Below are 72089 nucleotides of genomic sequence, written 5' to 3'. Positions count from 1 at the left end.
TCAGTCAGCAGCCATCAACATCAAGGCAAGACCCTCTACCAGCAAAAACATTATGACTCACTGAAGGCTCAGATGACGGTTAGCACTTATTAGCAATAAAGCATCTTTTAATTATGGTATATGTATATTTTTTAGACATAATGTTATTGCACACTTAATAGACTACAGTATAGTGTAAACATAACTTTTATATGCACTGGGAAACCAAAAGATTTGTGTGACTCACTTTATTTCATTATTTGCTTTATAATGGTTGTGGTTGTCTGAAATTGAATCCTCAATATGTCTGAGTTATGCCTGTATGTTGAAGCCCTAACCCCTGCATATGATGTGGCCAAATTTGAAATAAGGATACCTTTGTTATTAAGGTTAAAAGAGATCATAAGAGGGGACTTCCCTGGTGGTCCAGTGGTTAAGACTCCACGCTTCCACTGCAGGAGCATGTGTTCAATCCCTGGTTGGGGAACTAAGACCCTGCATGCCGCACGGCATGGCCAAAAAAAAAAAAAAGAGGTCATAAGAGTGGAGCCGTGATCTGATGAGATTAGTGTCCTTGTAAAAGGAGACACTGGAGAATTCACACTCTCTCTTCACCATGTGAGGACGCAGCAAGAAGGTGGCCATCTGCAAGCCAGGAAGAGAGTCCTCACCAGGAGCTGAACTGGCCAGGACCTTGATCTTGACTTCTCAGCCTCCAGAACTGTGAAAAGAGAAATTTCTGTTGTTTAAGCCACTGAGTCTACTATATTTTTTATGGTTGCCTGAGCTGACGAAGACACCAACTGTACGCTTTCTTTTTTTAATTAAAATTAATTTTAAATGTATTTATTTATTTATTTGAATTATAATTGTACTACAATATTATATTAGTTTCAGGTGTACAGCATAGTGATTCAATGTTTTTATACATTACAAAATGATCACCTCAATAAGTCTAGTTACCATCTGTCAACATACAAAGTTATAACAATATTATTGACTATATTCCCTATGTGGTACATTACATCTTCATGACATTTATTTTATTACTGTAAGTTTGTACTTCCTAATGTCCCTTACCTATTTCGCCTGTCCTCCCACCCCTGCCCCTCTGGCAACCACCAGATTGTTCTCAGTATCTATGAGTCTGTTTCTGTTTTGTTTCATTTGTTCATTTGTTTTGTTTTTTAGACTCCATAAATAAGTGAGATCACATGGTATTTGTCTTTGTATGTCTGATATATTTCACTTAGCATAATACCCTCTAGGTTCATCCATGTTGTCACAGAAAGCAAGATTTCATTCTTTTTTATGACTGAGTAATATTCCATCATACATGTATACCACATCTTCTTTATCCATTCATCTATCAATGGACACTCAGGTTGTTTACATATCTTGACTATTGTAAATATTGCTGCAATGAACACAGGGATGCATATATCTTTTCAAATTAGTGTCTTTTTCTTTAGGTAAATACCCAGAAATGGAAAAGCTGGATTGTATAGTAGTTCTATTTTTAATTTTTTGATAAACCTCCATATTATTTTCCACAGTGGCTGCACCAATATACTGTTCCACCAACAGTGCACAACGGTTCCCTTTCCTACACATCTTCACCAACATTTCTTGTCTTGTTCTTTCTTGTCTTGTTGATGATAGACATTCTGACAGGTGTGTGGTGATATTTCATTTTGGTTTTGATTTGCATTTCCCTCATGATTAGTGATGTTGAGCATCTTTTCATGTGCCTGTTGGTGCTCTGTGTGTCTTCTTTGGAAAAAATGTTTATTCAGGTCTTCTGCCCTTTTCTTAATCAGAATTTTTTGATATTGAGTTGTGTGAATTCTTTGTATATTCTGGATATCAACCTCTTATCATATATATCATTTGCAAATATCTTCTCCCATTCATTAGGTTGCCTTTTTGTTTTGTTGATGGTTTCCTTCACTGTGTAAAAATTTTTTTAGTTTGATGCAGTCCCCCTTATTTATTTTTGTTTTTGTTGCCCTTGCTTGAGGAGACATATCCAAAAAAATTTTCTAAGGCTTATGTCAAAGAATATATTGCCTATGTTTTCTCGTAGGAGTTTTATGGTTTCAGGTCTTACATTTACGTCTTTAATGCATTTTGAATTTATTTTTGTGCAGGTAGTTTCGTTTGATTCTTTTGCGTGTAGCTATCCAGTTTTCCTGACACCATTTATTGAAGAGACTGTCTTTTTCCCATTGTATATTCTTGCCTCCTTTGTCATAGATTAATTGACCTTATTAAGTGTGGGTTTAGTTCTGGTATCTCTACTCTGTTCCATTGATCTATGTGTCTGTTTTGGTGCCAGTACTATATTGTTTTGATTACTGTAGCTTTGTAGTATTGTTTGAAATCAGGGCATGTGATACCTCCAGCTTTCTTCTTCTTTCTCAAGATTGTTTTGGCTATTCAGGGTTGTTTTGACTTTCCATATAAATTTTAGGATTATTTGTTCTAGTTATGTGAAAAATGCCATTAGTATTTTTATAGGGATTGCATTGGGTTTATTGTAGATTCCCTTGGGTTGTAGTATGGACATTTTAACAATGTTAATTCTTCCAATCCATGAGCATGAAATATCTTTCCATTTATTTGTGCCTTCTTCAATTTCTTTCATCAATGTCTTATGGTTTTCTGGGTACAGGTCTTTCACCTCCCTCATTAAATTTATTCTGAGGTATTTTATTATTTTTGATGCAATTGTAAATGAGATTGTTTTCTTAGTGTTTCCTTCTGATAGTTCATTGCTAGTGCATAGAAACACAACAGACTTCTGTATATTAAATTTGTGTCCTACAATTTTACTGAATTTATTTTTCAGTTCTAATAGTTTTTTGGTAGTGTCCTCAGGATTTTTTATGTATAGTATCATGTCATCTGCAAACAGTGACAGTTTTACATCTTCCTTTCCAATTTAGGTTTTTTTATTTTAATTTTATTTTTTTTAAGTTTATATTTATTTATTTGGCTGCGCAGGATCTTCGTTGCTGCATATGGGATCTTCACTGAGGCATGTGGAATTTTTAGTTGCAGCATGTGAGCTTTTAGTTGCAACATGAAGGATCTAGTTCTCTGACTGGGGATTGAACCCAGGCCTCCTGCATTGGGAGCACAGACTCTTAACCACTGGACCACCAGGGAAGTCCCTAGGTTTTTTTAATTTCCTTTTCTTAACTGGTTGCTGTGGCTAGGACTTCCAATACTTTTTATCATAAATTGATGTTGAGTTTTGTCAAAAGCTTATTCTGTATCTATTGAGATGATTATATGATTTTTATTTTTCAATTTGTTAATGTGGTGTATCATGTTGACTGATTTGCAGATATTGAACTATCCTTGAGTCCAAGTTAAATCCCACTTGATTATGGTGTATAGTCCTTTTAATGTATTGGGGTTTTTTTAATAATGTATTGTTGAATTCAGTTGGCTAATAATTTGTTGAGGTTTGCTCCATCTATGTTCATCAGTGATATTGGTGTCTAATTTTCTTTCTTTTTTTGTGTGGTGTCTTTGTCCGGCTGTGGTATCAGGGTGATACTGGCCTTGTAGGATGAATTTCCAAAGCATTCTTTCCTTCTTAATTTTTTTTCTCTTTGGCAATAGTTTGAGAAGTATAGGTATTGACTCTTCTTTAAATGTTCAGTAGAATTCACCAGTGATGCCATCTATTCTGGACTTCTGTTTGTTGGGAGATTTTTTTTTTTAATTATTGAATTTCACTACTGGCAACTGTTCTGTTCAGATTTTCTATTTATTCCTTATTCAGTCTTGGGAGAGTCTACGTTTCTAGGCATTTATCCATTTATTCTAGGTTGTCCAATTCATTGACATGTAATTATTTGTGGTAATCTCTTATGATCCTTGTATTTCTGTAGTGTCAGTTGTAACTTCCCTTTCATTCTGATTTTATTTATTTGGACCCTCTCTTTTTCTTGACGAGTCTGGCTAAAGTTTGATCAATTTTTTTAATCTTTTCAATCTGCTCTTGATTTCATTGATCTTTTCTATTGTCTTTTAGTCTCTATTTCATTTATTTGCACTTTGATCTTTATTATTTCTTTCCTTTTACTAATTTTGGGTTTTGTTTGTTCTTCTTTTTCTAGCTCCTTTAGGTGTAACATTAGATTGCTTATTTGAGATTTTTCTTGTTTCCTGAGGTAGGCTCTTTATCCTCTCTTTATCTTTAATTTTGGCCATTTTAATTATAATGTGACATGGTGTGGACCTCTTTGGGTTCATTTTGTTTGAGACTCTCTGTTTTTCCTGGACCATAAGGTCTGTTTCCTTCCCTGGGTTAAGAAAGTTTTCAGCTATTATTTCTTCAAATATGTTCTCTGCCACTTTCTCTTTTCTCTTTCCATGACCCCTATAGTGCAAATATTAGTATGCTTGATGTTGTCTCAGAGATCTCTTAAACTATCCGCATTAAAAAAACCCTCTCTTTCCTTATGTTCAGCTTGGGTGATTTCTGATCCATTCCTCTGTATCATATAATCTACTGTTGATTCCTCTTAGTGTATTTTTTATTTCAGTTATTGTATTCTTCAGCTCTATTTGGTTCTTCTTTATATTTTCTACCTCTTTGCTGAAATACTTACTGTGTTCATTCATTCTTCTCCCAAGTTCATTGAGCATATTTATGATGATTACCTTGAACTCTTTATTAGGTGGATTGCTTATCTCCACTTCATTTTTTTTTTTTTTCTGGTGTTATGTCTTGTTCCTTCATTTGGAACATATTCCTCTATCTCCTCATTTTGTGCAGTTCTGTGTTTATTTTTTTGTATTATGTAGGTCAGTTATATTTCTCAGTCTTGGAGAAGTAGTCTTACATAGGAGATATCCTATGGGACCCAGAAGAACACTCCCCCCTGGTCACCATAGCTATATGCTCTAAGGTACCCCTTATGTAGGCTGCATGTGTCTTTCTGTTGTGGCAGGGCCAGCTACTGTGGGTGCACTCGTCGGCGGGGCTGGCCCACAGCCTGGTTGGCTGCAAGGCTGTGCCTTGTGTGGTGGCTGTGGGACCAATGGGAGGTGGGGTTGGCTTCCCACACAGTTGGCTGTGCAGCCCAGGGGGTCATGGGGCCACTGCCAACACACTGAGGGTGAGGCCAGGTTCCTGAGCTGCTGTTTGCACAGCCCAGAGGAGACGTGAGCCTGTTGGTGGGTGGGGCCAAGTCCCCAGTGCTAATAGGCTAGAAAGAGGATTCCAAACTGGCACTTGCCAGCACTAGTGTTATCATGGTAGAATGAGCTTCACAAAATGGCTGTAATCAATGTCTCCATCTCTAGGAGGAGTACCAGTTGCCTCCTGCCCTTCTGGGAGGCTCTTATAGATCAGCAAGTGAGACTGACCCAGACTCCTTTCAAACTACTGCCTCTGCTCTGGGACTCAGAGCACGTGAGATTTTGCATGCACCGTTTAAGAGCAGAGTCTCTGTTTCCTATAGCCCTGTGGCTCTCTTGAACATAAGCCCCGCTGGTTTTCAAAGCCAGACATTCTGGGGGCTCATCTTCCTGCTGCAGGACCAGTGGGCTGGGGAGCCTGATGTGGGGCTTGGACCCCTTGCTCCTTGGGGAGGACCACTATGACTGTGATATTCCTCCTTTTTGTGGGTCACCAACCCAGGGGCATGGGTCCTGACTATACCATGTCTCTGTTCCTCCTACCCATTACATTGTAGATCCTTCTACATGTCTAGTTGTGGAAAATCTTCTCCAGATCATTCTTGTAGATAGCTGCTCTGTAAGTAATTGTAATTTTGGTGCGTCTATGGGAGGAGGTGAGCTCAGGAGTTCCTACTCTGCCATCTCAGCCACCTCTTTCTAAATGCTTATTTTAGAAAAGAAGAAAGACCTAAAAGTGAATGATTTAAGGTCCGATTCTAAGAAACTAGAATAAGAAGAGTATCTTATCATGATATCCAAGATCATTTACCAATATCATACAAAATTTTTGATTTCATAATTGAGAACATTTCTGCAATAAAAACTCCAGGCCCAGATGGTTTTACATATGTATTCTATCAACCATTAGAAAAGAATCCTACACAAACTCTATCAGATAATAGAGAAGAAGAGAGAACTTACTAATTAATTTTTTGTGGTTACCATTATACTGATAGTAAAACCAAATAATGATGTCATAAGAAGAGAAAACTATAGACAAATAAACCTCATGAATATAGATGCAAAAATACTTTTAAAAACATTCATAAATCAGGGCTTCCCTGGTGGCGCAGTGGTTGAGAGTCTGCCTGCCAATGCGGGGAACACGGGTTCGAGCCCTGGTCTGGGAAGATCCCACGTGCCGCGGAGCGACTAAGCCCGTGAGCCACAACTACTGAGCCTGCGCGTCTGGAGCCTGTGCTCCACAACAAGAGAGGCCGCGGTAGTGAGAGGCCTGCGCACCGCGATGAAGAGTGGCCCCCACTTGCCGCAACTAGAGGAAGTCCTCGCACAGAAACGAAGACCCAACACAGCCATAAGTAAATAAATAAATAAATAAATAAAAATACAGATTCCTAGAGTCTATTCCCTGAAGGTCCAACGTATCAGGTCTGGAGTAGGATATAGAAATTTCCTTGAGACAAAACGAAACAAACCACCTGAGAGAGGATAGGGAATTGTATACTTTATTAAAAAAAAAAAAAATTCGTAAATCAAATGTACAGTATACAAGAAGGATAACACATCATGATAAAGTGTGGTTTTTCCTGAGAATGAATGATTGGTTTAATATTTGAAATTCCAAAATCTGTAATTCACCATATTTGTAGAATAAAAGAGAAAAACCATATAATCTTTTCAATAGATGCAGAACAAGCATTTGAAAAACTTCAACATGCATTCATCATAAAAACCCTTACCAAACTAAGAATAAAAGGGTATTTCCTCAGTCAGGTTAAGGGCATTAGTGAAAACCTACATCTAACAACATAATCATACTCAATGATGAAATCTCAATGCTTTCTGCCTAATATTAATAACTAGGAAAGTATGTCCACTCTTACTACTTCTATTTACCATTACATTGGAAGCCCTAGCCTCTGCAATCAGACAAGAAATAAAATTATAAAGGCTTGAAAGGAAGAAGTAAATTTGTTGAAAACATGATTACATACTTAAAAATTCCTAAGGAACGTACATATAGGCTAGGAAAACTAATAGCTTAACTTAGCAAGATTTTACAATACAACATGAATATACGAAAATCTCTTGCATTTTTATTTTTTTTTTATTTTATTTTTAAATTTATTTTATTTATTTATTTTTGGCTGCATTTGGTCTTCGTTGCTGTGCATAGGCTTTCTCTAGTTGCGGCAAGTGGGGGCTACTCTTTGTTGCGGTGCATGGGCTTCTCATTGCAGTGGCTTCTCTTGTTGCATGCAGAGCACAGGCTCTAGGTGTGCGGGCTTCAGTAGTTGTGGCACGTGGGCTCAGTAGTTGTGGCGCATGGGCTTAGTTGTTCCACGGCATGTGGGATCTTCCTGGACCAGGGCTCGAACCCGTGTCCCCGGCATTGGCAGGTGGATTCTTAACCACTGCACCACCAGGGAAGCCCCTCTTGCATTTTTATATTGTAGCAATGAACACTTCAAAAATGAATTAAGAAGTGACACCATGTAAGCTATAACCAAAAAAATAAAATACTAAGGAATACATTTAATGAAAGATGTGCAAGATCTTTACAGTGAAAACTATGAAAACTTGCAAAAGTAAATTAAGGACGACAAGTAAATGGAGAGTAAATATATTACGTTCATGGACTGGGAGACCAATGTTGTCCAGGTTGATGCTATCTGAGACCCAGTTTAATACACAGAGCCTCATCTTATTTTGGAGATATTTTTCAAGTCCACATCTTTTCATGCATCACCTACACTCAATCTCTTCATCCATCATTCATTCATCCCATATGTGTATATATATATATATATATATATATATATATATATATGTATATGTGTGTGTGTGTATATATATATATATATATACAGGCACATGCATATGAACACATGTATGTGCCTGTATATGTGTATGTATATGTGTGTGTTATACTACGTTATATATTAACCACCTTTATTACCTTTCATTGCTAATTTGGCTAGAATTTTGCTCTTCCCCCTCATTACCACCTCACTCCTGCTTCCCTCCCTGTTCCCATAGCTGCTTATCTCTGCGGAATGATTAATTTAATTTTGCACACTCATGCATGCACACACAAAACATCCAGGCAGTAGCACCCCCTTCATATTTGCTTCATTATCTGGTCTACCAATTACTCTTTAATAGTCAACATATTGATTCATTCCATTTATTGTTATTTGTCTATATCTACAAATGTTACTTAACCTAACAACATTCTATTTTCCTCATTTTACAGATGAGGTTCCTAGGTTCAAAAAGTCAGTGGACTTTGTCCAAATCCACCATTCACTAGCAGGTGCTCTACCCCAGGCTCCCATAGACTGCATGCTGGATTTTCTTTCTTCCTTTCTTTCTTTCTTTCTCTCTCTTTCTCTCTTTCTTTCTTTCTTTCTTTCCTTCTTTCTATTTCTCTCATCACTGTTATTATCTTTTTTAAAAAATTCATTGAAGTATAGTTGATTTACAATGTTGTGTTAATTTCTGCTGTACAGCAAAGTGATTCAGTTATACATATATATATTCTTTTTCATATTCTTTTCCATTGTGGTTTATCACAGGCTATTGATTATAGTTCCCTGTGCTATACAGTAGGACTTTGTTGTTTATCCATCCTGTATATAATACTTTGCATCTGCTAATCCCAAACTCCCAATACTTCCCTCCCCCACTTCCCCTTCCCCTTGGCAACCACAAATCTGTTCTTTATGTCTGTAAGCCTGTTTCTGTTGAGTAGATATGTTCATTTCTGTCGTAGTTTAGATTCCACATATAAGTGATATCATATGGTATTTGTCTTTCTCTTTCTGACTTACTTTGCTTAGTATGATAAATCCCTAGGTCCATCCATGTTGCTGCAAATGGCATTATTTCACCCTTTTTATGGCTGAGTAATATTCCATTATATAAATATACCACATCTTCTTTACCCATTCATCTGTTGATGGACATTTAGGTTGTTTCCATGTCTTGGCTATTGTAAATAGTGCTGCTATGAACAGAGGGGTGTATGTATCTTTTTGTATTACAGTTTTGTCTGGGCAGATGCCCAGGAGTGGGATTGCAGGACCATATGGTAACTCTATTTTTAGTTTTTTGAGGAATCTCCATTCTGTTTTCCATAGTGGCTGCACCAGTTTACATTCCCACCAACAGTGTAAGAGAGTTTCCTTTTCTCCACACCCTCTCCACATGCCGGATGTCTATTCCTTCACCTGACCAAGGCCTGTCTTCCTCATCTATTCTAAAGCCATATTTATTTTCTTCATTAAAATCTATCTTTCCTACCTAATGTCTATCAAACATCACTGTGATAAGAAACCCAATTAAAGTTAATAGTTTACTGAGTATTTTCACATGAGGATGTAATACAAACCCCAGGAAGTGAGATGGAAGGCAGATTGCTGACCTCATTACAGGTGTAGGTGTTTGGGGACTGCAGGGTGGACAGAAAAGATCCTGTCACCTGGGGATAAGCAATCCTGCAGTATCCAAAGATCACACATTTAGGCCCCTGGGAATAATAGGTGTTGCAAAGTCCCAGGCCCAGGACGTCCCCCTCCCTTTCTTCTCCTCCAGGAAGCTCAGCTCCATAGCCAGACAGCTCTGTTATCCAACACCCAGCCCAGGAGCAGCCAGCCACCCAGTTTATGCTGTCAGTGATCTCATTAGAATGAACGAGCTGAGTCAACATTCACACAAAGACCTTCTGGCCTGAAATCTGAGAACAGGTTTAGGAAGAACAAAGCAAAAGGGAGAAATGTAACCAAGAACTATCTCTTTATTGCTTTTGAGTTGTTTAAGGGGGTTTTAAGGGATTAAGGCTAAAGAAATGTTGACTGTAGGGAGAGGAGCAGGATATCAGTTGAACAGAATAGAGGACTTTGTGCTGACTAAGGGGGGAAGCACATTAAAAGAAAATCTCATCAGCCTGCCTGCTTGCAGGGGGATGGGGCTGGACGTCAAAAGTGAATGAGAATACAGGTTTCCAGCCTGGGGGTAAAAGCCAAGGTGTAGAGGGATCTTTGGGGTCCCCATTGGTTATGAGTAGACAACCAAGGACTACCAGAGGTCCTCTGATCCCTCCTGCCAATCCCTTCCCAAATTCTCAACTGAAACCCTGGGAGGTATCCCGTCATAAGCACTGGACACAGAGAGCAGCCAAACCCCGGGAGTTATGAAAGCAATGTGCCAGTGGGGTTAGAAAATTGAAGGGTCACAAAAAGCCTCAGGGAGGCATGTAAGATGGGCTTAGACTATGATAGGTCCCATCCCATTCTTTTCTTCTTCTTTTCCTTTGTTTCTATTACTGTATCAGCCAGCGTCTGTCTTTATCTTCTTCCTGTGTCTCGTTCAGGTCTGTTTCTCTGTTATTCTCTGGAGCTGTTCCCCCAATACAGATACTCTGGATACTGCCCCCATCTTCCTCCAGTGGATGAATGACCACCACGGGATCTCCACTGAGGAGAACTTTCCTCACCGCCCCCTTCTCTATCCCCACCTGCTACACGCCCACAGTCAGATGCATAAAGAACAGATAAGGGCTCTGAGCAAAGAAATGATTTATGCTCTTCTTTCAAGTAAGCAGCCTTAAAAGCCCAATAATACTTTCTATTTTTATCCCTCACCAGATGTTACCTTCCCATTTTTCCAGCAAGCCTGCCAGGTAGAGCTTACCTTCTTTGGGAAAATCCATCATAGCTGTAGACTTGGGGGGTGGGGGGTGGTAAGAGGTGGGAATGGGGTTTGCCCTTGTCCCTTCCTTCCATCCTGACCTTCCTTAGGTCTGTCTTGCCTTCCAAGTATCCACATAAATTTCCTCCTTTAAAGACCTCTTCAGAATTTTCCTTATTGCTGGAAGTTTAATCTCTCTCTGACTGGGAATAACTTGCCATGATAAATTCTGCCTTCCCTCTGTATCACTCATTCAGAGACCTGGGCTGAGGTCCTGGCTCTGCCTCTACGAAGCTGGGTGAGTTGTAGATGATGGTTGCTTACCTCTCTTGGCTTCTTCTCCTTGACCTTCAAATGAAAAGATGTGATAGGCATTGTTAAGTCTATGATTCTAGGTGGAGTTTCATGTGGTGTCTTTGAAGGCAGGGACAATTAAAAAAATTTTTTTAAATTTTATATTAGAGTATAGTTGATTTAAAATGTTGTGTTAGTTTCAGGTGTACAGCAAAGTGATTCAGTTATACATATACATATATCTATTGTTTTTAGATTCTTTTCCCGTATAGGTTATTACAGCGTATTGAGTAGAGTTCCCTGTGCTATACAGTAGGTCCTTGTTATCTATTTTATATATAGTAGTGTGCATATGTTAATCCCAACCTCCTAATTTATCCCTCCCCCTCACCTATCCCCTTTGGTAACCATAAGTTTGTTTTCTACGTCTCACAGATCCTTTGGGAAGTGTTACTGACTGTCTCAGATCAGGTTGACCCCAACTGGTCCTTCCCTTGCCCAGTGCCAATTGTGCCAGTTGGACGAGACCAGGTTTGGCAAAACAGAGCAGAAACTTTGTTCATTGATCAAGGAATGGAGAAAGGAGAGCTCATGCTCTAAAGCCACCTTTTCCCAGAAGGGAGGAAAGTGGGGGACCTTTATTGGGTAAGAGGCAGAGGTAAGAAACTGGGGAAGAGGGTGGAGATTTCCAGGAGTAGCTGGGGCATGTGCAGTTTCTCAGGCTCCCTTGTACATGACACTAATGGTGCCTAGCAAGGTACAAGTATCCCAAAGGCAGGGACGTTTAAATCGCTCCCAGGAAGCCTTGTAAAGCATCTGATCTCATCCAAGATGTGCATTCAAATCATTCATGAAGTTTTACAACTTAATTTCATGTAACAATCTCTTCACACCAGGAAATGCTGATGCCATGGTTTTGAAGCAGAGCTTGGAGATTTTTCTTTTTCTTTTTTTTTTTCTAACTTCCCTATCACTTCCCAATTGATTGACAGACCAGCTGACATAAATCTCCTCACTGGTATCTCCAATACAAAGTAAAATGTATGTATCTAGTTATTATCTCAATATTAAGTTCACCTGAAGAACTACAATTACCAAAGAGGATAATTCTTGACAGAAAAAAGAAGCCCACAGGCTTTCTTCTGCACCCTGATCTTTTGCTGGAAACTTAAGTAAGATTTCAAATTGCAACAGTCGGAACCAAAACAACCTATACTCCAACTCAGAGAGTTTAGTTTATCCCTCTGACACAGCTTTAATGGCAGAAGTCAGGGGAGCTGGAGCATGACACAGGACATAGACCAGCAGTTTCTGTTTCCTCTGTGTCATAATTCCCTGGGAATTGGTAGAAGGAGACTTGTCAGGTATTGACAGTCTGTCATGAGGTGCAATGGGGTGAATGGACATGGCTTGGAGGGGGCTGATCTCTAGGAGTTAGAAAGTTTAAAGACAACTCCAGGTCGGGGTGGGAATGGGTAGCACATATTCAGTTCATTGTAGCTGAGACTAACAGTAGCCTGTGGGAAAAGGAAACTGCTGTTTACGTTCTTACAGATTGGAATGGAGAAAAAAGTACTTGCCAGATAAGTAGCTACATACCAGCTATCAGGAGCTATGTTGACTTTTTTTTTTGTAGTAAAGTTCCTATATCTGGAATCCAGATATACAATTAGAATCACTATGTGATAAAATTTTTTGTTAATCCAGGCATTCTGCAACATCCACCTGCCTTCTGCATGGGCAAACAGGAAAGTAAAATGGGGTTTTACCAACCCTGCATCTTTCAAGTCCACAATTCCCTCAGGGATAAGGCATTGTTTTTATGTTTACTGTCCTGGTAGGAAAAGGAAGTTCCAGTGGCTTCCATTTTATCCCTCCAATCATCATGCTCCTTACTCCATGGGCCAGACAGCCAAGAATGGTATTCTTCCAGTTACTAAGTATGTGTATCAATTAACATTCATGAAACGGGAAAATAACTATACAACTGATTCATGGATCTATTGGGCCCACTGGGATTTGAAATTCACCTAAGACTCCATATATCACCAGGCCACCAGTAGCCCCCATTTCATTGGTGACATAATAACATTTTGAGTATTCAGGAATTAACATAAATTCAGATCCAGTACTTAGTATTCTTTGAAAGTTCTAGATAATTCCTTTCCTCAGGGTTATAATCACTCTAATAAATGGCAGCAAGTCCCTTTGTGGGGCGTCTTAGTAGGTGCTTCATCATAATCAAACACAAGTGATAATTTGATTAATCATGATGCCACTGTATACTCAAATGCTAGTATCTCATTTCTCCCATTGGAAAGAAGCCCAAGGATATGACCAAACCAGTCCCAAAATAGCATCTCTGTGAGACTACTTTTGATACTAATTTCTGTATTAGTCAGGGACAATCCCGATGACAGAAACTGCACCATTATTTAGAGGAAATGCCGTATTAAAAAATATTACCTAAGTATACATTTGTTAACTAGGTAACTGAAAGCGTAAATCCTAACCCTTAAGACATCAAGAAGGTGCGAATTACAGGAAGCTTCTATCATTCCCAGGGCTGGGGGAACACAGGAAAGAGTTGGAAATATTAATGCTTAGAAACTTAGAAGAGGGGCACCAAAGAGCTGAAGCTCAAAGCTCTACGAAGGAGGCATGGCTCAACTGGGGCTGATGTCTTTGAACTTGGGAGGGTCCCTGTGAACCCAGGAACTAAACTTTTAGGAGGGGGCACCAGACAGCTGATGCTGGTGTTTCTGAATTGGGCACTTTATACTGTTGGTTCCGCAAGTATTGGAAAACTACAAACTGGATTCAACTGCTGCTATGATATAATAATTCCAACCTCTTCCGTTTGTTATTACAGACCTGGAGTTTTCCCAGTTATATAGATTCAGTAATATTTTAGCAGATTGTTCATCTATTTCATTCCTAGGGATACTGTGATGATTAATTTTATCTGTCAACCTGCCTGCACCACAATATGCCCAGATATTAGATCGTACACTCTGCTGAGTCTGTAAGGCTGTTTCTGATGGGGTTGACATTAGCATTGGTAGACTGAGTGAAGCACATTGCCCTCCCCCATGTGGATGGTCCTAATCCAATCCATTCGCGGCCTGAATAGAACAAAAAGACTGAGTAAGAGAGAATTTGCTCTCTCTGCTTGACTGTCTTTGAGCTTGGACAGCTATCTTCCATCTTCAGACTCAGACTTGGACTAGAATTTATATGACCATCAGCTTTCCTGGTTCTCAGACCTTTGGACCCAGCCACCGGCTCTACCATCGGCTCTCCTGAGTTTCCATCTTGCCAACTGCAGATCTTGGGACTTTTCGGCCTCCATGAGTCAATTCCTTATAATAAATAAATAAATAAATGTTTACTTATCTATGTATCTATCCATCCATCTATCTATCATGTTCTGTTTCTCTGGAGGAACCAGACTAATACACACACAGTGATCAATTAGCCACTACCAGAGAATGTCAGGGGTCAAAGTACTAGGATCATCACCCCACCCCTGATTCCCATTATTATAAATGTGCCAATCTTATCTCTGATAGTTAAAGGCTGCCACTTGGCATCTGTTACAGCCACACATCCCATCACCTTATTGAAATTTCAGTGGTGGCAAGTTCCATTGTCATACCTACCACAGAGTTTGAAAGAATACTGGTATTCGTCTCATGAATCTATTTCTCAATTTCATTGTGAAGGTAGTGTCCTATGGGCCTTCTAAGAGAATAAAGTGGGAGACGGGGGTGGGGATATGTAGATCATGATAAAATCACTCTGACATTCTCATCCTCTCAATATTCCTTCCTCTGCCTTATGCCGTGGAAGTTCTGGCATCTCAAACTCATTGGAAAAGCTCTTGTTGAATCCAAAATTCAATGACTTAACTAAGTAAACTGTCAGAGCCACTTCCAGCTACAACAAGCTAACGCATTAAATACAAAATCTCTGGTAAGTACCCTCATATCAATTTTGGCCTGATCTAAATTTGGAATCCATTCCCACTCTGTGTTTCTGCTGATTTTAATTCACAAACTCTTGCAAGTTTTTGGAGTTATAAACTCATGAGTCAAACTCTGTACTTGTTGCCCAGGAGCAGGGAGAGATCTGACCCTAATCATGGGTGGAGGAAACAAAAGATAATTGGGAGAGATCTTGAGATTGTTGTAAGATCTTCAAACAAGAAGAAGCACTTCTTTTAGCCATAAGAGGGCAGATTGTTTCAACTGCCAGGGAAGGTTCAGAATGATTCAGAAGTTCAAGATTCTCAGCTTCATCTGACCCTACCCAGATATCCCCCTTCCAAATCTCAGGGTTCTACTCCTTCCTAACCAACACCCTCACATTCACACAAGAGATTTTGTAAGGCTGTGACTTACACTTGCAAAATGATCCTGCAAACCACATAATTCAAATTTGCACCAGTTTTCAGGGAAGTCAATCCTGTGACTATAAGAAACTGTCTAGTTCTCTGACTATAACTTGAACTGAGAGTTTATAGACCTAAACCTATTATTTTCTTTCTATAAGTATTCCAGTTTACTCAGAAGACACAGAACTTGTGGCCATGATTACTACCATAAATGTGTGTGTGATATTGTGATATATGTGACAAATGTCAGTGGGCACTTCATAATAACACTCTTCAGGTGACAGTTGGATTATTTGCATTACTACTACATGTCATGAATTACTATCATCTCATTTCCCATTGGCAAGGACCATGGCACTGCATTCAAGTTCAAGGATAGAACAAAAACAATATACCTTTAAAATATGTTTCCTGGAACCACTCCTGGTATCTATTTATGTGTCATGGGACTTCCCTGGCGGTCCAGTGGTTAAGACTCCAAGCTTCCACTGCAGGGGGCACAGGTTTGATTCTTGATCAGGGAACTAAGATCCCACATGCTGCACAGTGCTGCCAAAATTAAATAAATAAATATTTATGTTTCAATCAAGGTCCAGTGAGAAATCAGAAACCATACCAGTTATCTCAGCAGGGAGAATTTAATATAAAGAATTGCTGCAACTTCCCTGGTGGTCCAGTGGGTAAGACTCCATGCTCCCAATTCAGGGGACCTGGGTTCAATCCCTGGTCGGGGAACTAGATCCTGCATACACGCCGCAACTAAGAGCCCACATGCTGCAACTAAGAAGTCCGCAGGCCACAACTAAGATCCCACATGTTGCAACTAAGACCCGGTGCAGCCAAAATAAATAAATAAATATTAAAAAAAAAAAAAAAAAAGAATTGCTAACCAACTATTGGAGAACCAAAAAGGCAAAAAGAACATACTGAGAAATCATGAAAGTAGTAGCTCCAAGAAGCAGTTGCCACCTAAGACTGGAATAACAAAAGGAAGAAGTTGAGATGATTAAAACTTGCAATTTGAGAAAGGGGCACTGCTGGCCTGGTGCTGGTGCCTCAAGATCTTGGATGAGAGACCCCAAGGGGCTGGGATTCAGGTTTTGAGGAGGACACATCATCTGGCAGTTGCTGGTGTCTCTGAATGGGCACAATGATTCTGAGAATGTGGGAGAAAAAGGCAAACTGAAACCAACCTTTGCTACTAGAACCAACTGTGGCCACCAGTGAGAAAATGCTGCTGTGATGATGCGGACAGAAATAGGGGGCAGAGAGGAAAGATCCCTTCCCCCTCCTCCAGCCTTCCAAACTCCCTCTGACACCCCTGTGAGCAAAACCTCATAGACAGCCAGCTGGCAATGCAGAAATGTGGTTTGCAGAGTCTCTTGCTCAGCTCACAGAGTGGAATTTAAAAGGGTGCATTGGAAATTGAGCAAAGGTAGCTTAACAAACTGGCACGCAAGAGATGCAACCTGGGAGGAATGTGAAGGGCATTTCTGAAATGAAGGAAAGCTCCAAGGCAGCAGAGCAGTCTCTCTTAGCCCATTCTTCCAATTTTGAACCATAAAAACTTGAAAATGTGGTTTGCAAAGGCCAAATACCCCGTTCATGGCAGGGAAGGGGGAACGATGAGTGGGCAAAGGCAAAGGTTTACTCAGCTGATGGAGGGAGAGAAAAAGAGTAGGAATACTAACATATAAGTACTTTTCATTTTCATCATGCATGTAAAGCACTTCTCACAATGCTTGGAGTGTAGCAAGTGCCCAATAAATACAAATTATCATTTGTAAGTAGTAGTAGTTATGGGAGAGCCCCTGGCTCATGACCCGCTCCCAATAAATGATGATTGTTTTTATCATTCATATCTGTATCCCTGAATAAGCACAAAACTTCAGACAAAAGAGCCCATCAAGAGGATTTATTAATCACTGGATGTGCCCACCTGAAGAACCCCAAACCCATCTACTTTTATCCTTATTTTAGCCCTTAACTAACATTGTGATAGACAGAATAGTGATTCCCAAAGATATCCATATATTTTTAAAATTTATTTATTTATTTTTATTTATTTATTTTTGGCTGCGTTGGGTCTTCGTTGCTGCGTGCGGGCTTTCTCTAGTTGCGGTGAGCAGGGGCTACCCTTCGTTGCGGTGCATGGGCTTCTCATTGCGGTGGCTTCTCTTTGTTGTGGAACACAGACTGTAGGTGCGCAGGCTTCAGTAGTTGTGGCACGTGGGCTCAGTAGTTGTGGCTCACGGGCTCTAGAGTGCAGGCTCAGTAGTTGTGGCACATGGGCTTAGTTGCTCCGCGGCATGTGGGATCTTCCCGGACCAGGGCTCGAACCCGTGTCCTCTGCACTGGCAGGTGGATTCTTAACCACTGAGCCACCAAGGAAGTCCAAGATATCCATATCTTAATCTATGGATCCTGTGAGTATGTTACTTTACATGGCAAAAGGAACGTTGCACATGTGATACGTTAAGGGTATTGAGATGGGGAGATATCCTGGATTATCCAGGTGGGCTGCTATGGTCTGAATGTTTGTGTCCCCCACAAATTCACATGTTGAAATCTACCCCCCAACATGATAGTATTGGGAGGTAAGGCTTTTGGCTCCGTCCTCCTGAATGGAATGAGTCCCCTTATAAAAGAGAGCCCAAAGAGCCCCTTAAAGCCTTCTACCACGTGAGAACACTCCCGGGGGGAGGGTCCTCACCAGAACCTGACCATGATGGCACCCTGTCCTCGAACTTCCATCCTCCAGAACTATGAGAAATAGATTTCTGTTCTTTATAAGTCACCCAGTCTGTGGTATTTTGTTATAGCAGCCTGAATGGAATCAGACATGGGCCCAAGCTAATCGCACGGGTCCTTCAAAGCAGAGAACCTTTCCTGGCTGTGGTCAGAGGGAGATATGATAACAAAAGAACCAGAGAGATGGCAGCATGAGAGGGACTCATTCTGCCATTCCTGGCTTTGAAGATGAGGAAGGGGGCCATGAGCCAGGGCATGGCGGCCTCTAGATGCTGGAAAAGTCAAGGAAATGAATTCTCCCAAAGAGCCTTTAGAAAGGAGCTCAGCTCTGCCAACACCTTTATCTTACCCAACAAGACCCATCTCTGACTTCTGCCCTCCAGAACTCTAAAATAATAAATTTGTATTTTAGAAGCTACTAAGCTTATTGTAATTTCAGCAATAAGAAATGCATATATTTCCTTTACTCTCTCCCTGGGCTGTCAGTCCCTACTCCTCGCGGTGGGCACTGAGTGCTCTGGTGTCCCTGTGCCCCGGGAATAGATTGCGGAACAAAGCAAGTGGTCATTTCTTTCCCATGTCCCCAGCAGTGGGAAAGAAGAAACAGATACAAGTGGCTCATCATCAGGCGCTATCCCTACCCTCACACGGAGGGTGCGCATGATTTTCTCAACAATAGTGTCTCCTTGCTTCCTGGTAACCTCTCTGTATTTATTCCCCTTGTTCAGCACCACAATTAGGAAAATTCTACCTTTAATTTATTTAAGTCGGACTTCATGCTGTGGCCGACAAGGCCCATAAAGTCTGTCCTACCTCATCAACTTTCCTTTACCACTTTCCTCACCTCATTGCAATACTCTGATCTTAGCAACTCCTTCTCTGTGTATTTTTCTTTCTTTCTTTCTTTCTTTCTTTCTTTCTTTCTTTCTTTCTTTCTTTCTTTCTTTCAATTGAAGTATAGTTGATTTACAATGTTGTGTCCATGTATTTCTTGAATGGGCCTGGCTACTTCCCACCTCAGGGCCTTTGCACCTGCATTTCCTTCTGCCTGGAACACTTACCTGCCACTCTTTGTATGGTGGCTACTTCTCTTTCTTTACATTCCAGCTCAAATGCCACCTCTACCGATCCCCCTCCCCTAAGCATTCTCTCTGTCAGTTCAGCTGTCAATTTCCTCCATAACACTTACCACATTAGAAGCTAATTTGTTTGTGTCTGTGTTTACTCATTTCCTTTCTGTTCCCCAGAGAATATAAGTTCCATGCAATCGGTGGCTTATTTGCCACTCTATTCTCAATGCCTGGAATAGTGCCTGGCAAATCACTGACATTCAATAAATATTTGTGAAAGAGAAGGAGGAAGGAAAGGAAAAAATCCTGGTTACATTTCCATTTCCTGATCTAGTTCATGAGTCCCTGAAAAGATTCAGCGTTTATCCCAGGCCTGTGGTAGCCTAGGTCAGAACAGAGGGCCTGCTTTGGCTTCTGGAACCTGCCTGTTGGAGCTGTTTCTGGTCCTTGACCCAGGCTTGGCCCAGTATTTGAGCTCTACCAGTAGATCAGGCAAATCCTGGATTAAAAAGCACCCAGCTCCTGTTCTACTTGGCTCTTTAGAAAATGACCCTGACTTGCGAGTCTAGACCAGGGAGCAGTGTCACTGGTGAACAGAGTCTTGTTTTCACATTCAGGCAGTGTAATGAGTGGGCCGCAGATTTTGAGTCAGAGAATTTCAGTATGAATCATGGTCATGACACTTGTCTTGTGAATTAGTCTGCTCGGGCTATCACAGACTGAGTGGCTTAAACAATAGAAACATTTCCTCACAGTCCTGGAGACCAGAAGCCCAAGATCAAGGTGCCATCAGGGTTGGTTTCTGGTGAAGCCTCTCTTCCTGGTTTGTAGATGGTCACCTCCTGCTGTACCCTCCCATGGTCTCTTCTCTGTGTGCACACTGCGTGGGGTGGGCGTGGAGAGTCCTCTCCTGTCTCTTTCTTGTCTTAAAAGGACACCAGTCCTATCAGAGCCCCACCCTTATGACTTCATTTAACATAATTATCTCCCCAAAGCCCTTTCTCCAAGTACTGTCACATTGAGGGTTAGGGCTTCAAAATATTAATTTGGAGAGGACACAATTCAGTCTGTAACATCTTGTGACTAACGTACTCTGAGCCTTGCTTTTTTTGCCTGTAAATTAGGGATCGTGATACATGCCTGTCATGGTTCTTGAAAACACGAAATGAAGTGGAGGAACAAGTGTGTGTCCCAATTATCTGTACTACAAGCCACTCTAAAACTTAATGGCTTAAAATAACATGTTTGCTCATAAGTCTCCAACTTGGGCAATTTCCGGATGGCACCCACTGGCCCTCCGTCAGCCCTCAGCTCTTTATGAGAGCAGTGGAACCTCATAGCTGCCCCCTGACCAAGTACCCAACTGGACCCAGAAGACACAGGGAAAGGTTTCTGGTTCTGGAACCAAAGTGATCACTTTGCTCACTTGTCTCTGCATCCTTGGAGCTCTTGTGGTTTGTCACATGGCTGTTTGTTCCGAAGTCTTCTGCAGATGAGAAAGGTCTAGCATCACTTTCTAGCTGAAATCTCTCATCCACCATATCTTCCCCCGGTCTCACAGTGAAGCGTGCACACCCCAGCTGGACACTGGGCTGGCCTGGGAGCTGCAACTGCAGCCCAGACTCTTCTGCACCCCCCAGAGGGAGGCCCATGGTCAGCCACAAGCAAGTCCCTCCCTCCCCTGCTTTAGTGGGGGACCCCTCCTCTTACCCATCATGATCAACACCATCAACCCCAACCTGCTCACCACATCTCGCACAGGGTTCTCTGGCTCAAAGAAATGCTCCTCTAACGAGAGGTCTGGTGAGGGTCCACGGCCGTGTTGTCTCCTCCTCCCCTCCTTCCCTCTCTCTCTTCGCCGCTTCTCCTCATTTACTCTCTTATTCTGCACCAGCCCTTTTTCAAGAATACAAGCTTGACTCTTTCTGTTCTATCTTCAGAGAGACCCAGTGGAGGTAAGATACACGCTCCCCACTTCTAAGAATGGTGGCCCAGGCCCAGAGGGGCCTGCAGACCTCCTTGGTTCTCTCCATCCTTGGGGTCTTCCTGAACCGTGACAGGCTCTGCCCAGGACTCCTGGCCAACTCTCTCCTTTTCTTGCCCTGACCCAGGAGAATAAAACTCCCTTTGTCCTCACTTCACAGAGAAAAGAACTTTCTAGAAGGATCTTCTGTGTAGACCTAAGAGAAAGCAACTGGTGGATCTACACAGACTCTTCAACTTTACGTAATGTATATCTCTCTCTCCTACTTTGGTTGCCTTCTGGCTGAAGGCTGGCCTGTCTTGGGGTCGACGAGCCTACGATCCAGCCCTCACTTCCTCCCTCCCTGGAGTGGCAGCTAATCCAAGCGAGAGGTAGGGAAATCCACAACTTCTTCCAGATGGAGCTGGGGCCACCATGTGGAGGACTGGGCCAGCTTCAGAGTCTATCACACTGTTTCCCTCTGGTCACTTAGAGGGCCCATCATGGGACGTTTCCACAATAGTGATTCCTGAGCGGCGCTCATCTGATAAGGTCAAGCCGGGCTCTGTGATGAAATGATCCTGCCAGGACAGGTTATAGAAAGTAAATAAATCTAGTGCTGGTCCCCCACGGATCAGCTGGAGAACTAGGAAGCTCTTTTAAGTTCTCTGAGCTTTAGCCTCAGTTGTCAGATGAAAAGCTTGGGACCCAGGGAAACTATGAGCAAGACTCAGGCTGACAGGATCCAGGGGCCTTGCTTCATGCACTCCTTGTTCCATTCCATTCTGGAAGCCCCTGAGGAAGTCTGTCTCCAAACTAGTCCTTTCTTTCTGGAAAGCTCTCTTTTTTTCCCATGGGTCTGGGGTGGGGGAGGGGTGGGAACTGCAGGTGGGGAGACAGGAAGTCTCTTGGGGGGAACTCTAGGTGCACCACCTCTCCCCCGGTGGCCGCAGACTCGGAGGTCTGGGTGGAGTCCCCTCCCGAGGGCTCAGCTGCCAAACTCCCACCCACCGCCAGAGGGAAGCCCCCAGGCGACTGCAAAGCAGCAGGAATTCAAGGCAACCTTCCCAGGACCAGGTGTGTGCATTCCTGGCCCGACGGCCGCCTCCCCCGCCCGCCCGCCTCTCAGGGGCCGTTTGACCCCAGGCATTTTGCAAAATAAAGCCGCCTTGTTTCCCCCGCCTGGCAGTCCCGGGCTTCTGGGAGGCCCTCTTGGTGAGCGGGAAGATCAGAGAGCAGCAGCTGGCAGAGTTGGGAATTCGCAGTGGGAAGCAAAGGAAGGAGGCTCTTACCCAGCTTCTTCCTCTGCACGTGTGACCCCCATAACTCTCAGGGCAGCTCCAAACGCGACGAACACTGGCACCGCCTGGGAGGGTCTCACTAGAGGCTGAAGGAATTGGAATTCAAGCCTTGGGCAATTTTGTAGGAAGAGGAGTTCCTCCATCAGCCCTCTAGGTGGCATGACTCTTCTCAAGGACCCATCGAAACCCTTGCTGGGTGTGGGCTACAGAATAGTAACTGAGGTCTAGGAAGGGTACAGGACACAGAGTAGCACCCCACTTCTTTTCCAAGTTGATCAAGTCCCCACGTGAGCTGCCAGCAGAGAGTCCTAGAGACGACAGGTCCCTGAATTGGAGTTCAGCATCTGGGGAGGCACCATGTGGGGTAGAAAAGCCACGGTCCTCTATCTAAGTTCTGATTCCAGCTCATCCGCTACTAGTGGGCTCTCTTGTCTCTTCATTCATGTCTTAGTGAGCTCGCTTGCCCACTCTATATATCAGGTACTGAACTGCAGAAGAGGGAATACATAGATGAATGAGAGCATCATTCTCTATCATCCAGATAGAACTTTCCCAACTTGACTCTTAGCCTAGAGAAGAAACGTGTGCTTTTTCTAGTGTCCTGGGGGAAAGCAGCTTTATAAGCAGATAATTATAATGCAGGATGCTATGATTATAAATAAAGGCACGTACAAAGTTTTACGGAAGTTTGGAGAGAGGGAAATTAACTCTTCCAGGGAAGTTGAAAGAGGTTTCACAGAGATATTGAGTCTTGATGAAGAGTAGGTTGTGGGAGGTAGGAATGATGAAAATTCAGACAGTAATAGCAAAACCTTGAGGCGGGGAAGTACAGACCATATTTGGAAAATAGTAGCACCACTTTCAGATGATGTGAAAGCACAAAAGAATCATCTGAAAAAGTACTAGAGCTAATTAAACTTCAGTAAAGTGGCTTGTTACAAAATGTATGTGAGAAAAATCAATATATTTTTTTTAATTCTAGAAGTAAACAATATAGTAAATATAATGGAGGGAAAGTCTCCTTTCAAGAGCAACAGGGCCATAATGAGCAAAAGACCAAAAAATGAACAAAACGATAAACATGCAGGATGTAGATGAACAAAACTTCAGCACTTTCTGGAGGACACTTGAAGAACTAGAGAAGCCCATTATAATTCTGGATGGAAAGACACAATATACCTAGAGCTTCAGCATGTAACAAGAGGAGGCCCTTCAAATCAACATATTGCATGTGTAGTCTCAATGAAGAACAGAGGATAACTATTTGGAATAAGTATAAAATAAGATCTCGGGCTTCCCTGGTGGCGCAGTGGTTGAGAATCTGCCTGCCAATGCAGGGGACATGGGTTCGAGCCCTGGTCTGGGAAGATCCCACATGCCGCAGAGCAACTAAGCCCTTGTGCCACAACTACTGAGCCTGCGCGTCTGGAGCCTGTGCTCCGCAACAAGAGAGGCCGCGATAGTGAGAGGCCCGCGCACCACGATGAAGAGTGGCCCCCACTTGCCACAACTAGAGAAAGCCCTCGCACAGAAACGAAGACCCAACACAGACAAAAATAAAAATAAATTAATTAATTAATTTAAAAAAAATTAGATCTCCATCTCACATGATGCTCCAAAATAAATTCCAAAATGACTGCACTTTTCTTCCTCCCTCCGTTGTAACTTCAGATCTCCTTGCCAGAGTCCTGGGTGAGCCAGTCCTCAACAAGGACAGAACCCCCCTGTACTCTGATGCTGGCAGCCCCAGACTCTGCATAAATCCTTTAGTGAGGAAAACTTGGAGAATGTCTTTTGCCTTTTTGCAAAATAGGACTGTTAAATCCTCAGACACAGAGGCCTAGAATATTACTGAGGTTCAAAACAGCAAGTGACATTTAGCCAGATTGCCGAGGAGGAAATTTTCAGCACAGACGTTATATATCTTTTATTTGCATTTTCTCCCTCTGTCATGGTTTGAATTGTGTCCTCCCCCAAAAACATGTTGAAGTCTTCCCCCCCCCACCCTCCAGTACTTCAGAATGTGACTTTATCTGGAACTAAAATCATTGCAGAGGTCATTAGTTATGCTAAAATGAAGTCACATTGGATTAAGGTGGGCCCTTAATCCAATACAATTGGTGCCCTTATAAGAAGATGGCCATGTGAAGACAAAGACACAAGGAGACGCCTTGTGAAGACAGAGGCAGAGGTGGGAGTGATACATCTACAAGCCAAAGGATGCCAAGGATTGCTGGCAATATCAGAAGCTAAGAGAAGGATATGGGACAGAGTCTCCCTCAGAGCCCTCCGAAAGAACCCTGCCAACCATTTAATTCTGAACTTGTAACCCCCGGACTTGTAACTGTGTGAGAAGACATTTCTGTTGTTTGAAGTCACCCGGTTTGTGGTACTTCATTTAGAAAACACTAGGAAACTAACACACTTTCTAAAAAGGGAGAAATGTTATTCAGGCGTTGAGTGAGTTCTTCCAAAGTCTACTAACCAACAAGTATTTGATTTTTCTTGGAGTTGTTCAACTTGTATTTTTAATTCTAAAGACAGGACTGGTGGCAGAGGTGTACAAGGCTATTTGCAGGCACGTGAAGAGGGCCGAGCCCCCGCTCTCCTCAGCCCCTCGCCCCAACCTATACCCTGGCTTCCCCTCAGAAGCCCAAAAGGCAACTTGGCTGGCTTCCCAGGCAGCTGCCCCCCAAGGGGAAGCCACCCAAGCTCCCTCAGCTACTTTGGGGCTGGAGTTACCTGATTAAGAAAATGGCTCCCGCATAGCACAAGAAAAGGAAAGCAAGGCATTGGAGCAAAGGAATGCCAGGGTGTGGTATTTGCCTCCTAGACCAGCCCACTTGCTCTTACTAAATAGACAGGAGAAGCCCACCCTTTAAGCATGAATCCAAGCTTGTCTAGAAGCTTGTGGACAGTTTAGGTTCTCCAGCCACAGTTTTGACTGGTACAGTGAGAATTACCATCAGCTGCTGGGGGCGGGGGCAGGCGGGGATGATCTTTGTACATCCTATAACCTTGGTAAAGGGAGCCTAGGTGGTGAAATGACACCAAAGATTTAAGTTGGAGGGGGAATCTGATCGCGGCTACCCAGCCTCTCTGATTAGGTCAGATGGAGTAGATCTTTCCCTCTGGTGCATGCTGGGTCCCCTGCTATCGCTCCACCTCTGTGCCTTTCCTTTCTGCCACAAAGACTCCCTGCTCCTCACCTGGCCCCCTCTTACTCATCCATCAGGTCTCAGGTTTAACATCATTTCTCTGGAAGAAATCCCCATCAAACATCCCATTCTTTCTGCTCAAAAGTCTAGATAAGGGATAATTCAAAGATAATTCTGAAGCTGCATGATTGGGAATTTCCTGGCGGTCCATTGGTTAAGACTCTGCGCTTCTTCTGCCGGGGGCGCAGGTTTGATCCTTGCTCGGGAAACTAAGATCCCCCGCATGTGGCATGGGCTGCCAAAACAAACACAAAAACAACAACAAAACAAAAAAACAAAAAACAACTGCATGATTACTTCCGAATTCAGGGTTTCCAGAAATAAGGTAACTGAAAAATATTGAAATTCTCCAGTACCACACACAGCTCCACTCTTTACAATGCATGGGTAAGTTTGCAAAAAGGAAACAAACAACAAAAAAGGGAAATCCTTGGGAGAAGAAGCAGTGCAGGGTAATCACCAGCTAAAGCTATCAGCTGCCCAGATGGCATCCACTTACCCCAGGTACCAAGAGTTCAGATCATATGCCGGAAACTGAACAAAGATTCTGCAATTCAGAGCAAGGAGTAAGATCAGAGACCTCTTTTTATTTTATTTTAAAAAAAATTTTTGGCCATATAGCATGGCTTGTGGGATCTTTGTTCCTCCCCCAGGAATTGAACCCATGCCACTTGCACTGGAAGCATAGAGTCCTAACCACTGGACTGCCAGGGAATTCCCCAGAGACCTCTTTTTATTTTAAAAAATTTTGAAAATATATTTTATTAGGTCATGAAATCCTGGTAAGGGAAAGGTCAAGATCTTATTGTTTAGAGGTTTAGAGGCACCCAAATGATGCTCTTTGTATCACTTTTTTTTTTTTTTTTTGGCCACACTGCACAACATGCAGGATCTTAGTTCCCCCCCAGAGACCTCTTTTTAAAGCTGGACCCCTACAAAGGGTACAGTAGGGAAATAGGAGTTAGAAAAAAATCTGGCACTGGGAGAATAAAGCATGGAAAATAGTTTGTCTTGGCCTTGGCTCTTGGTCAGGGCAAGGAAGGGATCCTCAGAAAACTCATAGTCAAGGGCCTTAGCTCCTATGGATATGGGCCTGTCTTCACATTATTTATAAGGTTAAAAAAAATTAAGGTAAGCATTTTAATTTAAAATGAGATACCAAAAACAAGAAAACAAAAAACAAACTTGAATCCAATCAAGTTTCTAAAACTCATGTCAAATACACCAGAGGGATGTATTCAGCAAACCCTTGACTGTGGGAAACTCTACAGAACAATTTCTTTTTTTTTTTCTCTTCCAGAACAAGTTCAATGAAATGAACTACAAGGGGGAAAAAAGAGATGGAGATGAAGGGAAAAGTTGTGAGTTAGGGGACTTAATATGCATATCAACCAACTGCAATGTATAGACCTTATTTGGATCATGGTACAAATAAATGTAAAGTAAAAAAAAAAATCATGAGATAATTGGAAATTGAAAACTTCCTGAATATTGGATGATATTAAGGAATTATTGTACATTTTTTAGGTGTGATAATGGTACTGTGGTTTTGATTAAGTACTTATACATTAGAGATACATAGTAAATTATTTGTGGCTATAATTATATGATGTCAAAATTTACTCAAAATGATATGTGAGTGGGATGTGGATAGAGGTGTATCAATGAAAGTGGATTGACCATGAGTTGGGTGATGGATACATGAGGTGTTGTACTAATCTTTCTACTTTTGTACGCTTAAAATTTTCTATCATGAGTTTAAAAAGATAAAATAAAGTGGAAGAAAACTGGCAGTGCTTCAAGATGTCTCAAGAAAAAATATTACAAATCCTTTCTGAAGACATGTACCCTTTTCAGAGACCTCAGAAGATTCCAGATGGTAGCATTCCAACAAATATGAGTTCACATGACAAAACAAGGTTTTGAGATCAAGAGTCAGCAAAAAAACAACCAAAAAATTGTAGAGACAAAATAAATATATTAAAGATGTTTAAAGAAATTAAAGAGATCATTATAAGCATGAAAAAGGTTTGAGAAACCATTTAAAAGAAGAGGATCATATGATTCAAAAAGCTATTAGAGGGGGCTTCCCTGGTGGCGCAGTGGTTGAGAATCTGCCTGCCAATGCAGGGGACACGGGTTCGAGCCCTGGTCTGGGAAGATCCCACATGCCGCGGAGCAACTAGGTCTGTGAGCCACAACTACTGAGCCTGCACGTCTGGAGCCTGTGCTCTGCAACAAGAGAGGCCGCGACAGTGAGAGGCCCGTGCACTGCGATGAAGAGAAGAGTGGCCCCCGCTTGCCACAACTAGAGAAAGCCCTCACACAGAAGCGAAGACCCAACACAGCCAAAAATTAATTAATTAATTAATTAATTTTTAAAAAAATTAAAAAAAAAAAAGCTATTAGAAAATCTGTTTGAAGGCTCTAGAGAGTTACCAAGTCAGCGTGGACTTACAGAACAAAGATCTGGACAAAAGAGAGGTCCAGAGAAGTGAGCCCAGCATTTGAGGCTGCTTTCCCCCTCAAGGCAACAGCCAAATCCAAAAGCAGTGAATGAGATGTGTATTACTTTTTGACAGTTTGACAGTGTCCAGGAGTCAGGCCTGCTAGCAAAGAGTTTTTTAGTTTTTAATCCCAGTCTTTTACTTGGGATCCAGATAGGGCTATACTCTAGGACAATCAGTTCTCAGACCGTTTAATCTCCGATCCCTTTACAGTCTTAAAAAGTATTTAAGACCTCAAAGATTATATGGATTATATCTATCAATATTTACCATATCAAAAATTAAAACTCAGAATTAAAATATCTATAAAATATTGTTTTTGATATTCAGTATGTTGTGGTAGGTTGTTTTGCTTGAAATATATGAAAAAAAATCTGGCCTTACAGAAGTATGTAGGTTAAGGGTGGAGTATTTTAATAGGCTTTACCGATGATTGAGAATATTCTTCTTTGATACTACACCTAAACTCAGTAAGTGGTAGTTTCTTCAAGGTTTGTTGCAATGCGGAACCTGAAATCATATCAATGAACTTTTCATACTTCCATACTTTATATTGGCCTATTCTGTACTGTGAATGATCTCTTACCTATGCGTAATTTTTAACATACATTAGTCATTGGGAAAATATTGGTTCACTGAGTTATGCAGATCTTCCAAATGTTGAACTACTTCACTATAGAATATCCAAAAATCACATCCATTAATATCACCACCAATCTTTTCAGAAAAGTCTTTAACTATAGTTTATCTTCCAGACATTCTTTTAAGTAAATTGATGCCCATTAAAAAAGCAATTAGTCAGAATTCCCTGGCGGTCCAGTGGTTAGGACTCCATGCTTTCACTGTCAAAGGCCCGAGTTCAATCCCTGGTTGGGGAACTAAAATCCCACAAGCTGTGCAGCACGAAAACAAAACAAAACAAAACGAAAAAGCAATCAGTGTGGCACACAACTCAAACAATCTCACACATTTTTTTCCTCCAGACTTGATACTTCTGCATACAACAGAAGTATATTATGTATATTTTCAATTTTGTCACACAGAATATTAAGGGTTGAGACTTAATACAGTTAATCATTTTTGCTGCTCGTCAAGGGCGTTTTTAAGTGAAACTGGCTTTTATTTTCTTTTTACTGCAAGTGGATGGTTTAGTATCATATCCTTGATTTGTGGTAGGGCATCAATGGTAAAGCACCAATGACATTACTGTCAGTGTACATTTCCACTCAGCAAGGAAAACAAACAAACAAAACAACAAAAAACCACGAATGTCTTAGCATTACTATCAAAACAGTTTTAACCTTGTAGATCCCCTGAGCACATCTCAGGGACTCCCAGAGATCCACAGACTACACTTTGAAAATAGGTGCCCTAGAAGTAAGGGTAAACCAGAAATAAACCAGCCCTCTTAAATAACAAAGCCCAGCATTAAATCATCTTAATCCCTGCTGACCAGAAATAAAAGTAAATCCTTTCTATACGAAGGTGACATCTTGAACTTCAACTTATCTCTACGATAGTTTATGTACAATATCTGGCACTCAGTCAAAAATAACTGATACATGAGAAGACAAGGCATAGCTGAAAACCAACAGAAAATGACAGACAATGAATAGACTCATGGAGATTCTAAATAATGGACTTAACAGACAAGGGTTGAAGATTACTACACTTAATATATTCAGTGAAATAAAAGACAAGAAGTAGATATTCAGTGGACAACTGGAAGCTATTTTTAAGAAAGCAAATGGGAATTCTAGAACTGAAAATAATGTAACTGAAATTAAGAATCAAAGGATGGGGCTTCCCTGGTGGTGCGGTGGTTGAGAGTCTGCCTGCCAATGCAGGGGACACAGGTTCGAGCCCTGGTCTGGGAAGATCCCACATGCCGCAGAGCAAATGGGCCCGTGAGCCACAACTACTGAGCCTGCGCGTCTGGAGCCTGTGCTCCGCAACAAGAGGCCGCGACAGTGAGAGGCCCGCGCACCGCGATGAGGAGTGGTCCCCGCTTGCCACAACTAGAGAAAGCCCTCGCACAGAAACGAAGACCCAACACACCCAAAAATAAATAAATAAATAAATAAATAAAAATTAAATTTATTAAAAAAAAAAAAAGAATCAAAGGATGACCATAACAGCAAATAGGAGAAGCTGAAGAAAGAATTAATAAACTAGAAGATAAGTTAAAAAATCGAGAGTAAAGCAAAGAGTTATACAAAGATAGAAAAATACAGGAAAAAGACAGGACACACATGGGATCTAACATACATATAGATGGAGTTCCAAAAGACAAGGAGAGCAAGTATGGGGTAAAATCATATTGGAAGACTTAATGGCTGAGAATTTTTTTTAACAAATGAAAAACATCAATTTATAGATACAAGAAGCACTTCAAACTCCAGAAACAACAGGAAATATATAAAGAGAACCACACCTAGTGTATCATATTGAAATTGCTAAACACCTCAAAAGTAGCCAGAGGAGAAAAAAAAAAGACACATTATCTTCAAAAGAACAACTATGCATCAGAAAACTGATTCTCACTAAATAATTGGCTCACACAATTGTGGTGACTGACAAGTTCAAAATCTGTAGGACAGGCTAGCAAACTGGAGACTCAGGAAAGAGTTGATTTTGCAGGGTTAAGTCCAAATTCTGTGGGGCGGCAGGCAGGAAACTCCAAGAAACCTGTCCTTGCTCTTAAGGCCAACTGATTAGATGAGGCCTACTCACCTTGTAGAAGGTCCTCTGCTTTACTCAAAGCCACTGCTTTAAATGTTAATCACGCCTAAAAATACCATCACAGCAACACTGAGACTGGTGTTTGACCAAACTAGGCACTGTAGCCTAGCCAAGTTGACACATAAAATTAACACTCACATCCACAGAAATATGAACTAATTGGCAGAGAAAAAAAAACCGTTTTAAATAAATGCTTGTTATATTTAATGGTTATCAAATTTTGGACTATTTCATGATGCTTTGATCAATTGGGTTTTAATAATGATTGGAAACAACCATATATTTACATAAAGTTTTATTGTTATGGAACATTTTAAAAAGTAATTTATAAATACATTTATTGCACAGAAGTATGAGAGTGAAGGATCAATAAAAGTGTTTCAAGCACATATTAAGATAAGGTCCTGAGAGGAAAAGTTGGATGTAAAATTTCCAACTCTACAAAAGTTGTTTTCTGATTGTTTTTAAGCTGATAAATGTTAAAGTCGTTGTGAAATTTAGGTTATATTGGATAAATTTAAAGACTGATGAAATAATTGTATTTTTAAATTACGTGTGTGTGCATATGTATATATATTCAGAAATCACATTTTTCCAACTAAATAAATAAGAAAAGTTTAATGTCAACTTAAAAAGTATATAAAATAGTACGTTGTTTTTCAAAATTCTTTCACAGGGGACATGAGCAAAAAAAAGTTTGGAAGCCTCTCGTCTAGACAACCTGGCTTGAGGACAGCATAGAATCTCAGGAACTCACCTCCCATAACGTCTGCCTTTAAATATTTACTCAATTTTTTTTTTTTGTATTTATTTAATTTTTTTTTTTTTTTTTTTTGGCTGCGTTGAGTCTTCGTTGCTACACGCGGGCTTTCTCTAGTTGTGGTGAGTGGGAGCTACTCTTCTTTGTGGTGCGCGGGCTTCTCATTGTGGTGGCTTCTCTTGTTGTGGAGCACGGGCTCTAGGTGCATGGACTTCAGTAGTTGTGGCACGTGGGCTCAGTAGTTGTGGCACGTGGGCCCTAGAGCACGCAGGCTTCAGTAGTTGTGGCGCACGGGCTTAGTTGGTCCGCAGCATGTGGGATCTTCCTGGACCAGGGCTCGAACCCGTGTCCCCTGCATTGGCTGGCATATTCTTAACCACTGCACCACCAGGGAAGTCCCAATTTACTCAATTTTTTTTTTTTTTTTAAAGTTTTGCCAATTGAGTTTTTTTTTTTTTTCTAATTTATTTATTTATTTATTTATCTTTGGCTGTGTTGGGTCTTCGCCTCTGCGCGAGGGCCTTCTCCAGTTGCGGCAAGCGGGGGCCACTCCTCATCGCGGTGCGCGGGCCTCTCACTATTACGGCCTCTCCCGTTGCGGAGCACAGGCTCCAGACGCGCAGGCTCAGCAGCCGTGGCTCACGGGCCCAATTGCTCCGCGGCATGTGGGATCTTCCCAGACCAGGGCTCGAACCCGTGTCCCCTGCATTGGCAGGCAGATTCCCAACCACTGCACCACCAGGGAAGCCCTACTCAATTTTTAAGTTCTTTTTTCCAGGATTTCTTTTTTTTTTTTTTTTTTTTAATAAATTGTACTCTTTTTTTTTTTAATTTATTTATTTTTATTTATTATTTATTTTTGGCTGTGTTGGGTCTTCGTTTCTGTGCGAGGGCTTTCTCTAGTTGCGGCAAGTGGGGGCCACTTTTCATCGCGGTGCGCAGGCCTCTCACTATCGCGGCCTCTCTTGTTGCGGAGCACAGGCTCCAGACGCGCAGGCTCAGTAGTTGTGGCTCACGGGCCTAGTTGCTCCGTGGCATGTGGGATCTTCCCAGACCAGGGCTCGAACCCGTGTCCCCTGCATTGACAGGCAGATTCTCAACCACTGCACCACCAGGGAAGCCCTTTCCAGGATTTCTTACCACAATGAACCACACCATCTACTCAACTTTAGGTTCTCTTCCCTTTCTTGGTGCAACAGAATTTCCCTCTTTCCCAAGCTCCCTTCAAACCATCCTAAAGCCCATGACCCTTTCAGCCTGGTTAGAGCTCTGAGTTGCCATGAAACTTCAAAGGATTAGTGACCCCATGACTTCTGCAATTCAGAATGAACTTTTACTGCCATCATCTGAGTCATTTAATTGAAAAGTATTGAGACCTTGAATCGTTCATGTTATCTCCAGAACACTCCTTGTAGTCCTTGTATTATTTTGTCTTTGTGTCAGTGAATGACCTAAACCTGAAGATTGGTTTTGACTTCAAGGTGATTGCCTGGAGGCACCATGTAATCGGAGAACTCCATCAATAGAGCCACTCTTGTTTAATACTCTTCAATCAATGGCTCCAAAAAACACTTAGAATAAAACGCAATCTCCCTATGCCCCTATTTGACTTTGCCAAGCCTACCTCACTTCTTCCTCACTAAAGCCAATCACCACATCTTCTTTCAGTTCCTGGAACAGTAGCTCTCTTCTGCCCCGGGGCCTTTGCCTTCAAGGTATCTTAGCCTGGACCATTCTTCTCCATATTCTTTCAAGTGCACGCCTGCCTCTTTCTCTTCAAATTTGTCACAATTTGACAATTCTTGTCAAAATGTAAGATATCTGCCTATGGACTCACCAAAAAAATTCTAGAAATCCATTCTGAAGGAACAATCATTACTGCCCAACAATATATATAATATAATGTTTATTGCAGCATTTATAGGAGTAAAAATTGTTAATTTAAATGTCTTTCAAGAGAGGAACAGCAGGACTTCCCTGGTGGTGCAGTGGTTAAGAATCTGCCTGCCAATGCAGGGGATATGGGTTCAAGCCCTGGTCCGGGAAGATCCCACATGCCGCGGAGCAACTAAGTCTGTGCGCCACAACTACTGAGCCTGCATTCTAGAGCCCTCGAGCCACAACTACTGAGCATGCGTGCCATAACTACTGAAGCCCGTGTGCCTAGAGCACGTGTTCCACAACAAGAGAAGCCACCGCAATGAGAAGCCTGTGTACTGCAACGAAGAGTAGCCCCTGCTAGACACAACTAGAGAAAGCCCGTGGGCAAAAAGGAAGACCCAACGCAGACAAAAATAAATAAATAAATAAATAAATTTATTTAAAAAAAAAAAAAAAGAATAAGGTAGGGAATTCCCTGGCGGTCCAGTGGTTAGGACTTCGCGCTTTCACTGTCAAAGGCGCAGGTTCAATCCCTGATCAGGGAGCTGCACAGTGCAGCCAAAAAAAAAAAAAAAAAACAGGTACATCGGTAAGTCCTGGCATGGATAGTGGTCCATGGTATGTTGAATGTGATAAAAGAAAGTCACAGCACAGGGACTTCCCTGGTGGTCCAGTGGTTAAGAATCTGCCTTCCAATGCAGGGGACGTAGGTTTGATCCCTGGTTGGGGAACAAAGATCCCACATGTCACAGGGCAACTAAGCCCACGTGCCGCAACTACTGAGCCCACATGCCACAATGAAGAGCCCATGCACAGCAACTAAGACCCTATGCAGCCTAAAACAAGAAGGGTTTCCCTGGTGGCGCAGTGGTTAAGAATCTGCCTGCCAATGCAGGAGACATGGGTTCGAGCCCTGGTCCAGGAAGATCCCACATGCTGCGGAGCAACTAAGCCCATGCACCACAACTACTGAACCTGTGCTCTAGAGCCCACAAGCCACAACTACTGAGCCCACATGCCATAACTATTGAGCCCACATGCCATAACTACTGAAGCCCTCGCGCCTAGAGCCTGTGCTCTGCAACAAGCGAAGCCATCGCCAAGAGAAGCCCGGCACCACAGCAAAGAGTAGCCCCCCACTCGCCACAACTAGAGAAAGCCCGCCTGCAGCAACAAAGACCCAACACAGCCAAAAATAAATAAATAAGTAAATTTATTAAAAAAAAAAAGTCACAGCACAGTCTGGAGCATGTAATCCTATTTATGTAAATAAAACAAAGTCACAACACCCATGTAAATATAGAAAAGGTCCCAGAGGACTCATACCAACCAAGAATGGGAGGATAGGGCAAGGAGAACATTATTCTTTTCCACTACTCATTCTTATCTTGTATGAAAATTTTATAGCAACTCTGTGCTTATGTAATAACATTTATCAAATCCTTACACATTAAAGTAAATTTGAGGAGTAGGAACTATCAATAAATCAGTGTCATGCTAGGGAAACGTAATCTTTCAAAGAGATACCAAAAATTGGAGGCAACTTCCCTAGCTGAGCAGGGAAAGAGCAGAGTGATTGCCCTGATGCTGGAATTGGCAGTCAGATGCTTGAGGTCCAGGCCGGGATCATATCTTTTGACAGGAAACTGTTTGATGATGCAGGCTGGTTCACCACGCCCATGGATGCCATCATGGTTAAAAATGCTTCATTTCCTCTTGTGGGGGAGACCCAGCCAAGGGGAAGCTTGTTTTGCCAGGGCCTTGGGAGAAGGGCTAGAAAAGGAGATGAGATGACAGAGAGGGGAAAAGAGATGAGAAAACATAAGTTGGAGAGTAAACAAATTAGCAGAAGAAAAGAGAATAAAGAAGACAAATGAGAGAAGAGAGAAGGGGAGATGAGAGGGGGAAGAAGTGAGGAAGGAGGGGAGAAGAGGAAAGAATAGCTAACATTTATTGGATGTTTACTATGTGTCAATCATTATTCTAAGCACTGAATGTGGTTTTATTTTGTTCTCTTTAATGAGGGTGGTTGTATTATTATCTCTGTTTACTGCTGAGGAAAATGGGGCAGCAAGGCACAGAGATTTATATAAACTTTCCCAAGGTCCCTCAGCTTGTAAGTTCTGACACAAGAATTCAAACCCAGGTTGTCTGATGCCAGAGCACCTGTCTGGTTTTTGTTGTTGGTGGTGGTGTTTTTTTTTAAATAAATTTATTTATTTTATTTATTTATTTTTGGCTACATTGGATCTTCGTTGCTGTGCGCGGGCTTTCTCTAGCTGTGGCGAGTGGGGGCTACTCTTCGTTGCAGTGTGCAGGCTTCTCATTGCAGTGGCTTCTCTTGTTGCAGAGCACGGGTTCTAAGCACGTGGGCTTCAGTAGTTGTGGCACATGGGCTCAGTAGTTGTGGCTCGCAGGCTCTAGAGCACAGGCTCAGTAGTTGTGGCACACAGACTTAGTTGCTCCGCGGCATGTGGGATCTTCCCGGACCAGGGCTTGAACCCGTGTGCCCTGCATTGGCAGGCGGATTCTTAACAGCTGTGGCACCACGGAAGCCCTGCTGTTGTTGTTGTTTGTTGTTTGTTTGTTTGTTTTTCCCATGAAGTGGAAGATTTAATATTGTTAGATGTCAGTATTCCCAAAGCAATTTACAGATTCAAAACCATCCCTATCAAAATCCCAATGGAATTTTTAAATATATGTTTTCCTACCAAATCTTGTTTTTGTTTGTTTTTAATTTTTATTTTATATAGGAGTATAGTTGATTTACAATGTTGTGATAGTTTCAGGTGTACAAAAAAGTGATTCAGTTATACATATACATGTATCTATTCTTTTTCAAATTCTTTTCCCATATAGGTTATTACAGAGTGTAGAGCAGAGTTCCCTAGAGTGCCTGTTCTAATCTCTAGAATTTTAAGGAAAAGAAGAGCGCTGGTGACAGGGAGGAAGGAAGCAAAGAAGGAAAGGGAAAAAGAAAGGAAAATGGAAAAAGAATAAAAACTCAGTTTGACGGTGACTACTACTTTAATTTCTGAACCATGTAGGCAGGGAGGATAAAAATACACAAAAGCTTCTGAATAGTTGATATTCGGGAATTTTTTTTTTTTTAAATACATAAAGCTCGAAAACAGGCAAAACTAAACTATAGTGTTTAGGGATGTCTACTCAGGTAGTGAAACTATAAAGAAAGCAAGGAAATAATTAGCATAATAGTCATGGGTGTGGTTACCTTTAGGGATAAAGGAAAAAGTTGCCATCAGGATGGGGCAGGATGGGTCTTGTGGAAAAGTTCTATTTTTTTGCCTGAGTGCTGATTACAAGAATTCCCTTTTTCATAATACCTTAAGCTGTATATTTATGTTTTATGCACTTTTCTGTATATTTGTATTTATTTCACAATACAAAAAAGGTTTTAAAAAATGTCTTGTGAGGCTGGTGGTGGGATGAATTGGGAGATTGGGATTGACATATATACACTAATATGTATAAAATGTATAACTAATAAGAACCTGCTGTATAAAAAAATAAATAAAATAAAATTCAAAAAAAATAAAATAAACTTTAAAAAAATATATCTTGGGAATGGTTTTAGTGATTGATAGATGCTGGGTTGAGCACTCTAAGATCCTGTCTCAGAAAACAAATAATCAGGAATTCCCTGATGGTCCAGTGGTTAGGACTCGGTGCTTTCACAGCTGTGGGTCTGGGTTCGATCCCTGGTTGGGGAACTAAGATCCCTCAAGCCATGTGGTGCAGCCAAACAAAAACAAAAACAAAAACATATAATCAACAGTGATTATACTAATAACCAGTCTAGATAGGCACAATGGGTCCTGTTCCTGTACCAATGTGAGAGATGGGGATTGACAGTGAGCATAAAGGGTGTGGGGCAGCTTCTTCCCTCAGACCAGCGACATGCAGTGGTGCCCAAGGCTGAGGAGTTTCACATTTGGACACTGGAGAGTCAATCCTTATTGTTGCAACCCCTGAACTTCTCCTTCTAGAAACCTGGGTCCTGGAGGAATTTCAGTCTGGTTCTCCCATCATGGGTTTCCCCAATCCCATCCTTCCTTGCCTGCTCCGTCCCAGTCTCTTCCTAGTCTAGCTTTTCTGAATTTCTTTTCTTAAGCGGACAGAAGCCATAATTGGACCCACTGACAAGAGCTGGACTGTGCTTTTCTCTCTCACTTTTCTTTTTCTGTAATCTACAATGAGCCTTCCAAGTTCATTACCGCAGATGGTCCTGGGCAGGACACAGAAGCCAGTGGCAGAAGCTTATTATCCAACCTCAGGGACAGTGAGAGCTGGCCAGCAGCCGCAGTCATTCTGAAGCAGTCATGTCCAATTAGAAGAAACATTAGGCACTTTCCTTCTGGAGCCCCATTAACAAATTAGTCCTACCACAAACTGAGAGGGACTGGATGGGACCAAATACCTTTTGACCACGGGATAATTTGATAATTTGGAGAAGAAACAGTGCAGAACACTGCTGTGTGTGTGTGTGTGTGTGTGTGTGTGTGTGTGTGTGTGTGTGTGTTTGGAGGTGGGGGGCCGGTGGTTAGGGAGAAAGATTTGATCCTATGTGACTGTCCTACCCCAAAATGAAACTTTTCTAATACTGAGCAACAACTATTACTGGGTTAAAATGGTCAGGAAATTGGGAAGAATGGCAGTCTTTTGAGGGGTCAGTATTTCACCCCTGGTTGACTCGCTGGGTTGGAGCAACTGTTTCACATGCCTTCAACCAGGGCATTGCATCCTCATGCATTTTTGCAAGTTATAGTCCCAGGAAGTTCATGGGAAAACGGCTGGGGAAACCTGTGACTCATGTATCTGCTGTGGTAAAATAACCCGAACTCACTCTTTTAAGGCTATGTTAAGTTTTCAAAATATTGGTTATAAATGGCTTGCTCAGAGAAGAGTACTAATTAGACCTCTGAGATTTTTAAGAGTGTGAATCACAAATGTCTGTTGCTAAGGAAACAATTACATCCAAATTACCATTGCAAATTCAAATAGCCATTTTAAATTCATTTACAAGAGAGCACAAGATTGGAACAAGTTCTCTCAAAAGGAGAGCAGGAAAGGAAAATGAGGTAAGATGAAAACTGCCACGGGTGAGAAAACTACTCCTGTTTTTGATCTAGAGTTGAAGATCTAAGAAATCTAGGAGCAGAGGACCACAGAGAAGACTCAGACTCTCTTTCCATGATAGTTTACTAATCCTGGAATTTTCCATCAGAAAGAGTCTTAGAGATTTTCTGCCAGCTCCCATTCAATGGAGGAGTGTTCTTTTTATTCATGGTAGATCCTATAGTTATAAAGAAAAATGTGAGGATCTTATGAACAACTTTGTGCCAATACAATAAAAAAAAAAAAAACCTAGATGTAATGGATAAATTCCTTCAAAAACATAAACTTACCAAAACTGACTCAAGGAGAAATTTTTAAAAAATGAAATAGCTCCATATCTATTAAATATGCTAAATTTATCATTAAAACCCACAAAGAAATCTCCAGACCTAGATGACTTCAACTGGTGAATTCTATCACACTTTTTTTTTTTTTTTTTTAAATATTTATTTATTTATTTTTGGCTGTGTTGGGTCTTCGTTTCTATGCGAGGGCTTTCTCTAGTTGCGACAAGTGGGGGCCACTCTTCATCGCGGTGCGCGGGCTCTCTTGTTGCGGAGCACAGGCTCCAGACGCGCAGGCTCAGTAGTTGTGGCTCACGGGCCTAGTTGCTCTGCGGCATGTGGGATCTTCCCAGACCAGGGCTCGAACCCGTGTCCCCTGCATTGGCAGGCAGATTCTCAACCACTGCGCCACCAGGGAAGCCCTTCTATCACACTTTTAAGAGAGAACGAATGCCAACTGCACACAACTCTTTCCAAAAAATAAAAAAGGAAGAAACACTTCTCAATTTGTTTTATGAGTCCAATGTTATTCTGGTACTAAAACCTGAATAGATGCACAAAAAGCATTTGACAAAATTCAACACATTTTCACAATCAAAGCAAACTAAGAGAAGAGAACTTCCTCAACCTAATTAAAGAAACTACAAAAACTTACAGCTAATATAATAGTTAATAGTGAAATATTAAAGAATTTCTCACTAAGTCTGAGAATAGGCAAAGATGTCAGCTCTTACAAGTTTTGCTCAAAATTGAGGCACCAAAAAAAGAAAAAGAAAGAAAAGCCAGAAGGGTTGGACAAGAAAATTGAAACTGCCAATATTTGCAGACAACTTGATTGTATATGTAGAAAACCTTATGGGCTTCTATAGAATAACTACCACATCTTATAAGTGGATTCAGCAAGATTGTAAAATACAAGGTCCATATACAAAAATTAATTGAATTTCTAGATATTAGCAACAAATAAATGAAAAACAATTTTTTTTAAATGTACCACTTACAATAACATCAAACAAATCACCTACCTAGGATGAAATTTAGCAAAGTATGTATAAGACTTCTACACTGAAAACAACAAAACATTGCTAAATTAAAGACCTGAAAAGTGGAGAGGTATGTTATGTTTTTGGATTGGAAGGCTTTAATGTTAATATTTCCATTCTTCCAATAAAACTGAACAGAGTCCAGAAATGAACCCACTTGTTTATGATCAATTAACTTTCAACCAAAATGCCAAATCAATTCAATGGAGAAAGGAAAGTCTTTTTAACAGCTGAAATAACTATAGATTTTAAGGAAAAAAATGAACCTCAACCCTAATGTCACCCCATACATAAAATTAATTTGAGATAGATCACAGACCAACATAAAAGCCAAAACTGCAAAACTTTCAGGGGAAAAGGAAAAAAAAACAATGTTAGCTTTTGCAAATAATTCTTGGAAAGAAAGCAAAACATGTTAATCACTAAAGGAGAAAGAAATAAATTTGATTTTATCAATACCTCTACTCTTCAACAATAATGAAAAGGCAAGCCACAGACTGGGAGAAAGTATTCACAATGCATGTATGTGATAAATTTCTTGAATACCAATATAAAAAGGATCCACACAATTCAGTAATAAGAAAATCAACCCAATTTTTTTTAATGGTCAAAATCTAGAGCAGGAATTTCACCAAAGAAAATATTCAAATGACTAAGGAGTACATGAAATTATATTCGACATCATGAGTTATCAAGGAAACACATATGAAAAACATGATAGTGAAATTTGAAAAGGCTGATAAATACAAGACTAGACAAGGATGTGGAACAATCAGAATCTCAAACAGGACTTCCCTGGTGGTGCAGTGGTTAAGAATCCGCCTGCCAATGCAGGGGACACGGGTTCAAGCCCTGGTCCGGGAAGATCCCACCTGTCGTGGAGCAACTAAGCCCGTGCGCCACAACTACTGAACCTGTGCCCTAGAACCCGCGAGCCACAACTACTGAGCCTGCGTGCTGCAACTACTGAAGACTGCGTGCCTAGAGCCCGTGCTCCGCAGCAAGAGAAGCCACTGCAATGAGAAGCCCGTGCACCGCAACGAAGAGTAGCCCCCGCTCGCCACAACTAGAGAAAGCCCGCACGCAGCAACGAAGACCCAACACAGCCATAAATTAATTAATTAATTAAAAAAAAAAAAAGAATCTCATACAAAGATGATAGGAGGGTAAAGTGTACAACCCCCTTTGAAAACCAGATTGTGCGTTTCTTATAAAAAGCATAATTTCACCTCTCTTAGATCCAGCAATTTCTACTTCTGGGTAGAAACATATCCACAAAATGACTGTCACAGAAGTGTTCATAGCTGCTTCATTCATAATAGCCTCAAACTGGAAACAATCAAATGTCCATCAACAGGTGAACAGATAAACAAACTGAGATATAGCTACACCATGAAATATGACTACAGTGAAAAACAATGAACTGTTGATAACAGGCAATGACATGGATGGATCTCACAATCACGCTGAGTGAAAAAAGTCAGACAAAAGGAGTACATACTATATATACAGCCCTTTCATAGGAAGTTCTAAACTAGGCAAATCTGCTACGTGGTGCTGGAAATCAGATCATGCTTAGCAGGGGTGACGGTGACTGCAAAGGGCTTGGGCCTTCACGGGGGATTCTTGGCTCCATATGAACTCTGTCTTGATGGGAGCCTTTCAGCTGGTGTGACAGGCCGAGGGAAAGACACCTGTGGGGAGGCAACAGGAAAACAAAGTCTGTTTAGCAGCCTCCCCATTGGTTATTTCCATTTTTAAGAACTTCAAGTTTTCTTTCCTGCCTCCCTCCCTTTTCTCCTTTCTTCCCTCTCCATCTCTCTTTCTATTTTCATCCAGCTGAAACTGTGGGAAATGCTGGTATCCTCCTGAGCCGAAACCTTTTAAAAATTTTTTAATCTGATTTCAGAGACGCATCTGTTGATCCCTCCATTGTCTGTGATGGAGTAAAAATTGCAGACCCATAATTATCTCTTCTCCAGGCAGGCCTTAAGATGAAACAGACAGGAGGACCTGAGCGGATTCTTCTCAGATGCCACCTCTTAGCATTGGGCTTTGCGAGCCTGTTATTTGGGGCACTGCAGAAGGCAAGGCCCTGTCCCGCCGAGGATCAATAGAAAATAAGCAGTTGCTGGTGAATAGACTGCGCTCTTCTACAGTTGTTAGGCTTCCTTGGTAATGGCTATTTATCCCCACTTAATTGCTACCTGGGCTCCCCTCATTCTGTGCTGGCTGGCACTTCCCACCACTGCCATCTGGGCAAACCCAGGGCAGCCTGCAGAGGGGCAGCTGCCTGCCCGACACTCCTTCAGAGGCCAAGGGATGCCCATGGTGACCTCAGCCAGGTTGATAGTGATGCCACCCTGACTCTCTCCCCAGTGGTGTCACCTGATCTCCAATGCCTGGCGACAGCTGTGCTGGCTCAGCCTTGGGATCAGCTCTATTGCTAGCTAAGTGTCCAGGTGGTTTGTAGGGAGGTCTGAGGGGCAGGTAGTTCTCTTTGACAACAAACTGAAAAAAGAAATCCATGTTCTCCAAGAGTGGAAGAGCCCAGAGAACCTTGGAGAAAGGGAACCTCAAGCCCATCTACATCTGGACTTGTTGTATGGTAGGATAAATGGAGACCCCTTAAAAAAAAGAAGAAAAGCAAAGAAAAACGAAAAAGAAACACGTTAGCATAAATGCAAAAATCCAACCAAAGTTTTATAATCCAAATTGAGTGTTATATAATAAGCACATCATATCATGAACAAATCTGACAAATGTAAACTAGTGCGAACTTGGAAAATCAAATACTGTAATTCATAATTTAACCCAATTTTTTAAAAAAACTTGAAAAAAGGTCTTTGTTCACTTATAGAGCTACTTCTGGGAGAACTACATAATCATATAACTTGCCATACCGGGAATGGGAATCACTTTGATTTGGCCAGGTTAGGCAAACAAGTTTAGTTTTTGTTCCCATTTAGACTGAGTGCCTGCTCTGCCTGAAGTCCAGTGTTGGGGCAGATTGTGAGATCCTCTGTGGGTTCGGTGAGAAGGAGGGTCAGGATCTATCTGTAAGGTGTGCTCAGGCACTAGGTTGGCAGGTAATGGCGCTCAAGCTCTGTATCTGCTCACCCTGGTAAGACCGCCTGCTCTGGAGAGTATAAAACTCTTTTCCAACATCTTCTTGGGAAAGAATCACCTTGTTAGCCCAGTTCTGCCCACCAGAAAGTAGAGACCAAACAACAGACTCCAAACCCTCACTGGTTCAGCTGTTGTCTGGTATTTCTGAGTAGATTTGGCCCATCCCAGGAGTCAACGGGAACTCTATCACAGAGCCATGTACCCAAACTCCTGAAAAAAGTTTTACCCCTTTGGGTAGAGTCCACTGTGGAAGTTTTAGCTCTTAGATAAAAGAGAAAACATAGGTATAAACCTTCATGACCTTGACTTAGGCAGTGATTTCTTTGATATGATACCAAAAGCACAAGCAACAAAAGAAAAAAACAGATGAATTGGACTTTATCAAAATTAAAAACTTTTGTGTTTCAAAGGACACCACCAAGCAAAGATGACACACAAAATGGATGAAAATATTTGCACATTATATATCTGATAATGGATTAGTATCCAAAATATATAAAGAACAATTACAGGTCAACAATAAAAAGACACATAACGTAATTTTAAAAGATTTGAATAGACATCTCTCCAAAGAAAAGATACAAATGGCCTATAAGCATGTGAAAAGATGCTCAACATTATTAGTCATTAGGGAAATGCAACTTGAAACCACAATGCAATACCACTTCACATTTACTAGGATGACTATAATCAAATAAATTGATGGAAAATAACAAGTGTTAACAAGGATGTGGAAAAATTGGAACCCTTATTCATTGCTGGTGGGAATGTAAAATGGTGCAGTCACTTTGAAAAAGTATGGCAGTTTCTCAAAAAATTAAACATAGAATTACTATATGACCAGCAATTCCACTTCTAGATACATACCCAAGAGAACTGAAAATGTATGTCCACACAAAAACTTGGACATGAATATTCATAACCACATTATAATAACCAAAAGGTAGAAACAACGCAAGTGTCCATCAACTGATGACTCGATAAACAAAATGTAATATATCCAAATAATGGAATATATGTAGCCATAAAAAGAATTTGGTACTGATACATGCTACAACATGGATGAACCTTAAAAACAGGCTAAGTGAAAGAAGTCAGACACAAAAGACCCCATATTATATGACTCCATGTACATGAAGTGTCCAGAATAGGCAAATCTATAGAAACAGAAAGTAGGTTAGTGGTTACCAGGGGCTGAAGAGAGGAGAGAATGGTGAGTGGCTACTAATGGGTATAGGGCTTATTTTTGGGGTGATGAAAATATTCTGGAATTAGATAGTGGTGATGGTTGCACAACCTTGTGAATATACTAAAAGCACTGAGTTATACAACTTTAAAAGAGTGAATTTTATGGCTTGTGCATTATATATCAATTTTTTTAAAGACTAAGGCATAGTTCTCACTCTCAAATAGCTGACAATCTTCAGTATTCAAACATACTTGCTCAACACCATGTAATTATCGATACTGAATGTTTTTATCTTCTGAGGTAGCCACCAATCACATTATTCTTGATGAATTAACAAAATCATGATCTAAACAATAAAAATATAAATCAGTCTAGAAAATACATTGCATTAATTATTCAAATTTTACTTAGTAAGAGTGGAGCATTTTGCAATAATGCAAAGATTGTTTCTAAAAAACAAAGAAAATAATAGTCATATCAGTGGACCTGAAGACACCTCCATTTGATGGTGTTGGAAGTGACTCTAGACTCAAAAATAACAAGAAAGTCTCTTGTGTTTTTATTTGTTCATTCATTCCTCAAAACTCTACTGGTTATTATTATCTTCTGGGCCCTGGGGGGAGAGACTACAAGTTTCCTCAAGGAGCTCAGTGTCTAAGGAAAGAGGCAAACCTCCTGCACTAAGAGGGTCATCACAGAGCTATGTCTAGCCCAGCTGTGGCCCATTCCAGTGGGCAATGATTTTGCACACAGGTATATTTAAGGGGCCTAGGATCAGGGCAACATTTGACTGCACTTCCTCTCTCACCTCCAGCATTTTCTCCAAGCATATGTTATTACCAAAAATCAGCAATCGGCAGCACAATCTTGACCTCTACAATGTATTAAAATTTTTTTTAATGAATTGCCAACATAGAAAAATCAAGAGGTCTTAAATAAAAATCAAAATGTCTAGCTTCTTTTAAAAATCTGGCAGTGCTGGCCCCATGTGCTGGCCTATAACTCTCAGGTGGGCTGGAACAGTGCCTGGTCCCACTCATCAGGCACAGAAATGAACAAGGACCCCTATAATTGGCAAGGATTGATGAGCTGGGTGATGGGCTCAAGGGCTTCATTATACTATTCTATTTTGTGTCTTTAATGTCCATAATAAAGAGTTAAGAGCCAACAAAAAAATGGAGATATGCATTCTCCTATTGGCCACAGCCCCCAACCTGCTCTACTGTCATTGAGGCTGGACGTTAGTTACTATTCACTGGGCTTGCATGAGGCAGGACGTTAATTACCGTTCACTGGGCTTGCAGTATTCTTTTTCTTAGTAGTATTAAAAGGCAAGTGAACTGTTCTTCATACCTCACTTGTTTGCCTCATCTTCCACATCTGTGCAAGACCTCTGCTGTCATGTGAGTACAGTCTCCAAAAGAAGCCTTCAGCAGAGGGCACAGCCTGGCAGCCAATGGCCAAGTTGGACCACAGATGCGTTTTTGTTTGGCCCAAAGAATGTTTTCCTTAATAAGAGTTCAATGTCATAGATGGGCATGACTTTCCAACTCTCCCCAGTCCTCAACTCCCATGACATTATTATTATCTGGCCCAATAAACATTTATGTTCCTTACCTTGCCCCCGTAGGCATCTGAATTTCAGAATCTAAGACAGGAGGAACAGAGGTTGTATTCAGTATTTATGCTGGCATGTAGGTTGGCACTGTTAATCTTCGAGAGTCTTGAAATCCTGTCTGCCCACTCATCCCTTTCTGTTGTGAAGATGACCATATCTTCCATTTAGTGGTTTTGTGAAAGTCTTCTATTTTGGAAGTTTAAAATAGCTCTTGGGAATTCCCTGGAGGTCCAGTGGTTAGGACTCAACGCTTCCACTGCTGGGGGCAAGGGGTTCAGTCCCTGGTTGGGGAACTAAGATCCTGCAAGCCACGTGGTGCAGCCAAAAAAAAAAAGAAAAGCTCTTTATCTTTCCTAATGGTTTATTAAATGATTAATCCTGTGTTATGCCTAATATTGTCATTAACGTCATCTCCATTGTGATTATGTCTAATCGCTATTAAATGTTCAATAGAAGAGGCTAACTCATTTTGTGACCAAATATGATTTATATTCAAGGAAATGCAGATAGTATATGATCTAAAAATGTACAAGCTTCCTAATTGAAAGAAAAATGCAACCCAAAATAGGTTTAAGAAATTATTATACCTCTATCAAGTTCATTACAAAAATTAAAAGGGTAACGTTCTGTGATTATGAGAAAACAGGTACACTTCTGTATTATTCGGTAGCTGCAAATTGGTTGGGCAAGTAACTTGCAAATGTTACAAGAGCTGTGGTCAAATAATTCTCTTTGGAAAATATATTTCCAAGGAAATAACCAAAAATGAAAGGTACAAAGATAGTCTTACTAGTGCCATTTATGAGAGAAAAAGGTAAACAAACCTCAGTGACAAAAATAAGCAATAAACTAAGAAAACACTTGTTTATTAACAAGATAGCAAACTATAAATTCTTCAAATGACAATTATGCCATTATGGTCCATATAAATGCAGTGAGCATGTGCACAGGAGATAGGGAAAAACACAGTGAAGCAGAATACATATACACTGATTTCATAAGAATAAAAAAACTATGTCAAATCCTTGAAGATCAGAAGAGAACATACAGAAGTGCAAAGAGTTTTGGTTTGAAGTTCATATATGGTACAAGTGAACAATTTTAAAGTGAGGATGGAACTGGGTTAGTGAAGTCGATGAAGAGGATGTAACATGTTTGATAACGTTTTCATGGTACAAATGTAAGATGAGGGGAAAATAAGACAGAATGTGCATGGGGGAAAGTAGCCCATAAGCATGAAGGTGTGCAGAAGAATTTGAGCGAAAACGGCTATTACTGAAACACCTAGAAGCTGACAATCCCTGGGGACTTCCCTGGCGGTCCAGTCGTTAGGACTCTGCGCTTCCACTGCAGGGGGCACGGGTTCGGCCCCTGGCGGAGGAACTAAGATTCCGCATGACAAGGCCAAAAAACAAAAACAAAAAAAGAAGCTGACAATCCCTGGTCTTTATACAGACGAGACATGGGCTTCACTGGTGGGTTGAATTTCTTAAGGTCTATCTGGAGAACTGATCAAAAGCTAGAAGATGGTCCTGTACTGAATCTCACCCAGGGAATGGGCGGTGTGTTGATTCAGGCTCGACTTGGTAAAGCTGTCCCTTGATAGGGCTGGATGGAGAAAGGCTTGATCGTTGCTGATATTTTGGATGGTGGATTACTCAGCCTTTGTCAAACACGGGATTGCAGCGCTGGGGCATCCCAGGGAATGCCAGCTCTGTAAACACCAGGACAACTTTTCTGGTCAAGACAACCCAACCCATGCTAAATCTTGACTGTTAATGTCTTTCTGGTATGGCATACCATACCATATGGTGGTAAGAATTAGTAGGTTCCAGGGTTCTCCAACCATTGATGACAGAAACATGACACTAATGCTTACCACTGCTTTTTCACTCTGAAATAAATTAGCACTACCATCTCAATGAATGAATTGAGCAGAGGTAACTCATTATGAACAAAGAAGAAGAAAGGGTTTAGCGGCAGAAGAAAGAAATAAAAGATGCATTTTATAATTTAGCCATTAATAAATCTTTTTAAACAAATAAGTGCTACTAGTAAATATTTGATAATTTTCCCAGGATAGAAAATAGCCATGGAGGGGACTTCCCTGGCAGTCCAGTGTTTGGGACTTTGCCTTCCAATGCAGGGGGTGCAGGTTCGATCCCTGGTCAGGGAGATAAGATCCCACACGCCTTGCAGCCAAAAAACCAAAACATAAAACAGAAGCAATATTGTAACAAATTCAATAAAGACTTTAAAAATGGTCCACATCAATCAATCAATCAATCAATCAATAGAAAATAGCCATGGAGATCCGCTCTCAAGAATATCCTGGGAATTCTGCAGTGGTTAAGACTCGGCACTTTCACTGCAGGGACTCGGGGTTCAATCTGTGGTCAGAGAGCTAAGATCCCACAAGCTGCGTGACCCAGTCAAAAAAAAAAGAATATTCTCATTGAAACATGATAAGCAGCTCAATTTCTCTTTTGGAGCAACGCAAAGCAGATATATACCCTATCTATATATCATCTCCCTTAAATGTCAGCATAATCTCACTATTACTCTTCCTATCACTATAACTATTACCATTCCCATTTTAAAGGAGAGAAAACTGTAGCTTAGAAAAAGTTAGTAACTTACTCAACGTCACAGCTGTTAGTGGGAAATCCCCCAGATTTTGAACCCTGCCCTGTCTGACTTAAAGCACGTAAACATTTCCCTCTCTTGCTTTTCATATATGCACTAGCAGTCTCTGTTATAAGTGCTGATGGCACAGACACAAGGGAACAGTGAATTCTGCCACGGAAGGTGAATGCCAAAGAGAAGTCTCAGGAAACCACAGAGAAGTGACATTGGAACTGGGCCCTGAAAGGTAAGTTGCAGTGTGTCAGGAAGACCAGAGAAAGGGTGATTTAAATAGAGGGAACAGCCTGGGCAAAGTCATGGGAATAGCACACCCTGGCATGGAAAACAACTACAAACTCTCTTTGACTGTTTTATAATTATTTCTATATGTATGCCTTCTCAGGCCAACCCAACTGTAAACACACTTCTTGGAAACAGTGAATGGTGTCCCAATAATCTGTGCAGTGCTTAACCTACACAACTGTTCCTGCCTATCCTGATTAATTTGGGTATTATATGTGGAGGTTAAAAATTTTGCTGATGCTCTTGCTGTAGGAATTCTCTGATCTCTCTGCTCTTAAGAAATATAAGGAAACATCTCACTTTTCAGAACAACCTGAAGCTGTCCCACAACCTTTTAAGTAGACTGCTGTTGATAATTTAATTTATTAAGTAATTCACTTAACAAACATTATTTGCCCAAGCAATGGAAAGAATCAAACAAAAACAACAACAAGAAAATAAGACATGAACTTGTCCTCATGGGACTTAGAAAATTAAAGTAAAAAGGATCAAATATCTCTCTCCTTTATTTTCTATTTGAAATAATGCACAAACCTCCCATAGCCTTTTTTAACTTCTCACTTCAGTCAGTATCTATTCTCTCCTCTCTTTTATCTACAAAATAAGGGTAGAGATGTGAATAATCTACATCTCATTAGCAATGAGCTTCTTAACCACAAAACAAAACAACAGAGCAGGGAATGGGGGCAGTTCATGATCAAATAAACTTGGAAAATAAGTCAAGCCACACTCCACATTGGAGATCCATATTCACACTCACACATTAAAGGGTCTGAAGAAGAGTTTTTCACCTTTGGCTGGCTAGTCCAGTATTTCCAAAACATATCAGCCCATGAAACCATTTTTTTCATAGATATTCTAACACTAACTTTAAGAAATAGTTCTCAGAGTGCAAGCGAGTCATAGACATACTACCTTGGAATCACCTGGGGGGTATGTTATCAAAATCTTGCAGAGAGACTTCTAAGGGTTTAAGTTAACATTTTAGATCATTAATGCTTTACAGGCAGTAGTGAGCTAATGGCCAGTGGGACTGGTGGCCAGCAGGATTGGTGTCCAGTAAGAAATGAGCAGGGTTGAGTGTGGGCAGCACCCCTAAGAAACTTTGGACTGGTGACAGTAGGGCTGAATAAAGAGCCAAGCACCTAAGTCCTGGTCTTGGTGTCCTCTTGGATTCATGTGTGATCTTGGGGAAGCCACTTTCCTCCTAGGACCATCTATGAAGGTCTTGGGTTTTTGGACTGTGGAAATGTATGAGAGTATTTTTATTTGTCAGTGATCAGGGGTCATGACTGACATGGAGGATGTAGGGAGTATGGATGCTAGAGGTTTTCAGGTGTGGGAAGTTCCTCACCTTGAAGAAATGCACTGCCTGTTGCATGATTTTCTGATGTTCCTCTGGACATTCATGCAGGAGGTGAAAAACCTGCTACCAACGATCAGAGCCTAGAACCGAATCCTTAGCTGCACATAAATGGTTTAATATGCACTGAAATTTCCGGAATGCAACTGCATTAGGAACAAAGAGAAGATTGTACTTTATGTATTCAGAATTTTACCTAGAACTTTACCACAATTTTGGGAAATCACATCACTAATGATAACAGTACTCGGGTTTTTGTTAAATTGCCAATGTTACAGGCCTGTATCAGTCTTCACTGGTAGCTGTCACATTCATGTTAACTCGAAGTATGGATTCATGCATCTGACCACTTCTTGATGTCATCTAGAGCAATGCTACTTGAAATGACCGTGTGCTACCAGATAAAGAACTTGCACCAGGGACTTCCCTGGTGGTACAGTGGTTAAGAATCTGCCTGCCAATGCAGGGGACACGGGTTCAATCCCTGGTCAGGGAAGATCCCACATGCCAGAGAGCAACTAAGCCCATGCACCACAACTACCGAGCCTGTGTGCCACAACTACTGAAGCCCATGCCCTAGAGCCCGTGCTCTGCAACAAGAGACGCCACTGCAATGAGAAGCCCAAGCACCGCAACAGGGAGTAACCCGTGCTCGCTGCAACTAGAGAAAGCCCACGCAGCAGCAATGAAGACCCAACGCAGCCAAAAAAAATACATTAATTAATTAATTAAAACAAACAAAAATCTTGCACCAGAATGTAGATCAACATCTTGTTTTCTTCATCAAGAAAGTCTTGGGGCTTCCCTGGTGGCGCAGTGGTTGGGAGTCTGCCTGCCGATGCAGGGGACGCGGGTTCGAGCCCTGGTCTGGGAAGATCCCACATGCCGCGGAGCGGCTGGGCCCGTGGGCCACAACTGCTGAGCCTGCGCGTCTGGAGCCTGTGCTCCGCAACGGGAGAGGCCGTGACAGTGAGAGGCCCGCGCACCGTGATGAAGAGTGGCCCCCGCTTGCCACAACTAGAGAAAGCCCTCGCACATAAACGAAGACCCAACACAGCCATGAATAGATAAATAAATAATAAATAATAATTTTTTTAAAAAAGTGGAAAAAAAAAAGAAAGTCTTGCTATGAAAAAAATGTCCACTAAACTAAATAGTGTGCTTCAATATGGTTGATTTTCATTTCTGGTATAAGCTCTTTCCATCATTGCAGATCAATAACAGTTTATGTTTATGGCATATGATCTTTTTATAGTCATATCTGAAAGTAGGCTTTATTATCAATGTCTTTCATTTCAGGAAAGGAAAGGGAACATAACAAATATTGGTGATTAAAAAAAGAAAATTGGGCCCAACACATTTGATTATCACTGTGTCGAATGCTTGCCAAGAGGGGATGAGCTTTAGTTTGTCCATAGTATCATCGGCTGCCTTACGCAGTTCTCTGACGAGACAGCTGAAGATTTCTCAATCTTGCATGAAATGAATGCTTGTCCATTGCCATCTGGGGACACCTCTTTCCACAAGAACACAGTCCCTAAGTCCCACCTATGTAGAAAGTCTGAAGCACCCCACTAATGATCTCTGAGGTCTTCTTCAGACTTTTTAATTTTTTTTTCAGCTTAATTCTGTATCTTTCAAGCTTTGCCACTTTGTGCCTTGACTCATCTGTATGGCTGCCCAAGTCACAGAAAGAATTGATGCCGCTCTATTAAGGGAGCAATTCGAAGTCTTCTCCCCTGCAAAATAAGGACAATTACTTCCTGTGCTGCTCTGTCCCCTAAATGTGTACTAGATCAGCGGTCCCCAACATTTTTGGCACCAGGGACCAGTTTCTTGGAAGACAATTTTTCCACGGAAGGTTTGCGGGGGATGGAGAGTAAAATTTCTTTGCTCTAGACAGTCAACGCAATTCGGTCCAGCAGGGGTTAAAGCTGGCTTCTTGTCTCTGCTGGGGAGCAGCCAGGCGGGATGGGGCTCCTCCTGTAATGGGCGCAGATGCCGCCATGCTTTGTTGATTACAATCTCCCACACCAAGGAAGCTTTGACTAGGTTTGACATAATCAGCTCAGAGCCTCTGCCTGCACTCTTTCACAAACAGGCCATTTTCACATCTTTTTCATGGAATCCGACAAGCGGAAAAATAATTAATGTTACCTCAGCCCAACAATGACCCTGGCTCTGATTCAAAAAGAAGGCATGTTGCATAAACTGCCCTTTAATTGAGGTTTGGGGGCAGACCCCACATACTCCTGTATCGGTTCTGCTTCCCTGGCCAAGGCTGATTAAGGCTTTCCTAAGACTGAGGACCCTTGGTCACTGAGTACTCCTCAGTTTCAGGTTCAAAGAGTTTCCGTGAAAGAATTCTGTTCATGGTATTTAGCAAGCACAGACCAGTTTCATCTGTCGGAGAATTCCAGATGGTACTGTTGGTTGTTCCCATTTTATTGATGAAGACAAAGTGACTTGCTCTTTGCAGAAGACACAAAACTAGAACCCACAATTATTTTTCAATACTTTTTTCTTTCTTTTGAGAAAGAAAATACAAATGTATTTTATTATAGAAGTCTACATAGTCATTTACACAATTGTTGAGACTGGTGCAGCCATTCAAGTGGCAAAATGGTACAGCCACTTTGGAAAATAATCTGGCAGTTCCTCAAATGGTTAAATATAGAGTTACCTTTTGACTCAGCAATTCCACTCCTAGGAATTCTCCCAAGAAAATTGAAAACATATGTCCACACAAAAACGTGAACACGAATATTCACAGAAGCATTATTCATAATATCCAGAAAGTGGAAACAACCCAAGTGTCTCTCAACTGACAAATGGATAAACAAAAGTGGTATATCCATACAATGGAATATTATTTGGTCATAAAAAGGAATGAACATGAATGAATCACTATAACATGAATGAATCTTGAAAACATTATGCTAAGAAACCAGTCACACACAAAAGAAACACTTATTATATGATTCCATTTATTTGAAATGTCCAGAATGGGCAAATATAGATACACAGAAAGTTGATTCATGATTGCTTAGGTCTGAGGAGGATGGGAACTGGTGGGGGGAGGGGTTGGATGGTGAAGGGGTGCAGAGTTTCTCTTTGAGGTGATGAAAATATTCTAAGTTGATTGTGATGTTGGTTGCACAATTTTGTAAATATACTAAAAACCATTGAATTGTACACTTTAAAAAAAAAAGTGTATAGTACACTAATCTTACTCCAGAAAAAATTATTGTCAAATTGTGAGCCAAGAATCCTGGTAATTCCCAACATCTTTTGGGGTGTTTGTAAGTATTTACCTTTCCAACTACACATCCACGCGAGGCTGGATTTTTCTTTATATAACTCAGCACTACATTATAATGCAACAGATTGAACGCAGAAGCAGATGTGAGAACTGAGCTGTCTATTTTTTACCAAGCCATAAAAAAGCTTCTCAAAAAAGTAAAAAGAAAAAAAAGTCCCGGGAATTCCCTGGCAGTCCAGTGGTTAGGACTCAGCGTTCTCACTGCCCAGCCCTGTGTTCGATCCCTGATCAGGGAATTAAGATCCAACAAGCTGTGCGGTGCAGTCAAAAAAAAAAAAAGAAAAAGGAAAAAACGTCTACACATTCACTGTAGAAAATTTGGAAAATGTGAAATATTAGAAGAAAGACAGTAAATATCATCTATGATCTGATCAACCACTGCTAGCATGTTGGTACATTTCCATCTGTTCTTTTTTCTGACTCCTTGAGTCTTGTGAAGGGTGAAGCTCTGGAAAGAGGCCAACTCTGTTGGATGAGCCCCTTCCCTCTGTTTTTCCTTGGTTCCTTCAAAGTAAAGCAATCAATGCTCACCTTGCTGGGCTGGGGCTGGGGGATCCCAATTAGACCTGCCTCAAACCTATGATTACTTACTTATTACAAAAGTAGCATATGGTCATTGTTAAAAAACATTGTGTGGGGAATTCCCTGGTGGTCCAGTGGTTAGGACTCTGTGCTTTCACTGCTGAGGGTGCGGGTTCCATCCCTGGTCATGGAAGATCCCACAAGCCACACAAGGGGGCCAAAAAAACCAAAAACAACAAACAAAACATTGTATGGGTGTGTGTATGCATGTGTCTGTATATCGTGCATGTATAAATCAGAAAACATAATGATCTGAGATATCAGATCAAGGTGGCAGATGAGAATACACTTCTTCAACTCTGCAACCCTTAAAATGAAGGAAAAGTGGCTTAAAGAATAAGTTTATCATAGCAAATAGGAGAGATGCTACTAGCAGATCAGAAATCATGAAGAATTCCCAGAAGACAGAATAAAGAAAGGAAGCAGATAAGTAAGAAGAGAAACTCTAAAAACACTTAGGCAAAAATACAGGTGAGGAAAAACAAATTCAAAGCCACACCAAGGCTTCCCTGGTGGTACAGTGGTTGAGAGTCTGCCTGCTAATGCAGGGGACACGGGTTCGAGCCCTGGTCTGGGAAGATCCCACATGCCGCAGAGCAACTAGGCCCGTGAGCCACAATTACTGAGCGTGCACGTCTGGAGGCTGTGCTCCGCAACAAGAGAGGCCGCGATAGTGAGAGGCCCGCGCACCGCGATGAAGAGTTGCCCCCGCTTGCCACAACTAGAGAAAGCCCTCGCACAGAAACGAAGACCCAACACAACCAAAAATAAATAAATAAAAAATTAAAAAAAAAAAAAAAAGCCACACCAAACTCCAAGTCAAATAATAAAGATATGCAATCTCGTATCTGCAATTCTTAAGTCCAAAACTCTCAAGACAGAAAGGTTTTTTCCTAAGTTTAGCAGAAATATTTGAAGCAAAACCCAACCAGAACTGATGTGGAGCTATTTTTAGACTTTATTTCATTTCATGTGAATATTCATTTATTTCTTTGCAAAAAAATTAATATATCTGATTACATGGTGCTGTCCCAGATTTTGCTGGGAGTATTATGAAATATTCAGTAAGTGCAATGAGCTAACTTTTTAAAATCGAATAATTCAGAATTCCAAACACAACTGGCTCTTAGGGATCTGAATAAAGCATGTGGACTTGTACAGATACCAGAAGAGGTACTTGGGACAAAGTAAGAATGGGGTTTCCATCAACAGGAGAATGAATAAGTTGGGATAAGTTCCAATGAATGAAAAGGAGAGTAGAGGAAATACAGATTGGAAAGGGAGAAATAAACTATCCCGATTTACATGATTGTCTACAAAATCCCAAGGAATTGACCAAAAACAAAACAAAACAACCCCCCCAAATGCCTAGAACTAATAAGTGAGTTTAGCAGATTCTCAGGATTCAACATCAACACACAAAAAACTATCATGCTAACAACCAATGCTAGCAATGAACAATTGGAGACAGAAATTAAAGCACACTACTCTTTATAATTGCTAAAAAAAAAAAAAAGGAAATATTGGGTATAAATCTAACAAAACATGTATAGAATCTATATGCTAAAAACTACAAAATGAATTAAAAACTGATGAAAAAAGCTTTTAAAAATCTAAATAAATGAAGAGAAATACTATCTTCATTAATTGAAAAACCCAACACAGTAAAAGGGTCAATTATCCCTAAATTTTTTTAAAAATATTAATTTATTTATTTTGGCTGCACCGGGTCTTAGTTGCAGCATGTGGACTCTTAGTTGTGGCATGCATGTGGGATCTAGTTCCCTGACCAGGGTTCAAACCCGGTCCCCCCCTGCACTGGGAGCATGGAGTCTTACCCACTGGACCACCAGGGAAGTGCCTCAATTATCCCTAAATTGATTTATCAAAGTCCCAGCAGGATTCTTTGTAGATATAGAAAAAGTGATCCTGAAATTTATATGGAAATACAAAAAAACTAGAATAGCCAAAACAATTTTGAAAAAGAATAAAGTGGGAAGAGTCACACTACCTGATCTGAAGCTATTTATATAGCTTCAGTAATTAAGACAGTACAGTGTCAATAGAGAGAGGGACACTTAGATCACGGCACAGAATAGAGAGTCCAGAAATGAAAACACACAAAGTTTTACCAACTGATTTTTTTTTTTGGCCAAGCCACGTACGAGATCTTAGTTCCCCGACCAGGGATGAACATACACCCCCTGCATTGGAAGGTGAAGTCTTAACCACCGGCCCGACAAGGAAGTCCCTTTGACAAAGGTGCAAAAGCAATTCAATGAAGGAAAGATAATCTTTATAACAAATGGTGTTGAAAATATTGATATTCAGAGGAGGAAAAGAACCTTCACCTGAATCTCACAACTTATACAAAAACTAGCTCAAAATATATCATAGGGACTTCCCTGGTGGTCCACTAGTTAAGACTTTGCCTTCCAATGCAGTGGGTGTGGGTTCAATCCCTGGTCAGGGAGCTGGGATCCCACATGCCTCTTGGCCAAAAAACCAAAACATAGAAGCAATATTGTAACAAATTCAATAAAGACTTTAAAAATGGTCCATATCAAAAAGAATCTTAAAAAACAAATAGGTCATAGACCTAAATGCTAAGCTTAAAACTATAAAACTGGGCTTCCCTGGTGGCGCAGTGGTTGAGAATCTGCCTGCCAATGCAGGACACACGGGTTCGAGCCCTGGTCTGGGAAGATCCCACATGCCACAGAGCAACTAGGCCCGTGAGCCACAATTACTGAGCCTGCGCGTCTGGAGCCTGTGCTCCGCAACAAGAGAGGCCGCGACAGTGAGAGGCCCGCGCACCGCGATGAAGAGTGGCCCCCGCTTGCCACAACTAGAGAAAGCCCTCGCACAGAAACGAAGACCCAACACAGCCAAAAATAAATAAATAAATAAACAAAGTAAACAATGCGTTTAAAAAAAAAATACATTTATAAAAAACAAACAAACAAACAAAAAAAAAACTATAAAACTTCTAGAAGAAAACATATGAGAAAATCTTCATTACCTAGTGTTAGGTGAAGAGTTCTTAGACATGACAACAAAGCATGATCCACAAGAGGAAAAAAATTGATAAACTGCTTTTCACCAAAATTAAAAACTTTTGCTCTGTGGAAGACTCTGTTAAGAAGATAGAAAGGGGACTTCTCTGGTGGTCCAGTGGTTAAGAATCTGCCTTCCAATGCAGGGGATACATGTTCAATCCCTGTTCGGGGCACTAAGATCCCATATGCCAGAGGGCAACTAAGTCTGCATGCTCTAGAGCCCACATGCCACAACTAGAGAGCCCACGTGCCACAACTACTGAGCCTGCACACTCTGGAGCCCACATGCCACAACTAGAGAGACGCTCGTGCGCCGCAATGAAGAGCCCGCATGCTACAGTGAAGATCGCTCGTGCCACAACTAAGACCCAATGCAGTCTTAAAAATTTCTTTAAAAAAATTTTTTTAAGAAAAAGAAGAAGATGGAAAGAAGCCACAGACTGTGATCAAATGTTTGCAAATCACACATCCAACAATGAACTTGCATCCAGAATGTATAGAGAACTCTCCAAGTTCAACAGTAAGGGAAAAAAATCCAACGAGAAAACAGGCAACACTTGAAAGACACTTTATCAAAGAAAATATATGGAAGGCAAATTAGAACATAAAAAGATTATTAATATCATTAGCGTTTATTATGCACCTATAGAATGAGTAAAAGAAAAAGTACTGATTATACCAAGTGCTTGTGAGGATGTGGTGCAACTGGATCTCTCGTACGTTGCTAACGGGGATGCAAAATGGTTCAACCACTCTGAAATAAGGTTCAGCCATTTCTGATAAAAATAACCTTACCCAGCAATGACAGTCCTGATTATTTATCCCAGAGAAATTAAAACTTATATTCACACACACAAAAAGAATGAACTATTGATAAACACAAAATCTCAAATGGATCTCAAGGGCATTATGTTGAATGAAAAAAAAGCCAATCTCAAAGGGTTACTTACTCGACGATTCTGTATATTTAATACTCTTGAAGTGGCAGAATTACAGTAAAGAGAATAGATCAGTAGTTGCTAGAGTTGTAGTGAAAGAACAGTTCTGTATCCTGGTTGTGTTGGTGGCTACTGTTATCTGCACACGACAAAATTTCATATAACTATTCATGCACACACACACACACACACACACACAGAGGAGTGCCCATAAAACTAGTGAGATCCAAATAAGATCTGTACCTGAGTTTTATTATATCAACCTTACCTTTCTGGCTTTGACAATGTTGTGTAAGATATTATCATTGGGGGAAGCTAGGTAAATGGAACACTGAAACTCCCTGTACTATATTTACACCGTCTTCTGTGACTTAAACTATTAAAAAAAAATTTAAGTTATTAAAAGGAAAAGCAAGGGAACCATCATTGCCAAACTTCTGAAAGTAGTTACCCAGGAGGGGAACGGAATAAATAAATATAAAAGTAGATGTAAGTTACTAGTTATGTTGTCGTTCTGAGTTCACCGATACATTTGTGGCTATTCCCTGTCTTATGACGGTTTTGTTTGTTTGTGTGCTTGTTTTAACTTATTTTTGGCTACGTTGGGTCTTCGTTGCTGTGCGCGGGCTTTCTCTTGTGGTGAGCGGGGGCTACTCTTCATTGCGGTGCAGGGGCTACTCATTACGGTGGCTTCTCTTGTTGCGAAGCACGGGCTCTAGGTGCGCGGGCTTCAGTAGTTGTGGCACGTGGCCTCAGTAGCTGTGGCTCGCGGGCTCTACAGCACAGGCTCAGTAGTTGTGGCTCATGGGCTCAGTTGCTCCGTGGCATGTGGGATCTTCCCGGACCAGGCATCGAACCCGTGTCCCCTGCATTGGCAGGTGGATTCTCAACCACTGCGCCACCAGGGAAGTCCATGACGTTTTATATAGATATAGATGTGGGTGTAGATATTGATAGAGATGGAGATCTAGATGTAGATGTAAATATAGACGTGGAGACAGAGTGAGAGATCTCACACATAAACATCCCCGCACCTCAAAGCAATATTTTAAGAGTTAATGAAGAAAAGGAATATTAATAGAAAGTTCTGAAACAGTATATGTAATAAGAGCCAATTAAGATTTAAAGAAAAATAAAAGCTCTGTTTCTATGTGCACATCTATATGTATAAATGCACAGGAAACTGCAGAGAGAATGCAAGAGCAAAGACGGATATTCAGAAGCTCTGGTGAGGGTATTGGGATTGTGCTTGGACAGGGGAAGGGGAAAAGTAAGGGATGGGAGTAAATTGAGATTTTCCCCTTTTACACTCTACATTTTGTATTTAAAATGTTTTTCCAAAAGAATGTATAAAAACTGGGCTTCACTGTGCCACTGCCGTCATATGTTCTTTCTGAACTAGACACTTATTCTGCATATGGTGTGCCTTCCTGCCCACAATTCTTCTGCTAAAACCATCCCCCGGGGACTTACAGAGTGTCTTATTCACCTTTATTCACATAGCATTGCTTCTGACCAAGGAACTTCTCTTACAGCAGATGAGGACGGCAATGGGCTTAGGATCATAGAGTTCGTTTCTCTTATCATGCTCCCTGTTATCCTAAGGCAGAGCCTTTATAGAACAGTTGATGTCTTTTTGAGGACATCATCAGTTATGTATACCATCAACTGGGTGGCAACACCTCTCAGGGCTAGGGCCATGTGTGCTCTAAATCAGTGACCCACATACGCTGCTGTCCTCAGCATCTGCAGTCAGGGGACCACAGGGCAGGGATGGGAGCGGCCCCTCTCACTGTTAGCCTTGCTGATCCACAGCCAGCATTTGGTTTCCTGCTTCCACAACTCTGAGCTGTGATGGTGAAGAGGTCTCAGTCCCCAAGGGGGTGGGGATCTCCCACAGGGGACACAGCACGGGGTCCACTGAACAGGAAGCTGGGACGGCCATCTGGCCACGTTGCCTCCTCACTCCAGTGAATCAACAGGCAAAGAGGTCACTGTATTCTTTGGGGTGATTGATCCTGACTCTCCAGAGAAAATCAGGCTGCAGCCACACAACAGAGATGAGGAGGAATATGTCTGGAATGCAGGGGCTTCCCTGGGGTCCTCTTAGGACTCCCAAAGGCTGTGATAAAATTCAGTGGAAAACTACAACAGCCCAATGCAAGCAGGCTTGCTATTGGCTCAAGCCCTTTAGGAAGAAGGTTCAGGTCACCTTCCCAGGCAAGGAAACTGGGCCAACCAAGGTATTTGCCCAGGGCGGATGGAATATAGAATGGGCAGAGGATGAATTGGCACACACCTGGCACAGGATGAAGAGAAGTTGGAGGAGATCTAGAGTGAGCTGGACCAGCTGCTGGCTTGGACGATGCCAAGTTCTGGGGAAACAAAGCAATGAAATCCGCTAGCACAGTGGTTCTCAAATCCTGGTGTGCATCCGAATCCCTGGGGGGAGCTTTTTTAAAAATGCTGGGTCTAGAAGCCTCCTAGCCTAGGCTTCCTGCTCAGAACCTTCCAGGTAAGGTCAGGACATGTCCTATTATGTTCTCAGATGATTCTAACACATAACTATAGCCAAGACCTTTGTGTTGGTATGTACTTGTGGAACATTCACGCATGGTATCCTTATTCCCCAGTTGCCCACTGTAATTATTTTATTTTCCAAACAAATGGCACCCCCTAAAGCATAACTCCTGGATGATGAGATATATGAAGCCCCAAAGTTTTGGAACTCTGAGTTCCCCCTTTTCAGTCCTCATGAATTTTGCTTCAATTAGTAAAATGGAAAAAAATATTTAAATAAAAACAGTCCCCACTAGTAAAGGTATTCTTTTATCCTGCTTATGATATTAAAGTTTTAAATGGCCATTAAACTTCTTACCTGGGCTGACTGGCTTATCCCCAGAAAGACTCCCTGAGAGAATAAGAGATCTCTGCTATAGATGTGCAGATAGACATGTGATTTAAGAGGAACAGTCAGGACATCTATTCTATATGAGCTCAATTGCTAGATACAAGAACCTTGATGTCATGATATTGTATCCTATCAAAGCCTGTAAAGATGAGACCTCAGGGCTTCCCTGTTGGCGCAGTGGTTAAGAATCTTCCTGCCAATGCAAGGGACACGGGTTCGAGCCCTGGTCCAGGAAGATCCCACATGACGCAGAGCAACTAAGCCCGTGTGCCACAACTACTGAGCCTGCGCTCTAGAGCCCACAAGCCACAACTACTGAGCCCACATGCCACAACTACTGAAGCCAGCGTGCCTCGAGCCCATGCTCTGCAGCAAGAGAAGCCACGAAATTGAGAAGCCTGTGCACCGCAACGAAGAATAGCCCCCACTCACCACAACTAGAGAAAGCCTGCGCACAGTAACGAAGACCCAACACAGCCAAAATTAAATAAATAAATAAATTTATTTTTTAAAAAAAAAAAAGAAGATGAGACCTCATCCCTGGAAGCAAGAGGCTCGGTCTATCCTGAAAGGTAGAATCATTTCTGGTACCAGTAGGCTGATGAAAAGGTCAGTCTTTTTATGCAAAGATATCATTACTCCCAAAGTCAGTGGGCTTGTTGCATTCAAGTGTTTTTTTCAACAATGGTAATAAATTTGTGGTTATTCATCATCAACTCCTCTGCTGACTACTGTTGGCTTTTTAAAGAGGCAAGTCTTGTTCGGGCTGCTTTCTCAAGGGATGAATTTTCACCTGCCCAAGACCCTGCACTGTGTCCTCCCATCGCTGGAAACCTGCCTCCATTTAATCAAAATCGACATACTATTGAAATTTCCCAAGGTCTGACTCTCCACCGTCCAAAGGGACTGGCTGCTTGACTGATAATTCAATCCTATTTATGTGGTAGTAGATGGTAAATTAACAATAACAATAATAATGTAGAAAGTGCAACACTTTCTGTGACATTAACATGAATCCTCATAGCACCCCTGTGAGGTGGGCTGAATTGTCTCCATTTCAAAGATGAGAAAACTGAAACCAAGGGACCACAGAGTTCAAAAGCAGAAAATCAGGATTAGAACCCAAGACCACCTGCTCCCAAATCCACTCTCGTCTGAGTGAGATGTTTATCCCTTACTGTGAACTCCCCTCATCAAAACCACCATATGCTTTATATTAGATATCTCTGGAAAATACAATCTTAAGTCATATTTTCCCAAATTTGGCTAATGATAAGAATCTATCTGTAGATTCTCTTAATAATGCAGGGTCTGTAATCCCAGCCCAGACCACTGAATTTGACTCTTTAGCACAGAGGCTAGGGAAGGTACATTTTTCATGGGGCATCCCCATTTGTGAACGACCATAATAACCCAGGAAACGCCTCATTAGTGGAATTTCTACCAGCTGGAGAGTTGTGTGAGGTAAGTTATTGGGGAGAAGTGGGGGATTTCTTAAGTAGCTGAAAAATCTCACCTGATACAATCCTCCAGGGAACACTCTGGAAGGAAGGTGGGAAATGAGAGCACAAAGGTGCAGGTTTCCCACCTTGGGGCTTGATCTCAGCTAAAGTTCCTCAAATGACTAAATAATGATGTTTTCTTTGGATAAGCATAGTAGAGTCATACTACTTGAGTTTGCATTCTGGCTCCTCAACTTCTGAACTTTGTGAGTTTAGACTGATTACCTAACCTCTCTGTGCCCCAGCTTTCTCATCTATAAAATGGGGATGGTAATCATAACTACCACCTAAGGATATTGTCAGAATTAAATAATATAATATTCGGGGACTTCCCTGGTGGTGCAGTGGTTAAGAATCCGCCTGACAATGCAGGGGACACGGGTTCGAGCCCTGGTCCGGGAAGATCCCACATGCCACGGAGCAACTAAGTCCGTGCACCACAACTACTGAGCCTGCATTCTAGAGCCCTCAAGCCACAACTACTGAAGCCTGTGTGCCACAACTACTGAAGCCCGCGTGCCTAGAGCCCGTGGTCTGCAATAAGAGAAGCCACCACAGTGAGAAGCCCTCGCACCACAACGAAGAGTAGCCCTTGTTCACTGCAACTAGAGAAAGCCTGTGCGCAGCAATGAAGAACCAACGCAGCCCAAAAAAATAAATAAATAAAGTTAGAAAATAAATAAATAATATAATATAATATTAAAATAGTGTCCAGTACATAGTAAGTATTCAACAAATATTATTAGTTATTATGGTGTTAGATAACAATAATAATGATGATAATAATAATAATAAAGCTCAAGTTTACATAATGCTTATGGCACAAAAAACTTTGACCTGTCCATTTACTTTTTTAACCTACCGAATATGAGCCTCTAGAATATGTCAGGCATCACATCAAGTGCTTTATACATAATTAAAAAATTTTTTTTTTATTTTGGAGTAATTTAGACTCAGAGAAAGCTGGAAAAATAGTGCAGAGAGGTCCATGTACCCTTCCCCCAACTTCCTCCAATGATAACATCTTACACACCCATACCTACAATTTTTTTTTAAGATGAAACTTTCCAGAGGAAGAAACTGAAGCTAAGTCAAGCAACTTGCCCAAGGACAGACAAACTCAAGGTCTCCAACTAAAGAAAAAAACTACCCTTAACTTTTTTGGGGGGTGGGGGAGTCAGGGACAGAGAAGGGACAATCAGAAAATAGGGGCTTATGGGCTTCCCTGGTGGCGCAGTGGTTGAGAATCTGCCTGCTAATGCAGGGGACACGGGTTCGAGCCCTGGTCTGGGAAGATCCCACATGCCGCGGAGCAGCTGGGCCCGTGAGCCACAACTGCTGAGCCTGCGCATCCGGAGCCTGTGCTCTGCAACAAGAGAGGCCGCGATAGTGAGAGGCCCGAGCACCGCGATGAAGAGTGGCCCCCGCTTGCCGCAACTAGAGAAAGCCCTCGCACAGAAACGAAGACCCAACACAGCCAAAAATAAATATAAAAATAAATAAATAAATAAGATTACTATTTAAAAAAAAAGAAAATAGGGGCTTCTCCTTTTGAGGAGGACTGACCACTCTCACAGAATGCTTCACTTTTCAGAAATAGCCACATATTTTATCCCACTTAGTTCCTGAAAACAGCTCTAGGAGGTAGCAGGGCAGAGAATGTCTTATTCCAACTTCACGTATGAGGAAAGTGATGTTTAAGCAATTTGTCTGAAATTAGAGGGCAAACTCAGGTAAAGTTGCCTTAAGAAATGTCCAGAAGGGGCTTCCCTGGTGGCGCAGTGGTTGAGAATCTGCCTGCCAATGCAGGGGACACGGGTTCGAGCCCTGGTCTGGGAAGATCCCACATGCCGCGGAGCAACTGGGCCCGTGAGCCACAACTACTGAGCCTGAGCGTCTGGAGTCTCTGCTCCGCAACAAGAGAGGCCGCGATAGTGACAGGCCCGCGCACCGCGATGAAGAGTGGCCCCCACTCGCCGCAACTGGAGAAAGCCCTCACACAGAAACGAAGACCCAACACAGCCAAAAATAAACATAATAAATAAATAATAAATAAAAATTTAAAAAAAAAAAAAGAAAAAGAAATGTCCAGAAGAATGGTTGTGTAAACAGGTACTGAGTTTGCCTTTTCATTCTGTATCCTCAATGTCCCTGGGAAATAAACAAACTAGGGAGCTGTCATCTTCAAATGAACTGTTTGTAGAGACAGCAGAACTGCTGGTGTGCTGAATATGAGGAAACCCTTCCCCGTTTCCTTCTAAACTCCTCTGAAATGATAGGAACCTTATAATGAATGAGACAATAGACTCGTGAACTCAGGCTTTCAGCCCGGAAGGCATAGCACAGGGACCCCAAAAAAGAGAAATTATGCCGGCCTTTTCGTTGCCCAAATACCTCCAAAGAAGCCTTTATGCTGGAAGGCGTAAAAGTGAATTTGGCTCCCTCTTTAAAACCCATGGACCAAACTGGATTTACTGTTTGAGTGTAGAAAACTTTACCAAGATTATGGAAACAGAAAAGAATTCGAGATTAACACATACTGTACATTTCAGTACAGGTGGCAGGACAATTAGAAATCTAGTTAAGCTATAGAAAATCTCCATAAATCTGGGAGGGATTTAGATCTTGGTGTGCTTTGGTGTAACCCACCATCAGATGCATGTTGTACTCGGTCTCAGTGCTTCCAGACTTCCCAGGTGTGGGGGAGATGATGTAAAGGGGAAGAATAAAGAAGTGATTTTTCTCTGATCCACCTTTTGTGCAAAGCAAACGATTAGGTGGCACTGGTGTCTGCAAGGGGAACTGAGTGAGTCCCTGAGAGCTGTCTCTTGTCACTGTTTCACAAGTTTCATATTTTCCTTTTTAAAGTAACTAAGATAATCGAGGTAACTGCTTATATGCAGATGTTGATTTTAGAGTTTGAAATAGTTGATGCACCTCTGTACGTTTACCTTGGATTCTTACACTTTGGATTCTTACAAAAGCCTTTGATGGTTTTGTCTTGTGTGTAAATGCTATTTATTTAGCCTAGATTTTTTTTTTTTTTTTTTTGGCTGTGTGGGTCTTCATTTCTGTGCGAGGGCTTTCTCCAGTTGCGGCGAGTGGGGGCCACTCTTCATCGCGGTGTGCGGGCCTCTCACTGTCGCGGCCTCTCCCGTTGCAGAGCACAGGCTCCAGATGCACAGGCTCAGTAGTTGTGGCTCACGGGCTTAGTTGCTCCGCGGCATGTGGGATCTTCCCAGACCAGGGCTCGAACCCGTGTCCCCTGCATTGGCAGGCAGATTCTTAACCACTGCGCCACCAGGGAAGCCCTAGCCTAGATTTTAAAGATAACTTTCTGGAAAAAAAAAATGTAACTAAGAGCATTGCCACAAAATTTAAAAAGCAACTAAGAGAAAAGAAAAAAACAAATGCTCAAAAGCAAAGAGTACCCTTGACAATGGCTGCTCTGGCCACCTCATTGTCATATTGTCCAAAATGAAGAAGAAGAAGAAGAAGAAGAGAAGAAGAAGGAGAAGAGGAAGGACCAGGAGAAGTTGTTTTTAACTGACCAAGAATTGAGTAAACCTATTCTGCTTCAACTATGTCAAATCAAGGACTTTACTTTCCATATGATCTTAACTAGTAGTCAGCACACTTTTTCTGTAAAGTGTCAGAGAGTAAACATTTTGGGCTTGGAGCGTCACATGGTCTGTTCACTACTCAGCACTGCAGTGGGAGCCCCATAGCAGCCTGGCATAATATGCAAACAAATGGGAGAAGCTATGTTCCAATAAAACTTCATTTATGCTGAAATTTGAATTTCATATAATTTTCATGTGTCATAAAAGAGTATTCTTCTGATTTTTTCCAACATTTAAAAATGGAGAAACCATTCTTAGTTCTGCACAAAAACAGGCCTTATGTGGGATTTGGTTCAAAGGCTGTAGGTTGCTAACTCCTGATCTAGGCCTATTCTGCCTCTTAAGTCTCTTCAGGAGAGATCCTATTAGACTGAGGTAGATGGGGGCTCCCCAGGTCTGTGGGAGGGGTCTGTGTCCCAAATCCTTTCTTCCAGATATTCTGAGCTCCTGTGCCATCGGGCTCTGACAATCAGATCCCCTTTCCAGTGTCACTTGAACTCTTTTGCTAGGATTCTCTCTTGCTCAATGATTACTGTTCCCAAGAATAGATAAAACATAACAGAACACACATTTAAGGGTAGCTTAAAAGGCAGCTTTAAAATCTGGACCTCAGAAGGGTTTCCCAACACCAGGTCTCTCAAGGGGTCTCTAGTTGCTCTACACTGGGTATTGCCAACTGCATCTTACACAGGGTGAGGATGTTGGCCCTGAAAATGGGCTTGGAGAGGTTAGGCTGAGAGAAGTCTTTTCTCCTGACCAAGAGAATTGAGGAAAGAAAGCCCCCTGCCCTCTTTATCAGGGATTTCATGTGGTTGGAATGAAAGACTGCTTTAGGGCACTTTGGGAATAGATATTTATCTGCTCGGGCAGTCCTCCAAATGAGATGCCAGAAAACACACCTTGAATGTCAGAGAATGGAGTTCCCTACAGAGAAAGCTTTGCAGATCTTATGAAATTCCAACCAAGCCCTGGAGATTCAGCCCTGCGACTTAGAGCAGAAATAGTCCCAATCTTGGGGGGGGGTCTGAGCTAGTAGCAGCCTTCACTGTACCCCTAAGGCCAAACTAGAGAAAGAAGAGAGGATTTTGCCTTGTCTGGGGGGTGAGACCACCAATGACAAGGAGGTTCTGGATAGGGAGTGAGTGAAAGGGGCTTCCAAGATATTGTGGGTCTGGAGAGGGGACAAATACAGAGGCAAGGCCCAGAAAACATTAGTCATAGGGCTTCCTCCTAGCCAGAGAGAGCACAGGTTTACTGGGAGTTGCTTCTAGAGTACCAAATTCCTGTGCCTTAGGGTGGAGCTCAAGGCCACATTCTCTCTCTATCTGCAGGCTAGAACACTTGTACCTCTGGTGTAGATGGAAAGAGGGCAGGAGCAAGGAGAAGGAAGGTCAAGGTAAGCCCCACGTATTAGGGTGAACTGAAGTATCGTGCCGGGTGGGACTGGGCCTTACAATGAAGCAGTTACCTTCAGGCTCTGATGTTGATCCGATCATCCCTGTGCCGTTCTCTGCCCAGTTCTGCCAGAAGTTAGGGGATTTTGTTTAGTTGGTCGATTTGGTGTTGTCTAGTTGTTGCAGCCATAAAAATGTTTAAAGCCTCAAAGGCAAGCCAAACTGTGCAGTCCTTTTTCCATGCAAAAGCCTGGCAGGTAATTGGGGCTGGGAGTTCATTGTTCTGACAAGAACCAATTACCAACAGTTAGCAGAGGGCAGGCAGAAACCCAGAGGGAAAAGGGTCCCCTCTCCCTTGAAGACTGAGAAACTGAATTCAGGAGCAGAGGAAGAATTTAGCCTAGTAAGGGTTCCTAACAAGTTGTCAGGAAGCAAAGATGAGACCCCATGAGATAGTAAATAAATATTATGCTGTTCATTTTGCAGAAAATGAAACAGACCTAGGGGTCAAGCAACAGGATTGAATAAGCAAAGGGAGAGAAAAAAAAAGAAGAAATTACAGTCCTTAGAGTAAAATGTAACAATGAAACAGAGCAAAACAGCAAAGAAGAAGAAAAATAATTAATGAGATGACAAAAGTTAGATCAAACCTGTGTGACAATAAACGTGGGTGTGATAAGTTCATCCATGAAAGAACAAGATTTCCAGAATGCCTCAAATACAAAATCCCACAATATGTTGTGTGAAAGAAACACAGCTAAAAGAAATTGAATTTTAAAAGTTACAGTTTAGAAGGCAGGTAAACAGACACCATGAAAATGCTATTAAGAAAAGAGCAAGGTTATAGATGAATATCTGACGATATTTGTGCAAATCTTAGAGTGGCTTGAAATAATTTGCCAGAAGTAGAATTTCTGGGCCAAAAGTAAGTGTACTTTAAATTTTGTATGACATACTGCCTTCAGAATTGCTAAGTTGTAGAAGTAATTTATATTGGCACCAATAATGTATAAGAATACACCATTGCTAACCTTGGAAATTATCAATCTTCTTCAATTTGTTAATTAATATGAGTAAAAAGAAAAAGCATTTGTTTTCCTTTGAATTTTCCTGACTGAAAATGAGGCTCAGAATCTTTATGTATATATTGGCATCTGTTATTTCTTCTGTGACTAACCTGTTCTATATTTGTCTAGTTTTTATGGATTTGTAGCTGAAATATATGGAAAGTAATTATTTACCTTTCATATGCAAATATTTCCAAGATTATAAAATTATCCTCATTTTTTGGTAATAATTTTATACCTTTGTTTGTTTTCAGATTTATCTCTTTAACCTTCTGGAATTTATTTTTGTATATGGTATACATAAGAGTTTAAATTTATGTTTTCTTTACAGATTCCAAGTGCCCTAACTCTTTGTTTTGAGTGTTTGTTCCTTTTTCCACTGATCTGAAATGCCACCTTGAGGATATTCTAAATGTACGTAGGTTCCTTAATGGAATCTCCAGACTGTCTCCTTGATCCATTGTATTTTCCTACACTAATACATGCTGTTTTATTTTTATTTTTTGGCTGCACTGCATGGCAAGTGGGATCTTAGTTCCCCGACCAGGGATCAAACCCATGCCCCCTGCAGCGGAAGCATGGAGTCTTAACCACTGGACCACCAGAGAAGTCCCAATACATGCTGTTTTAAAGTTTGTAAATGCTGTATCTTTTTTGTTTTAATTAATTTATTAATTCATTTATTTTTGGCTATGTTGGGTCTTCGTTGATGTGAGTGGGCTTTCTCTAGTTGTGGCGAGTGGGGGCTACTCTTCGTTGCGGTGCACGGGCTTCTCATTGCAGTGGCTTCTCTTGTTGCGGAGCACGGGCTCTAGGCAGGAGGGCTTCAGTAGTTGCAGCACGTGGGCTCAGTAGTTGTGGCTCGTGGGTTCTAGAGCACAGGTTCAGTAGTTGTGGCACATGGGCTTAGTTCCTCCTCAGCATGTGGGACCTTCCCAGACTAGGGCTTGAATCTGTGTCGCCTGCATTGGCAGGCAGATTCTTTTTTTTTTTTTTAATTTTATTTATTGATTTATTTGGCCGCACTGCACGGCATGTGAGATATTAGTTCTCTGACCAGGGATCGAACCCGCACCCCCTTCAGTAGAAGCTCGGAGCCTTAACCACTGCACCACCAAGGAAGTTCCTGTAAGTGCTATATCTTAATAGATAGTAAGGGAAAGAGGATATATATATATATACACATATTTTTCCTTTTTCCAAAATTATCTCATATATTATTACCTACTACAGATAAGCACTGGAATTCTTTAGTTACATTAAAAAATTCTTTAGGCACATCAATTAGTATTACATTAAACATTGTTTGGGGGACAGTGACATCTTTACATATTGAGTTTTCCTGTTCAAGAGCATGGTTTTTTGTTTTCTTTTTTAATGACATTTGGTAAGATTTTATGGATTGTTATAAAAATATTTATATATAACATGGAGCTTGACTTTTCCTTGTTAAATTTATAGCTAGTAATTTTATAGATTTTATTAGTATTGAAAATGGGATATTTTTAATTTATATTTTCTATTGATTATTGATTCTATAAAAGAAAGCCATGAATTTTTGTATCTGATCATGATCATATTACTGAACTATCTCATTAGTTTTAATACTTCTTTAGATGATTCTCTTGTATTTTTTAGAGGATAATATTGCCCACCTGCAAAATGACAAATCTCTCTTTTTTCAATATTTATACCTCTTGCTTATTATTCTTACTGACTAGTTAACTCCAGTTCAATGTTGAAAAGTATAGGTAATAGTGTAAAATTTTGCCTTGTTCCTGTCTTTAATGGGAATGCTTTTTTAAAAAATTAATTAACTTATTTATTATTTATTTTTGGCTGTGTTGGGTCCTCATTGCTGTGCATGGGCTTTCTTAGTTGCGGCGAGCTACTCTTCATTGTGGTGTGCGGGCTTCTCATTGCCGTGGCTTCTCTTGTTGTGGAGCATGGGCTCTAGTGTGCAGGCTTCAGTAGCTGTGGCTTGTGGGCTCTAGAGCGCAGGCTCAGTAGTTGTGGCACACGGACTTAGTTGCTCCGCAGCATGTGGGGTCTTCCCAGACCAGGGCTCGAACCTGTGTCCCTGACACTGGCAGGCAGATTCTTAACCATTGCACCACCAGGGAAGCCCAATGGGAATGCTTTTAAAGCATTGTTGTTGGTTCCCTGTAAAAACATTTTCTTAAATTAAGGAATGTTTTTTCCTATTCCTAGCTCAGTAATAAATAGTTTTGTTGATACTTATTGTTTTATTTAGTTTTAATAAGAAATAAGTGATACATTTTAACAAACGTTTTTCAGCATATGCTTTGTTCTCTTGCTTTTTTAATATATTCAATTATATTAACAGATTTTTTTTTTTTTTTCGTTTGCAGCAGGCGGGCTCCTTAGTTGCGGCGTGCATGTGGGATCTAGTTCCCTGACCAGGGATCAAACCCGGGTCTCCTGCATTGGGAGCACAGAGTCTTATCCACTGAGCCACCAGGGAAGTCCCACATTAAGAGATTTTTCTAATGATGAATGATCCTTGAATAACTAGAATAAGCCCTATTTTTCCATGATATACGATCTTTTCACACCTTACTGAATTCAACCTGATAATAGTTTAAGACTTTATTGAGAACTGTGAAAGTTCTGAGATTTTTTTTTCCTTGCTTGCAAGCTAACAAGTTAACCCAATATAGTATCATATAAGCTTACAGAATACACGAGACTCTTGGGTCAAAAACAAAGGATTTTATTACACACAACACAGCAAGCGGCATAAGCATCAAGTTTCCATTGGTTTCCCTTGCTCCATAAATCCCACAGGGGCAACACAGGTAGTTGCTACACACCCAGCAGGCTTGCATCACAGTTCAGAACTCCAAGGTTAGGAACCTGAATCTTTTATAAAGAGAAGTAAGCAAAGGCACTGGAGGGAGACATCATTTTTATCATACAGTAAGCAATCTTCTCTCTATTCCAGGTGGAGGTTCTATCACTGTCTTCCAAGGTTGTTGACTATACAAACATCCTTGAAATTATAGCCTGGAACAAAAGGGCAGTTAGTACCTCTGTTTGCAAGATGTGTGGAAACACAAGAGTCCCACAGACTCTGTCTCTTGACAGACTTTTGTGTATATTGGCATTCATTTGTAAGTGAAATTTGTCTATACTTTTCTTCGGAGAGCTAACCAGTTTGAGAGTTATTGGGATTTTGTAAGTAGCAACAGACACTGCAGAAATACAAAGGATCATGAGAGATTACTACAAGCAGCTCTATGCCAATTAAATGGACAACCTGGA

Source organism: Balaenoptera borealis (assembly GCF_965194805.1).
Source record: "Balaenoptera borealis genome assembly, chromosome: 15".
In the NCBI taxonomy this organism is placed as follows: Eukaryota; Metazoa; Chordata; class Mammalia; order Artiodactyla; family Balaenopteridae; genus Balaenoptera; species Balaenoptera borealis.
This window is presented reverse-complemented; position numbering follows the sequence as displayed.